Source organism: Haliotis cracherodii, unplaced genomic scaffold (assembly GCF_022045235.1).
Source record: "Haliotis cracherodii isolate W230 unplaced genomic scaffold, xgHalCrac1.p SCAF_2, whole genome shotgun sequence".
Lineage (NCBI taxonomy): Eukaryota > Metazoa > Mollusca > Gastropoda > Lepetellida > Haliotidae > Haliotis > Haliotis cracherodii.
The window spans coordinates 49,885,099-49,950,163 of NW_027266275.1; the positions used below are offsets into that span (position 1 = coordinate 49,885,099).

General features: G+C 38.6%; 3 protein-coding genes across 3 annotated transcripts; 1 reads left to right on the forward strand and 2 right to left on the reverse strand.

The window, feature by feature from the left end:
* Positions 1 to 620: 620 nt before the first annotated feature.
* Positions 621 to 9,730, reverse strand: LOC139468173 (lipid droplet assembly factor 1-like). Its single transcript, XM_071249972.1, has 3 exons — positions 9,621 to 9,730; positions 4,650 to 4,896; positions 621 to 3,981 (listed from the first exon to the last, which is right to left on the reverse strand). Exons 2-3 carry the CDS (start codon positions 4,885 to 4,887, stop codon positions 3,737 to 3,739), a joined length of 483 nt encoding a protein of 160 aa, XP_071106073.1. The 5' UTR covers positions 4,888 to 4,896; positions 9,621 to 9,730; the 3' UTR covers positions 621 to 3,736.
* Positions 9,731 to 12,185: 2,455 nt separating this feature from the next.
* LOC139468174 (uncharacterized) lies at positions 12,186 to 27,065 on the forward strand. The gene is made up of 3 exons (XM_071249973.1): positions 12,186 to 12,268; positions 15,533 to 16,060; positions 19,802 to 27,065. The coding sequence occupies exons 2-3, from the start codon at positions 15,553 to 15,555 to the stop codon at positions 22,174 to 22,176; spliced, it is 2,883 nt and encodes a 960-aa protein (XP_071106074.1). The 5' UTR covers positions 12,186 to 12,268; positions 15,533 to 15,552; the 3' UTR covers positions 22,177 to 27,065.
* A 5,371-nt stretch (positions 27,066 to 32,436) lies between these two features.
* LOC139468175 (uncharacterized) lies at positions 32,437 to 53,983 on the reverse strand. The gene is made up of 17 exons (XM_071249974.1): positions 53,834 to 53,983; positions 47,250 to 47,342; positions 45,570 to 45,739; positions 43,505 to 43,678; positions 43,213 to 43,375; positions 42,684 to 42,825; positions 42,455 to 42,583; positions 42,037 to 42,119; positions 41,409 to 41,591; positions 40,931 to 41,112; positions 40,621 to 40,765; positions 39,375 to 39,746; positions 38,828 to 39,136; positions 36,532 to 36,705; positions 35,938 to 36,128; positions 35,478 to 35,655; positions 32,437 to 33,207 (listed from the first exon to the last, which is right to left on the reverse strand). Exons 1-17 carry the CDS (start codon positions 53,889 to 53,891, stop codon positions 33,113 to 33,115), a joined length of 2,841 nt encoding a protein of 946 aa, XP_071106075.1. The 5' UTR covers positions 53,892 to 53,983; the 3' UTR covers positions 32,437 to 33,112.
* Between the last annotated feature and the right edge of the window lie 11,082 nt (positions 53,984 to 65,065).

A 65,065-nucleotide genomic window follows, 5' to 3' on the forward strand; every position in this document is an offset into this window, starting at 1 on the left:
AGTGTTAATCAGTGTGGTGTCATGGAGAGTTGTGTTAATCAGTGAGGTGTCAAGGAGTGTTGTGTTAATCAGTGTGGTGTTAATCAATGTGGTGTCATGAAGAGTTGTGTAACAGTGTTAATCAGTGTGGTGTCATGAGAGTTGTGTTAAGTTGTGTTAATCAGTGTGGTGTTAATCAGTGTGGTGTCATGGAGAGTTGTGTTACAGTGTTAATCAGTGTGGTGTCATGAGAGTTGTGTTAAGTTGTGTTAATCAGTGTGGTGTTAATCAGTGTGGTGTCATGGAGAGTTGTGTTACAGTGTTAATCAGAGTTGTGTTAATCAGTGTGTTGTCATGAAGAGTTGTGTTAATCAGTGTGGTGTCATGAAGAGTTGTGTTAATGAGTGAGGTGTCAAGGAGAGTTGTGTAACAGTGTCAAGTCAGTGTGTTGTCATGTATGGGTCATTGGATCTGGTGTCATCTGCCAGGTTACAGCAACCGGTGACAGGAGAACGAGCTGGGCTAAGACCATTCATGTTAGGTGCACTTGATAACCATTTCCCAAAGCTGGACGTCTCAAGTAGTCTGTAGCATTATCTACACACATCTCTTTAACACATAGAAATTATATGATTCTTTATTGTCACATGAGATCATAACAAAATATATCCATACAAAAGATAATAAAGTATAAACAGTGGATACATCACCGTAGTTGCTTCAAGGACAGTGGTAATACAACAACTGATAGTTGATAAGCTTTGACACATTTGTAAAATCTCTAACCATTATTAAAGGGGTGCATGAAAGAAACGGGATTCCTATTTGACAAGTTTCCTACCCACAAGATAACACAAAACAAACTAAAATCAATAGAGCTTTCAACCAACTTAACACAGCTCATTAGATTGCTAAAAAAATTCACTTCTTCCTGTCAAATGGTTGTGATGGTGATAACTTTACATACTATCCGATACTAAGGCCAGGAAGTTGAAGTCTCTGTCGGCGCTGTCTACATGAGTGGGAAGATCAGAGAACTCCGAGACACTCAGCTACCATCAAGGAGCTGATCACCATGCAGCAGAATATTCATCAACTTCTATTTCTCTGAGTGTTCAGGTTCAAGGATGTCTTATGACCATACATCTGTCAGTGATACACAAGCAGCTTTAGTTTAACTACAGCACCCGGTAACTTGACTCAGTGTTACATTGTGTATCTCTATATACACAACTGCCTTGTACAAGCTAGCTGGTCGCAGGGAGGCAGGTATACATTGCCAGCAAACAATTACTCCTACAGTAGTCAGTTAATCTTGTTGCTCCAGATAAACAAACATATCAGATATGAAAACTATGTGTACCATAGTTGCTTACCGTAATAGGAAAATACTAAATATTGTCTGCAAACTTGCGAATTACCTGAAATGAGTAAAATTCCTTCTAAAAATGTAAAGTTCCATGGTGGCAAATAAACCTGAGGTTCACTTAGGTCCACACTTAGTTTGACTAAGATGACACACCATCAGTAACACACTAGATAACCATTAACGCCCTGCTGAAGTCATACTTGTGATCATAGTCTATAATGGGGTGAAGGCTAAAATAGGGCTGTGCTCTTGGTGATGGCATGCTGATGCTATACAAATCTCAATCATACATCTGTTTCTACCATGGTGAAACAGACAGAGTGGTGACACATGTCTTGATGTCTGGGATATGAAGGCTGATTCACATGAAAATTTATATCTAAAGAGCACTCACCTGAGTAGGGATATGAAGAAAAAAAATCAACATCAGCAAAAATAATTTTGAGCAGTGACATGAACACATAATGTTTTTCATTCTCGACTTTCAAGTGTATCTTGTCTATCGATCGTAGTAAATACCTGGAACCCATTCACAACCGTAGCTTCATTCTGAGCCTGGGTGGTGGGGTAGCCCAGTGGTTACCATGTGTGAAGCTCATTTCTGGTGTCGCTAACGTGATATTGCTGGTATATATATATTGCTAAAAGTGATACCATACTCAAGCCCTCAGTCGTGTTGATCTGAATGAGCAACACTAAAAATAGCCACCCAGTGTAATTAGTCTCATGACAATTCCTCTGCTAAGCTATCTATGAGATGGTGATGTCACGTCCAATACAAAGCTATGGATGTGAACAGGTCCAGGGTGTTTATCATAACAGAATGGGGATACACAGGATAATCAAGGATGAATGTTGTGGGTCCGTGGCAGGCAAATACACAAAGAGAGGTAAGCCCAGTGTGATTCAGGCCAAAATCATGAACCAGCTCCACTTAGTGAATTACAGGAGGGGAATACCAAAGGGCCACAGGTTATCAATTGGTTGATAGATATCAGGACAAACAACATGTACATGCTATGTTTAGGAAAGAGTAGATGTATAAGACAACCAGGTCAGCAATGGAGAATGCTACCCTGGGGTTAGACACTGATGGCTTCTACTCCTGTACTCAACTATCGGAATGCCACATAACTGGCTCAACACAAACACCAAACACGGCAACGTGCTTAACATATACATAATGTACATTGACAGGCTAATACTGCAAATCTTATACAGGCTATCTTAAACACAGATACACAAAGTGAATCAATGACTAGATTATGCATCATGATGACAACAGTAAATCTGAGAATACAAAAGTCAAAGAAAGCCTCATCCCGACTGTCAAATCAAGGATATTTACCCATGAAAACTGAAAAAAGTGTTCACTGAAAGACGTAATGATCTGTCCAGGACGACAGTAAGTGACCGGTGTTCACAGTCAATTACTCCCAATTACACGTGCTACACAGCTGTCAGTCAGCCTTCAAAGTATCTTTCACCTACAGCTTTCCTAATTAAATCCCAGAATGCACTAGTTGCATGTACTCAACAACAAGCCACAGCTCCACATAGACAGGAAGATGATAACGTTCCCATTACAAGATCTTGGACTGAATCAGTAGACGGTTAGTTTAGGGACATACATCCTAATATATTGTCTTTATGTACTGGAGTCAGGGAGCTGTGAATAGCATATCAGTTGCCAGCATGCTAGCCAAATGTGGGAGGAAAGAGAAGTAATGCAAATCATGGATGTTTACCACTGAAACTCACAAGCACAGGCATGGTGTTGACAGACCAATGATCTTAATATTCAACAATCATAATCTCGGGTCCCTTGAAGATCTGGGTTAGAATAGGTCTTCAGCAACCCACGCTTGACAAAAGAGGTGGCTATGCTTGTCTTAAGAGGTGACAAACGGGATCAGTTGGTCAGGCTCGCTGACTGGGTTTGATGCATGTCATCGTATCCCACTTGCTCATGATCACTGGATTGCCTAGTCAAGATTATTTACAGACGGTTGTCATATAGCAGGAATACTGCTGAGTTCGGAGTTAAACAACAACAAACAATAATCCTAATCTCAGCAAATGAGATTCAAACTCTGGACCGGCAGATCATGGCATAGCTATGGTACACAACTCTACACAGCAACCTGTGGGAGATCACTAGACCTTCATTAGGTCAGATAAGCACAAACACAATTATCTTAGTCACCACTGATGCAGCAAAGGTTCAATCATGGTACACAATGAAACATAGCAACACATATTCCATGAAATATATTCAATGTCACAACCTATTCATGTATATTTATGTACGCATTCTGCTGTTCATTTCTTAATTGTTTTTCATTCAATGTTTGGTACAAGTTTCTATTTTCAGACAATTGATTCGACTCATCTCTTCTGGGAGACAAATGGCCCCACCCGTCCCTGTGGAGTCTCAGAGTGTGTGTTGTGCTGCTTGACTGCTGCGCTTGTCTTGGGCTTCTGCATCTTGCTGGTCAGTCCCTTGACCAGGTCCAGGCTGTACTGAATGGCATAGAAGCCTACCACCAAGCTCGAGCTGAACCCCAGCGCAAGCAGGCAGCACCACAACAATGCACCACCTAGCAGCACTGTGGCTATGGTGACCACGGTTCCTGCAAAACAAATCAACATGCAGTTGAACTCTCCATAAGTCAAAGAGGAATCTCATTTAGGAACAGTTGGCGTTGCCATTATCATGGAACTCTTGCTGTCCTCTTATTGTAATTTACAGATTTGTGATTATGAAACTTGACTAGACCAGATCATGAAACTTGACCAGATTATGAAATTTGGCCTGGCCATGAGTCCACCAGGCCATTAAACTTAACCAGGCCATTAAACTTAACCAGGCTATGAAACATGTCAGTTCACAACAGATGTGTGTACATTGACCATACCCAGGTCACATGATTTCTCCACACTACTGTATGTACTCTTGGACTGATAATACTGCAATAAAGGCACCTTGTATATTTGTTGTGAAAGTTCTTTGAAACATGACCAGTTATCATACATTCCTCAATTGAACAATAAGGCATTTTATTTGGTAAAACTTGATTTATGATTTTGCCTCCCCAAAACCTCAGGTACATGAAAGACATTAAAAACTTATTTTACTAGGACATGATAATGACATTTACAAAACACAATTGCCTGATTTGTTCCCGCTCTGTGCCCATACAAATAATGCATTCTCTTGTATGTAGCTAGTAAGTGCAATCTAGAAATATTGAACAAGACTTGTCTGAGGTGATGAATGAAATCAATACTGTACACACACCCTCGATAAGGACAAATCCTGCTATGGCCAAGAAGACACTGGCACAGACAAATGTACAGAAGCAGATAACCGGTACACAGCACATGGCCAGAGTGACCACCCAGAACAGGGTCATCACTGGATGCTGATGTGCATACATCTTCACCTCCGACATCCGTCGATCTACCTCCAGATAATCATTGAGGCTGTATATGAGAGATGATATATCCTCCTCCTCTTTTTCACCAAAGCCTGACATCTTCAGTTACTACAAATAAAAACAGTTTTCATAATCATAAAATTATCATAGATTCCAGATGCTAGCTTGTTTATCTGCAAATGACATTGTTTTGTAAACAACATAAGATTACTGGCATATAATATCAACCCCTGTGCAACATTTGTTTCATCACATCAAGTTAAGTCTCACCACATCAAGTTAGTCTCACCACATCAAGTTAGTTTCATCACTTAAAGATAGTTTCACCACATCAAGTTAGTTTCATCACTTAAAGTTAGTCTCATCACATCATCAAGTTAGTCTCACATCAAGTTAGTATCATCACATAAAGTTAGTCTCACCACATAAAGTTAGTCTCACCACATCAAGTTAGTCTCACATCAAGTTAGTCTCATCATATCAAGTTGGTCTCACATCAAGTTAGTCTCATCACATCAAGTTAGTCTCACCACATCAAGTTAGTCTCATCACTTAAAGTTAGTCTCATCACATCATAAAGTTAGTCTCACAACATAAAGTTAGTCTCACATCAAGTTAGTCTCATCACATCAAGTTAGTCTCACATCAAGTTAGTCTCACCACAAAGAGTTAGTCTCATCACAAAAAGTTAGTCTCATCACAAAAAGTTAGTCTCATCACATCAAGTTAGTCTCATCACATAAAGTTAATCTCATCACATAATGTAAGTCTCATCATATAAAGTTAGTTTCATCACTTAAACTTAGTCTCACCACATACAGTTAGTCTCACCACATACAGTTAGTCTTATCACATGATAAAGTTAGTCTCATCACAAAAAGTTAGTCTCATCACATCAAGTTAATCTCATCACATAAAGTTAATCTCATCACATAATGTAAGTCTCATCATATAAAGTTAGTTTCATCACTTAAACTTAGTCTCACCACATAAACTTAGTCTCACCACATACAGTTAGTCTTATCACATACAGTTAGTCTTATCACATGATAAAGTTAGTCTCACAACATAAAGTTGGTCTCACCACAAAAAGTTAGTCTTATCACGTGAAATTAGTTTCACCACGTAAAGTTAGTCTCACCATATAAAGTTAGTCTTATCACTTAAACTTAGTCTCACCACATAAAGTTAGTCTTATCACATAAAGTTAGTCTCATCACATAAAGTTAGTCTTATCACATGAAGTTAATTTCATCACATGAAGTTAATTTCATCACATGAAGTAAGTCTCACCACATAAAGTTAGTCTTATCACATAAAGTTAGTCTGATCACATGAAGTTAATTACATCACATGAAGTTAGTCTCATCACATAAAGTTAGTCTCATCACATAAAGTTAGTCTCACCACATAGAGTTAGTCTCGTCACATAAAGTTAGTCTCACCACATAAAGTTAGTCTCATCACATAAAGTTAGTCTCACCACATAGAGTTAGTCTCGTCACATAAAGTTAGTCTCACCACATAAAGTTAGTCTGATCACATGAAGTTAATTTCACCACATAAAGTTAATCTGATCACATGAAGTTAATTTCATCACATAAAGTTAGTCTGATCACATGAAGTTAATTTTATCACATAAAGTTAGTCTCACTTCATAAAATTAGTCTCATCATATAAAGTTTACAATTACATATTTCCACAAGAGGGTTCAGAGTTCACCCCTGTATGACATATGTCTTTTCTGTAACATGTTTTAAAACATTACAATGTACAAGAAACAAATGCATATATTTTTCACAAACTATATCCTTTTGACAACCATTCAATGTGGACTTAAATGTTGTATTTGAAAGTTATTCAGACTTAACCAATAAGATAAAACAATTCATATGTGTCTTTCCAGTAAAAAAAATATTGTCCATCCCATAACAAAATATCCTTCTTGTAACAAATGCCTTATTCAAATATTGTTATATTCATTGTTCAAATATCTGCCATAGGCATTTTATCATTGGAGATATAGGTTTAAGATGTTGGATGTATACACTATTTAGGTTTAAGATGTTGGATGTATACACTATTACTAAAACTGAGTCTTGAGGAATTGAGACAACTGAATAGTTGAAGTATTATGTTGGTTGAAACCCTTGTCACTTTGATGATGTGACAATCACACATACATGTTACGGGATTTCTACACAAGAACTAACGCTTATGGCATTGCTTTGTAGTTATTAAAACTTACTACTAATGTATAAAAGACCTGCATTCAAAGTTGTTTTTTTTTTAGGTTGTTTTTATGATTTCATAAACAAACAATTTTGTTTCGGGAGTGCATACAGAAAAACTTAATAAAAGTAACAATTATTGTGATATTAAGTTGTCTCTTCACAGAGCAGCAGCTGTTACATCATCTTAGTTATTGAATATCATACCTTGTGTAGCTTCTGCAGCAAGTGGCAAACACTTTGATGCTGATATGCGGTGAAAGTCTTCAAAATAACTCAACAAAATGTAAAGTTAATGTCTGTTTAGTAATTGAAACTAAAATTTACACCATATCTAAATTAACCAACGATTTCAGAAACAATTTCTAAAATCACTACTTACCATGATTTGTCCTTATTTGACTATGTTTTAGTCCTTTTAGATTGATTGTTGCCTTAGAGACTTGTGAAAGTCTATATCTCTTGTCTACTTGCCACTTTGGTATGGAAAACAAGGAAAAACTCACAATACACTTTATACACTATAAACACTATATGCATGTCATTATGTCACCGAGTCAGTATCATGTAGTCAATCACCAACAGACAATATGTACATACACATAATTCTATATACTTATAGATAGCAGGGGAAAGTTTAACAAGTACAAAATATGTATCATGTTTGCTGTTCAGAGTGGGTTTTTTTATACAAATGATAAATTGTGCCAAGGTATTCAGCATGAAAACAGTAATATTAATTACCACTGCTGAAAGCAAACACCTATTTCTACACGATATATGTTGGTTGTACAGTTCATGTTCTCTAGAAATAATCATACATAAATATAAATATTTGCAAGTCAGCATTATTATGAACAGTTACTGGAAATATTCAGCAAAACTACAATGAACATTCTTCAAAGCAAAAGTACTACCTCTACAATAAAATAAAATTGTTTGTTATCCCAGCTTGACGTCTGTGGCAATAAGGATACAATAGTACCAGTAAATTAATATTGGTATGTCAGCATTATAATGAACAGTGTCTCAAAATGGCATCTAGGATTCCGACAATATGCATTTGTCATGCAAATAACTACTTCCACGCTAGATTTGCTACTCATACCACTTCTGTTGTGATGAATATACATAAACATAACTAAACATCTTTCATAACTCGAAATTCCAGATAAAAAAATCAACTTTCCTGTATGGAAAAACTATACACAGGGTACTGGTGGGTTATAGCCAACAAGGGAGGCTGAAATGATGAGCGATATGTTGCAAAGAAAAGGAATGTTGGTGGAAGAGAATGGGCAGTAACCCACAGAAGAGAGATAATGCCACTCTATGTCTTGATGAAGACAAGAAGTTTATACCCCAACATAGAGGGGCAACCAATCCTTGGACATAAGTGGGAACAGAACGACATATATTCCCAAGGGATAATACCTGTAATGTTCAACATATAAGATTATGTTTTTTTTTTGTTTAACAGCGCACTCAGCAATATTACAGCTATATGACGGCGGTTTGTAAAATAGCCGAGTCTGGACCCGACAATCCAGTGATGGACACCATGAGCGTCTATCCATGCAATTGAGATCGATGACATGCATCAACCAAGTCAATCACATTAGTGTCAAAAAGACAGAAAATTCAATGATATAAATGATTTCATTGGATTTATCAAGAAGGACAATTATTATTATTATTATTATTATTATTATTATTACTGTATCAGCAGATAATAGCCAAATAAACCTGTGTGTAGACTTTGCCTAGTTGACCTGATTAGACATCCTGAACATTTGTGTTTTGACTGTTGAACATCTGGTACATATCAGAGTATCAGCATGGTCATTTGTTGGACAGTTAACATGGTAAGAGACCTTATCAGATGAAAGTCCTGACAGGGGCAGTGTGCCTGCCAGTTGGTTTCCCAGGGAAACTAATTCCACCGTTCACGGTCTTTAATTTTGTTTATCCTACATACTCGTTAACACGACGTAATCATATGCAACCAACCATGTCGGATTAACGGGACTTGACTCTATATGGTCACACCCAGCATCAGTAAACTAGACATAGATCTAGTTTACTGAAACTGAGTGACCATATATCTTGTAGCAGCATTTTTTTAGTTACAAGCCCCTGTTTTTTAGTTTGATCCTGTTAGGCTTACATTTCTTTACTATGTTGCTATACACTCGTCAAACAACATGTACCATGGAATACTGCGTTTTCTCCGGAGGTCTGGATCACAGGCCCCTGAAGCAGGATAGTGATATAACTGAAGTCTGGATACATTATTCAACATTACTGTGTCAACCCTAGGCTTGTGCATTAGGAATTATAGCTTGCATATTGTGAAAATCAATATGGATCTGTTGTGGTTGGATTTGCCAAACCTCGAACAACTGATTTTAATGTGGTGACTTATTGAATATAATCTGTATGTACATATACTTGACATGGTTTTCGTCGCCGAATGCTTAACTGTGCTGGGAAGACGAGAACCTTGTTTTATATCCGAGATATATGAATGTGATCTGCCGAGAGACCGACAATGTCTACGTGTTGCGGTGTCGTATCACATACATAACCAAACCTTCTTACCTCAATGGTAACTCGTAGAACAAGAGATCTTCGAAATAAGGTAGAACCTATACTGACGACCTATGTTCTCTACCTCTAACTGTCCCAAATCCGGAAGCATCCCAATCAACTCTGAGCTCGAGAGTTAAGTCCCCTTTAACTTGTAAGCAAGCTCCAAGCAGCGATAGTACGTTCTCACGCGCTGGGAAGGAGCTTGATGTTTAAGCTCCTCACACCAAGCTCCTTCCCAGCGCGTGACACCGCTGCCACCATTGTGGGCGCGGCCATTTAAAGAATCTTGAAGTTTGCCCTTTAACCCCAAATGTAGTAACGTTTATACTTTTGTTTATGTCTTTAGGAATGCCATCGTATGTTGTTTTGAAAAGGTTTACGACTGACCATGTTTTCCAGGTGAATTTACTTTGTTGTTTTAATAATCAAATTGGTTCGAGATTGCAGACTAACGGAAAATCAACCAACTTCTCCATTACATTCTTACTATTTCAATTAAAGATCATAGTTTTAATGAAATAGAAATTCAAATTGACAAACAAAGAATTTTCAGCGGTAAGTGTATTCGGCGTCACGACAATCGTCACTTGTTTGTAGACATGACGGACATTTTGTTGCGAGTTCAACTCAAAGGATGGTTGGCGCCACCTTTCACAGTGAGGAGTTTTGACTGGTCCGCGAACCCCGCTAGACTGGTTCCCGTTTGTTCTTGCGGTCTTGGAAGGAGAGTGCCGTTTTCGCCTCGAGAAATCAGTGACGTTCTGCTGAGGAGCCGTTTTAGCCTGCACCCAGGAAGAGCAGGGTCGGGGATCGGGGAACCATGCAGTCTATCGCTGCCAGAGAACTTTAGTCAATGATCGATCTCCAACCAGTCTGATTAAACAAACCAACGTAAATTCATATGGGAAATTGTAAATCAGCCGTAAACCTATTCCAAAAGAAATATCCTAAAATATGAATGGCACGAGCCTCACTGCAGTTGGGGTTAGCACAAGTACACTTTTAGATAATTACCACAACTACATTTTTAGATATCACAAGTTCAATTTAAGATATCGAAAATTCGAATTTGTGATATAAATAATATTTTATGATATCAACATAAATAGTTTTATGATATCATAAATTCGAATTTGTTATATCAATAATTCCATAAGTTATTGATATAATAAATCAGGTTTAAACAGTAAAACGGCGCCTCATAGAGATCGTCCACCCGAGAGATGGTAGAGCTAGAGCTAGGTGCTCCCGCGCCTAAAACCGTAACTCTGCTAAAAATATGTTTAAATGTGAGAAAATATCCATGATTATTATTAAAGTGTATTAAATTAAAATTGACCAAACTATATGCTTGAATATGCGAATTTAGAGCTGTGAAAAAATTATTATGAATCGTTTTGTCATTTTTACGGTCTATATTGCATAGTTTTAAGGCAATCCGGTTTGGAAATCTTGCTTGAATACCGATTCTTCACAAATGCGACAAAAATAAAAATAAACAAATATGTATGGATCTTCAAAATTTGTGTACGGATAATCTAGATTTGTGTGTGGGTCCTCCATTTTTGTGCACGAGTCAGCCAAATATGAGCTAGGGTGGCAATCCCACCCTCCCCTGAATCCCTGATACCATCTATAATTGTTCACTCTGAGTTTCATTGCTCACCTCTGAATCCCGTATCCTACGTAATTAACACGATTCTCAAAACATTGAGAAAAGGGTGCGATTTGAAGTTAAATTACTGAAAGTATATCACACGTTATAAACCTTTACGTACACTACACCGCTGATTTTTTAAAAGGTTGACTCTGATTACCAAATATGATTTTATTTGAACACACTATGCAATTTAGAAAGTGGTCAAATGTAACAAATGTTATATTTGGGATAACACTTTCTTTGTAATGTACAGATTCTCGTACTTTTTTTTACTCAACCCAAAAAGGTACCAGAATAAGTACTTTACAAAGAAAGTGTTATCCCAAATATATCATTTGTTATGATTTCATTTGGGTACCGCGTACCACTACCGAGTCCCGAATACTACTCCACTACTACTACTACTACTACTACTACTACTAAAATTAATTTTGTACTTTGCATAGAGATCTAATACTGTTCAAGCACATGCTGAGGACAAAGGCCAAGTCAATATTCATTACAATAAATATATTAAGCTCACGCTGACATGCTGAACTGTTGTTTCTGTCGCCCGATGCTCCATCCAGCGAGTGGCTTCAGGTGATTGCAAACACTTTAACGCAGGGGATCTGGTTTAACGTTAAAAGGAGTTCGCACTTTACATGTTGCTAGTTGTAGACTGGTACCCTGTACTTGTATAGCAAGCTGCGCAAAGTAGTGTAGTGTGGCGATGGGCGCATGCTCTGTACGGTAGTCAAACCAGTCTATACAAGTTTGTGGCAGCGATAGTAGAGAGTGCTATCGCTGTGAGGAGCTTGGAGTCCATGGCGAATCTTAAAGAAGGTGGCACGCGCTGGGAAGGAGCTTTGAATGTTTCCCATAAAGGGACGTAATTATGATGGACTCTTCCGCTTGATCCGAGAGCTGTCATCAACTGCATCGGATAGACATAGATTGTTAGATTGCTGTTGTCAGCTACGATTTCGTCTTTGTCCGAGCACATCCAAAGCCGAGGGTAATATATTTAAAACAACTTTAATCTGTGTGTAGTGTTTAAAGAGGTGGGATAACACTTGGACTCCCCGCAGTCCCTTGTTGCTGGTCATCTCAATCCACCAGTGGGGACAGTATTTAGGCTACTCCACACGTGTGGGTATAATTAGTATCATAATATTTGATGTCGACACATGTCAGATAACATTGTAAGATTTCTACCTGTAAGACGATAAATAGAGTCCGTCAGTCGTCACGCGTCAAAAGGTATTCTTTCAGTCCACAAATGCATATCAGCTAGGCCATGGACCCGTGAAGATCCCGGTATGGCTAGAATTGACCTTACCATGCTTGTCCTAACAGGCGACTAACGGGATTGGATGGTCAATCTAAGTGATTTGGTTGATGCATATCATCGTATCCCAATTGTTTAGATGGATGCACATGATGTTAGTCACTGGATTGTCTGGTCCAGACTCGTTTATTTACAGAGCACCATGATATTGCTGGAATATTGCAGAGTGTGGCATTAAAGGGGCACTGATCTAAAGCAATTCACGGGGACTGGTTGTTGCCTTTGTTATTGTTTTTTACCGTGAGTACCCGGATGATATAGCAGAAACCTAGACTAGTTCGCGACCTGTGATGCGCATTTTGTAAGCGCATTTTGTAAGCGCATTTGTCACTTTTATTGATAGTATAAGGGCGCAGGGTCACATTGATCAACAAAAGGAATTAAAGTTTTGGAAATAATATGGAAATGTAATCATCTTTGTGGGTAGCATCGCTAATGGTGACGAAGTCACTTGCTTGGTAATTGTGCAATTTTCGTTTACACTACTTTGACTTGCATCACAAAGTAAATATATTTCTCCTGAGCATTGCTTATTTTATCGTGCTTATATTTTTACAGTCAAAATGTGCCATTTTCCACCTAGAAAATTTATTAAATGCCTAAAATATATTGTTATTTTACAAAAAGACCGAAAGATATGTCCATCTGTATGATCATTGATGATTATGACAACAAATTCCAAACATTTTTATGTTTAATCATCACCAAGCGACTGAAATTTTACAATAAAAAGTACATTTCTATATTGTTTAGCTTCTAATCCTACATAATAATCTATTGTGATGTTTTAGGCCCTTTTGATCGTCTTAATCAATTTTAGTCAATCTGTTAAACAACATGTTAAAGAAATGGACAGATGTTTCAGTCAAAATGACTGAAATATTTCCACAGTTTATAAATTGCCTAAGAGAATCACATTTTACAAATTGAGTGTAATATATACATGCTTACAAAGGAAAAGACAACATCTATCGTGCATCAAAGTATTTCCCAACCAAGACGTAGAGGAACAAGAATGAATCTGTCCAATGCTACAATAATGAAGGAAAACAAAATGGAAATATCATAATTACAACCTAACAAATTTATGTGTATAATTTTAGGCAGCCTCCTTGTTCGAGGAATGTATCCGTGAATATCAACACAAAGGAACAATATCCCACATGTCTGCAGATGTACAAAGAAACTTATTCGATTCCATGTGTCTCTGTTACAATCAAATATTTTAAAATATATATATATATTGTTTCGGGATATTATAACCCGTGTTCGTTTCTCAACTGATCACTTAGATTGTTTCATGTGTTTCACATAGGTGTCAAGTCTCTAAGGTCGGCTGAGAAAGCCCACGTGACAACTATTTTTAAAACGTCCACTGTTCCTAAAAAAATCCCTTAAGTTATATAACAATGAGCAATCAATCAACATATTATCGGTTAACCCTTTGAACAAAGTATGTTGTTTATGCATTGGCACTTCACGCCATAATATGAGTGTATTCCGTCTGCTTAAGTAAAACTACACATGTAAAAACTGACTTTTGATATATCCACTGTGCAAGATAACAGTGATTAATCAATCGATGTATTTTCTGTTAATCCTTTGATGACAAGGAACGATCCGTTGATTTACAAAAAAGTAAATCAACTGATCATTCATCTCTTGCTGGGCTGCCACGTGCATATTACATAACACACATTTCACCTCACTTCAAACCTGGATTTAGATTGAATAATTACCCCTGACACAATAAATGCCAAATGGGAACCTTTGTCAGGTATTCTGAGTGGTGCTACCACTAATTATACTTGTAATAAATTCATTAACTGAGCATCAAGTGAATGACGACAAATACACAAGTGTAGGGTTATGCCAGTATACGTGGATGAAAAGATGGGAGTAGTAATCTATTATCGACGCAATCCAAAATCTGAAAATGCTTTCACTGCATGGATACTTTTTTTTATTATCAAACTATAACCATCAGGGGATTTCCAAATGACGACATCCAATGAACTCCGCCGTTCTATTTTTGTCTGTTTGTTTAGACGGAAGAAATTAATTAACAAGCACCCTTTGTCGAAATCTTAATAGATCACGGTTAACCAATCAGTGTTCAAAAATTAGTAAAATAAATATTGCCTCCATGTTTATTTAGCTGTCCTTGCAGACAGTAGCCCAGTCTCTCGTCACACTCAGTTGCGTTGCGTATCATCCGGTTACTCACGGGGTAAACAATAACAAAGGCAACAACCAGTCCCGGGGAATTGCTTTAGATCAGTGTCCCTTTAAACAACAAACACACACACATGAAAAACACAAATATGATAGCGGTTTGTAAATAATCATGTCTGGACCAGACAATTCTGTGACTGACTACATGAGCTTCGATCCATGCGATTGGGATACGATGGCATGCATCAACCAAGTCAGCGAGCCTGACCACCGATCCCGTTAGTCACCTCTTACGACAAGCATGGGTTGCTGAAGAGCAGTTCTAACCCAACTCTTAAAAGGTATTGTTTTTTGAGTGGAAGTGGCAATTCCATGTATTTATAATAATGTGCACAACAATGGCCAAATGATGTAGGTAAATAAGACTGATGATTCACAAATGTGTCATTCAGAATTCATTCTTTTGCAAATTGTATATATCACATTGATATATAACTCACACATTGCCAAAAAAAAGAAAGAAGTGATACTGGTTAACATTTTGGCTTTGTCATGTGAAGTTCATTGCTCACTGTTAATATATTGGTGGCGTCTTATTTATTCCACCAGATTAATCTCAAATATGAATTTTTATAAACCGAATGATCTCCTAATAAAGTCTTACCTTGCCCACAGTCTGAGAAGTATCTCGACAATTTAATGCTTTTTATCTAATAATTCATAGAGTTTATGCAACATCTAACTCTGTTTTTCCAGGCTAACCTCTCCATCTAGCCATGTCTCAGTACGATGTGGACAAGTTTGATCCCCCGCCAGATGCTGAGCTGGTGTGCTGCATTTGCACGTTTGTCCTAGATGAGCCCATGGAGACCCCATGTCGACATGTCTTCTGTAGGCATTGTATTGAGACTTGGCTCGGACATCGCCGCACATGTCCATCATGTCGGAAGAAAGTTTCCCGAAGGGATCTCAAGTCTGTTCTTCCACTTGTTCAGAATATGCTGAACAAACTGACCATGATTTGTGAATTCCGGGAAAATGGGTGCCAGAAGAAACCAGCATTGGAGCACTACCGTGCACATATAGCTAAGTGTGACTTTGAGCTGCTCACATGCAAGTATGTCCGATGCAAGGAGCAGGTTCTCCGGCAGGACTTGGAGATGCATGAGACAAATCTGTGTGAGTTCCGAGAGGTCCTTTGTCAGCAGCAGTGTGGATTGCATGTACCCATCAAGGACATCAACAGCCATGACTGTATGCTAGCCCTGAAGAAACATGCTGAAGGTGAGGCGGAACTTGCTTTACTGTCATATAATTAGCATCTTTTCAAAGGCAACGGTATCTGTGATCCTATAAAGTTGTTGATAACTGGTAATTGATCACAATGTAGGTGATATTGATTTTATTGCATTACACTACAGTTTTACTAACTCTTCTAACTGACAACATATATTTTCTCAAAGAATAAGTAACAGCTTTCTTTCCAAAGTGAAAACATTATTGCAGACATGTTAACATCAAAAATAGCATGTCAACAAGTCTGCTCTGTGGTATGTCATTTAGCATGTTTAGTCCCTTGATTACCATTTTGTCTCAGTGTATCTAGGTTTAGTATTTATAATCCATTTCATTTCCATAGTCGTATTATTCAACGTTTAATTGAGTGTAGTGAATTTCATTCGTTGAAAAGGCGTGGGAAGTGATCAGCTGATCGCTATCATCGCTGAAGCATTGTTTGCAAACAATAGCCAATAATCCTCGAGCTTACTTGGCTCTGGTTGCCTTACTCTGCAAGAGAGGTTTCTGCTCGCCACACCGCAGGAGTATGCTCACCAGGAGGTCAGGAAATGCTTCCTTTTGGGGAATACCCCTGCCTTGTTCCTGACTTCAGTCGTCCAACATATTTAGTTTGTAATCTAGGCTTTGATAAACACTTGACTTCTAACCCAAACAAGCTGGCAATTAGTATTTTAAAAATCATCCGCAAGAAAAACAGACAAGCTTTCTTGTGCCTCTTATAAAAACATGACTGAAGCCAGTTTATTTTGCGCAGCCCTTGGGTTGTTGGCCTTCCTATGTGGAGCTCTTTTGTTCTTGGTTCGAAAAATGAATTGTGTCTGAACTAACTTGCAAAAGGTGTGATGCACATTGGACATTATTTTAAACATGATTTATAAACACCCAGAACTGTCAAAGCTTTCGATATGGTATGGCTTAACAGGCTAATACAAAAACTAAAAAAGGCAGGACTTAAAGGCCAAATAATAAACTATATCCAAGACTTCCTAACTAATCGCAAAATAACCTTGGGTATTGACCAAATGCTATCGGACCAGTGTCCCTTAGAAAATGGCAAACCCCAAGGTAGCATTCTAACACTCCAACAATTTTCAACATTATGATTAATGACCTATTCGAGGGAATACCCCATAAAATTCAAACATCCAAATACGAGGATGATGGAAACCGTATCAGAAGCATAAATATGGCTAAAAAATTACTGCAGAATGCATTAAATAAAATTCAAATATGGGCAAATAAATTGGGTTTCTCACTAAATGCTGAAAAAATCACAGGGATACTATTCAAACACAGAAATATGCGTGCAAACACCCCCAAACTACAACTAAACAAAAAACCCATACAATTCCAAAAAGAAACCAAATTCCTTGGACTAATCTTTGATAAACACCTCACCTGGGGTGCTCACATTAAAAACCTAACAAATAGATGCACTAAAGACCTAAACACACTACGCTGCCTGACAGGCTCCAACTGGGGGGCCTCCAAGGAGACCCTACTATCACCTTTCAAATCACTAATTAGATAAAAAATAGACTATGGATGCCAAATATACAACACCTTAAACTCCTCATTAAGCGATAAACTAAACTCAATTCAATATCAAGCACTCAAGATAATCACACGCACTCAGCATGGCGCTCCGCGCATATCGCTACAAGCACTAACAGGCGAAATAACCCTGCATCTACGCCGAGAACATCTAACAATAAATTACTGAGCCTCAACCCAACAAAACCAACAAATCCAACAGATCCTTAAAACTAACATAAGCCCCAGACTCCAAGCTCTAGCTCGCAAAAACCCTCAATAACACCAATCTCTCAACGCATAATAAATTAGCTAGATATACACAACCTAAATAATTTACAGTTAAACACAGCCCCAAATAATACCTTCACACCCAAACTTCAAACCCCCAAATTCGACATATCTCTCTCCACCAGACTAAATAAAGAAACTGATCCAAATTCCGCTAAATCCATCACACTAGCATACATTCAAGAAAAATGGCCAAATTGGTGTCACATTTGACCCGGGCTCAAAATGCACAGGATTTCGGCATCCATATCAACAAACCCCCAAAAGAAACACAATCATATAGGCTCCCAAACAATCAATCAATTTTTACAGCCGTATTAATGGGGGTAGTAACAGTCCTGCACAGCAATCAAATAAATACACACCAAAAAACCCTAATCCTTTCAGACTCATTAAGTGGGCTCCAGGCCATAAAAAAACTAAAACACAAAAAAACGCCCAAAACTAATACAACAGATAATTAAAAGCACCAACAATCTACGTAAAACTAGGTAAAGACATAGAAATAGTTTGGATCCCTGCCAGTAAGCATCATCCTACCAATATCAAAAAACAAAATTAAAAGTATCACAAAGGAAAAAATCTTCTAAAAAGTGGCAAAATAACTATCAGAAATCTGATTGCAAATTAAAACACCTGCTACAAAAGCCTTTCAAAAAACCAAAAATCCATCATAAAACCAAAAAAATTGTCAGAGTTATAACTAAACTACAAACAGGCCAAACTAAGTTAAACTCCCACCTGCACCAAATTAAAAAACACCAAACCGGTAAATGCCCCCACTGCAACTTAAAAGAAACGCCTGAACATGTAATACTATACTGCACACATTACCAGCAACACAGAGCAACACTCCAATCCACACTAAATTGCAACAATCAAATGACACTAGCAACTGTACTGAACCCCCTAAATGACTTACAAACCTGTAAAGCACTAGGCATATATCTAATCAAAACTGGCCTTCTTGGCCGCATTTGAAAATGAAAGTACAGCAAACAAGCTGCCAATAAACCCTAAAATTCTAAACCTATAAAAAGAAACAAACTCCTTTTAGTCTTTCCCCCCCCCCCCCCCCCCCCCCCTCCACCTTTTATGACGTATTTCAAAATTCCAAAATTGTTCTCAAAATTAAGTAAACAACCCTAAAGAGCCCCACCTAGGTTGCCTCACCTTTTCGGACATACCCTTTTCGACCAAACACCAAATGACCTGGCGGGCTCCGTGCGCGAAATACACATATGTTGGAGAGCGCACGTTAAATTCCTAATCTAAGTAAGTAAGCAAAGTCCTGGGCAGTTCCACAAAGCAATTGTAGCGCTACAACTGTCAGAAGTCTTTGCTAAAGTATGGGAGTTATGATCGTCTTCACACTAAAAACGCCACTGTTATTAGTGTTGTCCTTGACTGTAACATCAAATCCCTTGAAATACATGGCTTTTAAATGTGTACTCTCTTTTAACAAAATATAGGATTGGATCTGTTTTTATAGAGGAAAATGAACATTATAACTGTCAACATATGACATTTGTTACTTTGCAATGTTTCGAGGTAGCTATTTATTTTTCTTGAAGTGGTATTATGTAAGTGGTATTCTTTGAGTACGGTTTTGTTTTTGGTTAGAATTTGTGTCACTCCTAATGACACCGCCTCATGATTAATACAGCACCGTTGTTGACCTACATACAATATGATCAAATATTTCTTGGTATTATTTCGTGGTGTTGTCAAAATCTACATAAAGACGACTGCTTTTGGGTGGTCACAGTAAGTTCAAATTAAAGTCTTATGTCAACCCTGTGTATAAATTTTGATATTTTGTGTGTGCGTGCATTATGCAGTTATTCACAATGAATTCTTCTCAGCCTTAACATTACAATACAACATTAACATTTGCTTCAGAGCGACAGAAACATGCTGAGGAGTTGGAAGCCCGCCTTCAGCAGCTGATGTCCCTGCAGGAGAGCCTGCGAAAGGATGTGGAGAGCCTACGGAAGCAGGTGGACCAGGAGCGGCGCCGTCGTCCATCTCATCCTGACGACTGGTTCTCTTCCAGCTGGGACTCCTGGGACGATGATGACCAGAACACACATGGGTCCTCCGAGTCAGACTCAGAGGATGTGCCAGTAGAAAGTCTGTTCTTCAATTCCACTGATAATGATGCCTCTCCTGGTCATGCATCCAGAGATGCATTGTCCGACAGTGATAGTGATGTAGAGATGCTGAGAAACACCAGGAGCTGGAGACGGGTCAGACGTCTGTCAACAACCTCCATTAATTCTGACACACCAGAGATAATTGAGGCAGGCGTTAACAGTTCTGAAACTGTGGAAGTCCCTATAAGTATCGAAGAAGACACTGGTGCCAATGAAGTGGTGGATTTGTTCAGTGGGGCTGAGGCTGCTGCAGTGCATGAAGGCAACACAGAGAGCAGGATGTCGACTGGGCTTGTTGCAGGGGCAACCAATCAGATCTTCACTGCAGGAGATCTGGTTACAAACATCATTGCTGAATACCAGTCATTGGGCTCTGCCATCCAACAGTCATTTCGCCAGAGCACTGATAACCTTTCTCGAAGGAATGTAGTTGAGGGATCAAATGATTTGGATAGCCCACTAGTTACGGATATACACGGGAATTTGACTTCCCAGGCCGGTGTGGGTCAGGCCCTTGACACTGTATCGAGCATGGTTCACACACCTGTTCTTCCGGCAGTCTGTGCTGATGTTCCAGATACTTCTGCTTCATGTGATCTGCTGACTGGTTACAGTGCAATCAATACACTGGCAGCTACTGAGAACTGGCCCGCCACGGACAGGAACCATGAAGCTACAGCACACATGTCACACTTCCCTCACTTCCAGGTGGCCAACTCACTGGACAGTGGTCAAGCAGTCACAACTACAGATTGTTATGAAGAAAGCAGATTAAAATCTGTTATTCTGCCTCTGGTTTCAGATATCCCATCAACAGATGCAGTGTTCAGTGTTTCTTGTCCTCCAAATTTAGCAGAACAGGCTGAAGATTCCAAAAAGTTTAGTGACAGTGTTAAGGCAGCATTCATGCATGACTGGGAGTCAGCATGTAGATATCCAAACTCAGACACTTCAGAGGAATTGAAGTCTGCTCTGGAAAATAGCAGAGAGTCTGCACCCTCGATCAAACAAGAAGAGTATGTGGGTTCCCCTAGCGTGGATGTCTCAAGGACACACAAAGGATCTGTTGTTGATCTTACGATGATTCGTGGAACAGAGACAGTGGGTGAGGTTGCTCCAAGTGATGACTCCTGTATCTGGATCTCATCAACAGAGGATGTGGAGTATGCTGAGGACACACTGGACAGTGATGCTTTCAGCAGTAGGAAGACTGGAACTGGTACCTTCACTGATACTTTGACCAGTGATCCTGATGTCATGAGGACAAGTAAAGCTGAAAGTTCAGATGTTAGTAATACAAAACATGGTGATACTATTCCAACTATGTTTTTTCAATGCCACCAAGAATTAGATTCATCTCAATCCAGACTTTGCTGTGATGAAGTGCTTGATAAATGCAAAAGGAATCATAACCAATCAGAATTTAGTGAGCCATGTGTGAAAAGCAGAAAGAAATCTGAGCTTGAAAAAGTGGAAACTCATGATCAGAGCTACTCTCCAACTGTAAATGTCAAAATAAATTTGTCCTTACTCGACCTTAGAAAATTTTCAAAGCCTGGGGAAAAAAATAATTCACCTGGAGTCCCTTTGAGACATGCAAAACGTGAGAGTGCAACAGAGTTTAATACAAAACATGGGAGGTCTCGACCATTGTCCAACACTTCAAGTCAAGAGATGAAGTCTACAGGATTTCTGACAACGCAAGGCAGTGTCTCCTTGTTGAGGCCTCTACTAAATGGCCCAAGTAAAACTGATTCAGTGATACCTGATCAGCCATCTGGAACTGAATTGGATGTATCGAGGTCGGTACAACCAGCACTGTCCTCCATGTCTGGTGCTCGGAAACGAAGACATGTATCTGAGACCCCTGGGCGTCCAGAGGATGATGTGGAGATTCCGCCCAGCACTACCCAACTCCTGGCACAGTACAGCGAGGACAGTGACACTTCCTGGGAGCCAGGCAACTCCGATGTAGAGTACTCTGATGATATGAGTCTCACAGATGATGAAACAGCCAGTGACAGCAGCTATGAGGTTCGTGTTCCCAAACCCTTGTCCCAGCTCATTGATGAGTTGGCAGAGGAAGATGAAGATACTGATGATAGTTGGGCTCCTACTTAACTTCTAGTCACTGACACACTCAAAATACCACTGCACAGATCAGTTTAGAGTATGGATCTTCATTTTTTAGATTTTAGATCTTCTATAACATCCTTTTCAGTTAATAAGTGTTTTCAATTTACAAATGTATTATTGTTACCATGGCCATGTTAATGAAATATGCATGATCACATGATTTTTAACGTTGAGATGTGATGAGTACATAACTCTGAAAACAACTTCATATTTTGATGCAAACATTTTGAGAAATTGATTCAATCTGTTATGATGATGGACTCAATTTCATTGAAATATATCCTATCTGGAGGTAATGTGTTATGATCAGAGAAAGGTAGACAAAATTACTTTGTGCCGCTGTCTGTAAATAGGATGGCTGAAGGCAATGTATTCATGTATTTTGTATAGGCTATTTAAGAATTGACCCCAGTATTTTTTGCGTTTATGTAGGTATAAACGAAAATTGTGCGCATTCTGTTAATCCATGTGAAAATTGGTGTTGAAATCCATTTATATTTACGATTATAACTCAATAAACATAAAAAGGCAATTCTTATAAATAAATATTCAATAATAATGTCTTCACCAGTTCACAGATTGCTTATTTAACAATTTCACCAAAAAACTGTTGACAACACTATGAAATCAGTGACATTGCACAGCACAATAAAGCAACACAAACCCCACCAATTCCATTATTAGCCATCTTCCCAAGGCAAGGGAGTTAACTGACTGAAAATGTCCAGTTTCCACCCTTGCAGAATTAGGCTGGTATTATGGAGTTTTATTATATACATATGAATGAAATACTGGAATTTATCAGTGACGATAGATCAAGTTATCAGTCAATAGTGACTGATATAAAAAAGTTATATCAGTCACTAGTGACTGATATAAACAAGGTGCCAGAACTACTTTCTCTTGAATCAAAACATTACGTTTACGTCAGATGCCGAATGTCTCAACCGCAGGTGCATAGCTTCTCTTCAACTGACCACAGTAACTTTTTGACGAGTTTGATGTCTGGAAATAACATCAATGGCAATGTTAATATCACTCTTGCGCTGGACATGCTTCGCCAGACATTAGGCACAACTAGCGACAGCGAGACGTACCGCCGAGGCGAGAAGCGCACGCTTGAATTTTCCGAGAATTGAACTTTCCTAATTTAATTCATGACAGCAAGCAAAATGTTTCAGGTAAAGTTTCGGGGTTCTATAAATGTGTTTATGTCAACTTTCATACTTATCTGTGAGAAAATTTGATCAAATTTGGCGGATTTTGTAAGCCTGGAGAGCGCTCAGCTGATCGTTCGACATGGTCACAGTACTAACTGTTTATGTATTCCTACGCCAATAGAATAATCGCTGTTCGAAAATGATTTCTGTTTTCATTTTAAACAGGAATGTTTAATTATGACAAACAAAAATGTCCACGGAACTTAATACTCGATATGAAATTATATATTTCGCATAACATATATTAACAGGGCTAGTTTTATTCACGAACTACATTCTTTTCGCAAACCCCCTTTATACGGCGGTGGTTACGACAGGGAGAACTTAGTAATTCATCAGACACTGTTTTCGAAAAAATATATAAATTGCAAGTAATAAAAATAAAACATGTATATAATAAATAGAAAATTCAATGTGTTTTCTCAAATACCACTTTTATCTCATCTCGTGAAGTGGGGAGAGTCTTATGGAGTTATATTTGGCCTGGACTAACAAGACTAGGCATAGTCCAATCAAAATCGTGCATCTAAATCGAAAACTGGTTCGTAAACTGTCCTGCAGATTTCGGTCGATTGCAGGATTTGCAAAGCATGTGCACAGCCAACTCGTTGTCAACAGTTTTAATCAAGGTGCTCACGCATTACGTCATGTAAGACCCGTTTTATCACAACATAGACCTTGATTATCGATCAGATCGTCTTGACTGGGCGCCACTATTTTGTTTGAAGCAAATTCAAGTGATACGAGTGAAGGAATCTGACTGGTCTAAAGGAGAGGCTCAGGGGGGACATAGCTCGTAATAGCCACTGGTGGCGCTATGACAGAGCCCAGGAATTCCAGCCTGGTTCGGCAAGGGTGGAAACTGGACTTTTAAAGTCAGTTAACTCTCTTGCCTTGGGAAGATGTTATTAGCCAATTGGGAAACAGTAATATGTTAGTGGGTGTGACCTACTATTTTTTAGGTTTATGCAAAAAATTGTTTCACATGTATTTACTAAGCATTAATTCCTGTTACTAGTTGTTACCCTTCTCAGAGACCATATCGGTATATGGTCTTTGCCCTTCTTACCCTGATTCTGTCTATTATTTGTTTTATCCCCCAAATGTCATTTATATATTTCATTACAGAAAGAGGGGCAGTTCTTTGACTGACCTGAGGTTAACTGTGGTGTGTCACATGACTTTCATTGACTCGGAAAAAATGAGGTACCCTAGTGGTTTACAGCGTTGGCTCATCACATACAATGTGTGAAGCCCATTTATGGTGTCCCCTGTCGTGTTATTGGTGGAATATTGCTAAAAGTGGCGTAAAACCATACTCACTCACTGACTCAATACAGATAGGAATCGGGAATAAGATTTTGCAAGATGATTTTGCAGCTGCACATGAAATCTAATATCCAGTTTGATTTGATTCTTCTCCGAGGTGCAACAGCCTTAAAAAACTGTTCAATACACATCATGCATACACCATTGTTCAATACACATCATGCATACACCATTGTTCAATACACATCATGCATACACCATTGTTCAATACACATCATGCATACACCATTGTTCAATACACATCATGCATACACCATTGTTCAATACACATCATGCATACATCATTGTTCAATACACATCATGCATACACCATTGTTCAATACACATCATGCATACACCATTGTTCAATACACATCATGCATACACCATTGTTCAATACACATCATGCATACATCATTGTTCAATACACATCATGCATACACCATTGTTCAATACACATCATGCATACACCATTGTTCAATACACATCATGCATACATCATTGTTCAATACACATCATGCATACACCATTGTTCAATACACATCATGCATACACCATTGTTCAATACACATCATGCATACACCATTGTTCAATACACATCATGCATACATCATTGTTCAATACACATCATGCATACACCATTGTTCAATACAAATCATGTATATAATGATCTGTCCATCTGTCTTGTTGTTCATAGGATGATTTGATCACGTGAATCAATCCACGCCACTTTGTGTGGAGATCATATGTTGCAGAATATATATTAATTTTCATTTGTGAGGACACCTGATTAATATTTGAGTGTATTTCTGCCATCATTACTGTCATGTCTTTTGTTGTAACTGCAGTGTCCTTATGTTTTTTAACTTCTGTTGCTTTGCTCATGTGTCCCTGATCAGCGGGTGAGCTTACATTGAATCTTCCCCCTGACATGATATAACTTTGTCTACTTTGTCTTTGTAACCAGTGCTGCTATTGAAATGAAAAGCCAATTATCTTGTCATATTGGTTTCATTATATTTTTGGATGATCCCTGCAAACTGAAGCCATCAGTTGTTCAAATAATCTCCATGCACAGTATAGTTAGGTTTCCATGACAGACATGTTAAAATGTTTTGTTTTTACAATTGCTGAGTCATTTGAAAAGTCTATTTGATGAAATTTGACTAGTATACAGTATGTTTTTGCAGCGTATTTGATTATTTTACATATTTGTAGAGAGTAGAAAAATTGTTAAACATGGTAAAGTTTTGTGTTTGCTCCAGTTTGCTCAACAAGCTCCAGCAACACACCAATCTTGTTTGATTTCATAAGAGGGTTCTAATGGAAACATGGCTACATAATCAACTTAAATCCTTTATAGCAAGCTTAGTTCTGAAAAAGATTAATACATTTATGAACCTGTCTGTGTCTATTCCTAGATAATCCATTATCAACTATAATCAGTCTTGTGTCCAAGATGTCATTCTGCTCTACGACACGACAGTGCTTGTAAGTGTATGAACAACACAATTAGGCAAACATTTCACTTGTATTTGCAAACTCATGTAAAGCCATGCGAACACAATTTAATAAGAACTATGTCTATGGTGTAAATGTGCACACAAATGTTCATTATGTAAATATGCACACAAATGTTCATGATGTAAATGTGCACACTAGTGTTCATGATGTAAATGTGAACACTTTTGTTCATGATGTAAATATTCACACTAATGTCCATGATGTAAATGTACATACAAATGTTCATGATGTAAAATGTGCACACTAGTGTTTGTGATGTGAATATTCACACTAATGTCCATGACGTAAATGTACACACTAATGCCCATGGTGTAAATATACACACTAATGCCCATGGTGTAAATATTCACACTATTGTCCATGTTGTAAATGTACACACTAATGTCCAGGATGTAAATATTCACACTATTGTCCATGTTGTAAATATACACACTAATGCCCATGGTGTAAATATTCACAATATTGTCCATGGTGTAAATATACACACTAATGCCCATGGTGTAAATATTCACACTATTGTCCATGTTGTAAATGTACACACTAATGTCCAGGATGTAAATATTCACACTATTGTCCATGTTGTAAATATACACACTTATGTCCATGATGTAACTCATGCTTGCACATGATGGAAATAGCGTCAAGGTGGCAATGGTGAGTGTCATCACATTGGATTAATATACCACCTTCTCTGTTGTTTATTCCAATAAAAGCTTCAGTGAGTCAGATAACCTACCTACTGTTTTGCTTGTCCGTACTTGGCCTTATTGAAAAGTACATCAAATGTTAATTTGGGCTGTCCTGACCATAATTTTGTGTGTATCGGCCTGATAGAAACAGTTTGAAGAAACATGTAAGTGATGTTCATTGACAGTCATGATAAGGATTATGTACACAATGTTCTTTACTGGTGATGATAAAGGAACATGTAAGTGATGTTCTTTGACAGTCATGATAAGGATTATGTACACAATGTTCTTTACTGGTTATGATAAAGGAACATATAAGTGATGTTCTTTGACAGTCATGATAAGGATTATGTACACAATGTTCTTTACTGGTTATGATAAAGGAACATGTAAGTGATGTTCTTTGACAGTCATGATAAGGATTATGTACACAATGTTCTTTACTGGTTATGATAAAGGTCATGTAAGTGATGTTCTTTGACAGTCATGATAAGGATTATGTACACAATGTTCTTTACTGCTTATGATAAAGGAACATGTAAGTGATGTTCTTTGACAGTCATGATAAGGATTATGTACACAATGTTCTTTACTGGTGATGATAAAGAAACGTAAGTGATGTTCTTTGACAGTCATGATAAGGATTATGTACACAATGTTCTTTACTGCTTATGATAAAGGTCATGTAAGTGATGTTCTTGATCAAAACTGAATACAGTCATGCCCCACTTATACAGACTTCAGATACCCGGAAACCTCGGTTCCCGGACGAAATAATTACTATAAAAACGAAATAATTACTATATAAATTTACCCGTATATACGGAGATTCAGTTTCCGGAACCGAATGGTCATTTTCATACACAAAACACTGAAGTGCACACAAAATTGTCTCACTTACCCAGACAATACACTTCCGCTGGAGGTAATCCTTTGATTCGTGAGAGGTCAATTAACCAAGTGACACTGAGTTACGTTTGAGATGAGATTGTTTATTGTACGTGTAATCCCATTCGATAAATATGGTGTCTGTGGAGGTCAGAGCTCAAAGTTGTGACTTCAAACTGTGAGTATGGCCTGTCAACCAGCGTAACCAGCGAACCTTGATTACATATTACGAGAACACAGGCGATCTGGACAATTAGGAATTTTTGTTTAAAATTCAAACCTCAAAATGTGGTAAAGTTCAAACTTCCATGACAGATTTTTTGAAACGTGTATGTCTTGAATAAAGATTGAGTGGATGTATCTGTTTGCTCTGTCATCTGTCATGAGTTGCATAATTGAAGGGAAGTAACTCTTCAAGTAAGAAGCTGGTTTCAGTTATACGGAAATTTGTTTGTACGGACGAATTGTGAAATGACGCAAGTGTAAGTATAAATGAGGCAGCACTGTATTGATGTTGGTCACAGTGATGATAAATGATGATGATTCATGTAGATGGGTCTTTCACATTTTTAAGTTTTCATGTCTTGTAGATTGTTTATTATATTGCAAGCATCGTTAATTCTGAAAACACCTGTGAAGATCCGGGTTAATTGATTTTCAGCAACCCATGCTTGTTGTAATTGGCTACTCAAGAGTCTGATTCACTGACTTGGATGATGCACATCATCATATCCCCAAATGTGTCGATCAATTCTCATGTCAGTCACTGGATTGTCTGATCCAGACTCAATTATTTACAGACTGCTGGAATATGCAGATATAGCTGGACAAACAAATAACAACAAACAAATGAAATTATTCTGAAAAGGAGATATTTCCAGTCCATCGTGTCAACATAGGCTTATTAGGCTAATCCTACAGGAACTGTGACCATGATATGTTTGTGGTAATGTTCAAATGTTCATGTTTCATGAAGATTTGAATCGAACAGGGACTGAGTAAATAATTTTTAAGTAGCTATTTAGAATTTCTTTTTTTGTTCCATTGTTTACTTCTGGTTCTGTGAGGACTGTGAGGAGTTTTTACCGTCTATTCCATTTTGTGTTGCTGTAGACATGATAGAAGGAGAAACTAAAATGAAGATCTACAAGATATCCAAATCTTGTGAGTAGGTGATATGGACAAATTTGTGAAGACATGGCATTGTTATCATGGTCAGACAATTGATTATATGTCACAGCTTGATGAGTATTGTTACCAAGGCCAGATACATCAACTTGCGGCTGGTTACCCATTACACAGACAGCGGAACGTAAAATGACTACCCATTACACAGACAGCGGACGGTAGACTGACTACCCATTACACAGACAGCGGACGGTAGACTGTCCACCAATAACACAAACAGCGGAACATAGGCTGACTCCCCATTACACAAACAGCAGAACGTAGACTGACTACCCATTACACAAACAGCAGAACGTAGACTGACTACCCATTACGCAGACAGCGGAACGTAGACTGACTACCCATTACGCAGACAGCAGAACCTAGACTGACTACCCATTACGCAGACAGCGGAACGTAGACTGACTACCAATTACACAGACAGCGGAACGTAGACTGACTACCCATTACACAAACAGCAGAACGTAGACTGACTACCCATTACACAGACAGCGGAACGTAGAGTGACTACCCATTACATAGACAGCGGAACGTAGACTTACTACCCATTACATAGACAGCAGAACGTAGACTGACTACCCATTATACAAACAGCAGAACGTAGACTGACTACCCAATACACAAACAGCAGAACGTAGACTGACTACCCATTACAGAAACAGCAGAACGTAGACTGACTACCCATTACACAAACAGCAGAACGTAGACTGACTACCCATTACACAAACAGCAGAACGTAGACTGACTACCCATTACACAGACAGCGGAGCGTAGACTGACTACCCATTACAGAAACAGCGGAACGTAGACTGACTACCCATTACACAGACAGCGGAACGTAGACTGACTACCCATTACTCAAACAGCGGAACGTAGGCTGACTAACCATTACACAAACAGCAGAACGTAGACTGACTACCCATTACAGAAACAGCAGAATGTAGACTGACTACCCATTACACAAACAGCAGAACGTAGACTGACTACCCATTACACAGACAGCGGAACGTAGACTGACTACCCATTACACAAACAGCAGAACATAGACTGACTACCCATTACGCAGACAGCGTAAGTAGACTGACTACCCATTACGCAGACAGCAGAACGTAGACTGACTACCCATTACACAGACAGCAGAACGTAGACTGACTACCCATTACGCAGACAGCGGAACGTAGACTGACTACCCATTACGCAGACAGCAGGACGTAGACTGACTACCCATTACACAGACAGCAGAACGTAGACTGACTACCCATTACACAGACAGCAGAACGTAGACTGACTACCCATTACGCAGACAGCAGAACCTAGACTGACTACCCATTACACAGACAGCTGAACGTAGACTGACTACCCATTACACAAACAGCAGAACGTAGACTGACTACTCATAACACAGACAGCAGAACGTAGACTGACTACCCATAACACAGACAGCAGAACGTAGACTGACTACCCATTACACAGACAGCAGAACGTAGACTGACTACCCATTACACAGACAGCAGAACGTAGACTGACTACCCATTACACAAACAGCAGAACGTAGACTGACTACCCATTACACAAACAGCAGAACGTAGACTGACTACCCATTACACAAACAGCAGAACGTAGACTGACTACCCATAACACAGACAGCAGAACGTAGACTGACTGCAGGCCTGGTTTCAAATGCCACACTGACCTTGCTGCTAACATCATGTCCAAACAAAATGTCCTCTTGTCAATTATGCCTCAAGTTGAATAAAAAATAGATAAAATTCTCAAGCCGTGTTGCCAATCTTTTATTCTTAAGAGTCTATGAAGGAATCCTATTTTATCTCACTTGTACTGTGTTCTAGGTTTTATTGTTGCTGGTATGTTGGATTGTGAGGTTTGAAATGTACTTGCTACCTTGATATATTGCTGGTATGTTGGATTGTGAGGTTTGAAATGTACTTGCTACCTTGATATACTGCTGGTATGTTGGATTGTGAGGTGATAAATGTACTTGCTTCCTTGATATACTGCTTGTATGTTGGATTGTGAGGTTTGAAATGTACATGCTACCTTGATATACTGCTGGTATGTTGGATTGTGAGGTGATAAATGTACTTGCTTCCTTGATATACTGCTGGTATGTTGGATTGTGATGTTTGAAATGTACTTGATACCTTGATATACTGCTGGTATGTTGAATTGTAACGTGAGAATTGTACATGCTACCTTCTTGATATACTGCTGGTATGTTGGATTGTGAGGTGAGAATTGTACATGCTACCTTCTTGATATACTGCTGGTATGATGGATTGTGAGGTGATGAATGTACTTGCTACCTTGATATAGTTGTCATAGCGACTGATTTACGACATCCATTGTCTGAAGAACATTTGATTGCAAAGGCTCATTACCCTGGAGCCATGACATCTATATGCCTTGAAACACTTAATTGCTGTTATTTATAAGATGCTAATTCTATTTGTTAATCCCCATTTTTGTGTACATGGACCGTCTGCCATCCTGAACAGGATGTGCAAGTATGTCACTGATGATTTACTGTTTACATTTATATTTATTACTTACTAAATGTCAGGTGACCTTGGCAATATAAGCCTTGGTCCAGAGAGATTGAGGTAGGAGAAAAGAGAGAAAAGAAAGGTCTTACCCTTAGCCTAGCTAGGGTTAGGCTGGGTGCTCCGGGGCACCGAAACAACCACAACCACTATGTGCTGACCTGGCACATAGTGTCTTTTGTATGTATATATCTACATGTATAAAGTAAAACTGTATATACCGCAAGCCATCGTCTCCAAGTTGTCACTTCCTACTGAGAACCATACGTCGGTCCCTTGCATATACGAGTATGCAAATTGTTCATTAATCAACGTCAGGCCGACACGTGTTGTTATACTGCTGGTATGTTTCATTGTGAGGTGATGAATGTACTTGCTACCTTGATATACTGCTGGTATGTTTGATTGTGAGGTGATAAATGTACTTGCTTCCTTGATATACTGCTGGTATGTTTGATTGTGAGGTGATAAATGTACTTGCTTCCTTGATATATTGCTGGTATGTTTGATTGTGAGGTGATAAATGTACTTTCTTCCTTGATATACTGCTGGTATGTTGGATTGTGAGGTGAGAAATGTTATATATGCTACCTTGATATATTTCAGGTGACATACATGGTAAACATGATACTTGTAGCAATTCTCACAGCAATTTGTACAAATCACAACTGTTTGAGACAAGATACAGCTTTTTTTAGTTGGAATGCTGTCATCATACAGTGTTATTTATATGTACTTGCAATCATTGGTCTTTTTTCTGCACTCAACATAATTTCTTTGATGAAGATTCCCCAAACTAGTGAGCAATGGCTTGTGATCATAGTATAGATCTTCATTATCATTCATATCAAAGTAACAACACCCATACACAGCACAATTTCAGTTTATTAAGAAATGTATACAAAGTATGAAAAGTCTAGATACAAAATATTTACTGAATAAAGATGGTAAAAAAACTAAAGCATCTTGCTATTACAACTTAGACATAGACCAGAATCCACTTTATGCTTACATCATATTATTATTTAATCTTCTCTAGATACTTTTTGTATTTGAATGAAAATGGAAAAAATCTTACATCCTACATCTATGTGAAATATTTGTATAAAAATGCTTCTCTAGTATTTTGAAGATTGACAGACATAAAGCATGGTTATTGAGTCATTGTGTAGAATATCAGTTTTTTCACATACACAGGTATATTACAAGAATATTGTTGATACAAAAACTTTTATCACAGATACTGAGATAGTCTACCTGCTTCACAGATGACAGGTGGGTTAGATGTAGTTCAGTTGAGATTGTGTGGTGGCCATTAATGAAGAAAGTGCATGGACTTCAAAGAGAGGTGTTTTAAGGAAGGTCTCTCCTTTCTAAATGTTTCATTGTTGGTTGCATGCTGCACCGCTGTGAGTGAGTGAGTGAGTGAGTGTTACTCACAAAAATATACCATTCAAGGACGGGTTGTATGTTTGTACGGCAGATTGAAGTGGTTGAACTGTAGAGTGTGGACTGTAGCAGATGAATGTTGGAAGCATGGTTCCTACAGCTCCATGTTCACCCACCTCTTCTCTCTGTTGGTGTAGCGCTCAATCAGATCTTCACGGATAGCAATGTCCACATCTCGTTTTGCCACATCTGCAACAACAACCGCCAACCGCAAGATAACTTCTCTATAAAACTACACCCCAGACATTTAAGTACAGTCAGGTTACAAACATGAACAGTATCTACAGTTAAGAATGTCCCACACCAAATGCTAGAAGTCAAAAAGTCAGTCATGTTATCTTACCGGTAATATTTGTTCAAACTATAATGAAATTCGGTACATGTGTAGTTAAATGTGGGTCTCAACATATATGTTCTGCTTTTTGTGATATTTTAAATTTTGACCATGATTTGATCTTTGCACTTCGGATCATGCTCCTGAATTCTCTCAAAATGCATTGTTTGGTACGATCAACACTGAACCACTTGATCATTGAAGCATTTTTTTGCCCAAAAACATCTCTTAAAATGCCAGTCTGAGGAAAGTATGTTTCTCCTGATGATGACATTCTGTTTTCAAAACATTGGGATTTTACTATGTTTTTATAAAACATTGAAAGCATTCTATGTACTATTAGAAAATACCATATTCTCATAAGAAGATATATAAGTTCCAGAGTTTGTGTAACGAAAATGTAACTGTGTGTTGCAAATAATGTACTAAAAAATACATTCATTCTTGCAGATTTAGAAACATTGTGGAAATTAAGATACTTGTCCTATTGATTTGTTTATACTTTTGGCGTCAGTATTTATGCAGAAAATATATGAATAGCAATACTGACAACACTTCTTTAAAGCCTGTCTTGCTGCCCTACATGAAAATATTTTAGTTTTTTCCCACCGACAAGGCCTCAAATAACATAACAATTATATGAAAGCATCACTACAATAATGTTTTGATTAAAGAACTTGGTAAGAAGTGACATGTTAAATAATGATACATATAAGGTCAGTATGTTAACCGAAGATTAATCCACAAATCCATACCAGCACCTATTGACCTGAATTCATGTCTATTCCTCTTTTGTACTGGATGCCAAAGCTCCATAAAATCGGCACAAAGAGAGATATATTGCTGGGTACTGAAACTGTTCCACCAAATCCCTGTGTCAAAGATTAACCACAATCCTTAATGCAATTGTGGGAGGACTTTCTTTGTATTCTCAAAAACAAAATTAAGACAAGGGGAATTCATACCATGTAAATTCTGAAAACCTCAAAGGATTTGCTCCAATGTTTGCAATCTTTGAAAAGATCCAAGTTCAATTATGTCAGAACATTTCATTTTTCAACTTTGTACACCACTTTCCCACACAATAAACTAATAATAATCTGCGTTACTTGATCAATAGGTATTTTGTTACTAAACATGGTGACCAGGGGCATATTTACACCTCCATGCAGAGGTTCAGGACAGGTTATTGAAAAGGAAAGTAAATGCCATCTGAAGTTGACTGAAAAAAACAACAATGTGTGAAATGCTGGACTTCCTCATTGATAACATCCATGTGGAATTAAGGGAAAAGATATATGAGCAAGAAGTGGGCATACCCATGGGTACCAACTGTGCTCCCTTTCTTGCTGATCTGTTCCTTTCTGCATATGAATCAGAATTTCTGCTGGGATTGGTAAAATCAATAACAAGGGATTTGAAGTTTAACTTAAGCTTCAGGTATATCAATGATATCTGATATTGTTCAATAACGGTCAAATAACCAGGTCCCTTCCACCAACTTAGACACCTGATATAAGAATAAAAGAGACCAGTGAAACCTCACCTGCTTCATATTCAGATGTATGCATAAAGATTCTGAGTGACAAAACAAGAATGTATGACAAGACTAACTTTCCAATATTTAACTTTCCCTTTATGTCTAGCAATATTCCAGAGGCTCCAGCCTTTGTCTACTTTCTCCACTTTTGAGCTACAATTGAGCATGCTTGTTCTTAGATTTCAAAGAGCTTCACACAAATCTTGCTCACTTTTTTTTAATCAAGGTTACAGCATTCAAGACCCCAGCAAAGCTTTTCAATTTATTTATGGCAGACATGAGGAGGACATTTCCAAATTTGACACATAAGTGACAAAATGATGTCTGATGCAATTCCCTATTTTGACTTCTACCATATGTTTCCGTGTAAAACATTTGACTTGTCTTTGCATGTGATGGGTGCCTAAACGCATGTTCACGATATAGTCAGAATCATACTATGGAGATTTAAGATCATGGAAATGTGTTTTGTCACATTTTATTTAACATTTTAAACTGTTGACTACATATCCAGATGAGCTATAGTATGTGAGCACTAGTTTTGATAATTCCTTTTCCCATTTAACATTGAATAACTTGACTTACACTTCGGAAGGTCCATGAGTGTGTATGGAGCTATGAACTCCCTGGTGACTGCTGGGTAGCCGTTAGTGGACCACTCCAGGATCATGTTCTCAACAGCAGCACTCACAGCATCCTTGCTGCCTGGGCTGGACACGTACACTTCCACACTCGTCACGTTCTTGTTGTACAGCATTACAACCTGTAACAGACAACCCATCAACTGTACAACACACAGTCAGTCCGACAAGACAACATCCTTGCTGCCTGGGCCAGACAGGTGCACCTCCACATCCGCCACATTCTTTTGGTACAGCATTACCATTATCAACCAACAGTCTGACAACTTATAATGGTTGAATTTGGATGTTTATGCTCATTTTACCTTCTCTGAGCGTATGAGTGAGGGAGAAACGTGTTTTATCCCCAAAACATTCTACTTGCACCATCGGCTGTATTATGAAAACGGTTGACAATTGCAAACCTGAAGCGGCTCTCTGAGCGAGGAGATGTCTGTGTCATCGTACACCCAGAACTTGACCTTGCCGGTGGCATGGATGGCATACAGGCGGTGTAGAAGCATCATCACAGGGCTGGGGTTCTCGGCCTGAGGGTACAGCTCTTGTTCTACACTTTGCTTTGGGTCAGGCCGGAACACTGCTTCAGCAGAGCTGACTAGATAAAAAATACCACTGATTTCATATAAATCATCTTTAAGATATTCTGTAATGACAGTGAATTTTAATGAAGATATGTGTTCTCATTTTCTTGTCCGCTTCCAGAAACACCAAACAGTTGACCACAGACAACGGTCCCAACACACGTACATATGTTGCATTTCAAGCATTCACTAGTTCATTAACATTTGTTACATGTCTGAAAACATTATCCCGAAAAAAGCTCTATGCGTTATCATAGTGTGTCAGTGTATATAATATAATAAGGGTGTCAGCTGTACAGTCCAAATGTGTGGTAAGCTAGCTAGTGGTCACCTAGTTCAGGAAAAAATATACGCATACATAGCATATTTTGTGGTGTTAAACTGCTTATCCAAACTTCCATGAGTACATGCACTTACTGACGAGGTGAAATAGTTCCGCATCCTCGATACTGTGTTCCTGACTGGCGTAGCGTCTCAACTCGGTGTTATCACGGGGGAAGAAGTTGGAGATGGTGTTGTCGTTCATGAGGCCGAAGGGAACCCAGTGTAAGAAGTTATCACAGTGCTCCAGTTTACTCTCGTATACACTTCCTGTGACGCATAATGTATATACATCTATAGTTGCATCATTAAAGGTGTGGTTGTGGAAATACAGCATATTGTCAAGAAAATGATCATGGGGAATGAGGTAGATATCCACTTAATATAGCATAGTTCTTTAGGGGCATTCAATTTTGGATAAGATACGCCATAGGATATACCCAAACCAATGTCACGAAGGGTGATTGATATGTTCTGAGTCTCACATCGCATAGACAGACCTGACCCAAAGACATTAAAATGATTTATTTTTCCTCATAATCCCCTTCCACATTCACATATGAGTTCAAAGCCATACTCGTGGAAATTACAGCCATGGCAATGACTGATTTGTCATGGTGCATTGTCATGGTGGAAGAGCATACCTTTTTCTCAGCTTTCCACTACTCTTAGCCTTTATTCCTTAATTGCTTCAAAAGAGCAGCATAATATGATCTCTGTTTTTTGTCTAGCTTTTTGGAAGATAGTCCATCATGATGACACCATCGTCATTTCAGAACACGGAGGCCATAACCTTTCCAGCTGAGGGACAGTCTTTGTCTTCTTTGGTTATGCCAAATGCTTCAACTGTTTTGATTATGTCTTGGATTCAGTCGGTGAACACAGGTTTCACCGAAAGTCACAAATCGTTGCTAGAACTTTTCTGGATAAGCTTCAGTTATAGCTACATTTTCAGATGTCAGAAGCTTTGGAGTCCAACGGACTGATACTTTCTTCATTGCCAACTTTTCTTTAGTAATGGGATGTAATCTCTTCTGGGAAATACCTTCTGAACTATCTAACTGACGCTAGTCCTATCACCATCATCGTGGATTCTCTGGATCATTTCAGGTGTTGCTGACGTCAAAGGCCTTCCAGGACAGGGTCACCTTTGAAGCTCTCCCTGCCACGTTTAAACTCTGCTCCCCACCTCTTTACGGTGGCATAGAAAGGGGCATCAGTCCCTTGTATATTCATATCTTCATGGGTGGCTTTCTTAAGCCCCCTTTATGCAAGTTCTTGATCACTACACGTTCCTCATTTTGTCCATTTTCCAAGCAGGTCACAGACGCCCTGCTTGTTACTGACTTGACACAGCGAAACAATTTGCTCAATTTGCCCAAGTTTTGTTTTGTTTGGATATACCTCTCTGGCTAGTAATGTCCACAACAACTGATTTCATAAATACCCAATTTCTGCTATGTAAGGCTTAGAACTTATCAACTAACAATGGTAGGTCATGCTGAAATCTACATGTCATGGGAGATATGGAAACTGGGAAAGGCACGTCAAAAACCTATTATTTCCGTATGATTTTAGTACAGTTTAGATTACACAGTTGGTTGGTGATTAGAATATGTTTGTATCTGTTTATTAACAAAGGTTTATTTTATAGATTGCGCCGTACACAATTGGCAGTCATCTTTAGTGAAAGTCACAGTCTAAAATGTTGTTAATCCTTAATACATTGTGTGAGTATTAATTAATGTTTAGTGACGTTACACAATAAAGAAGGGTATGTGCTATGTTCTGGAGTGGATTTAATGTGTTTGGTACTCAGCATTATGGACCGGAAATATGTTGATCCTGAAGTACTGCGTAGAGAATGTAACAGGATGAAGCGCATATAATCTGTTCATGACCATTATAACATGACCTGCGATGGGTAAGATCAGTAGCACATGGCTATGAGCCTTTGTCGAATACACTACCACAAGCTTATAAGTCTAGCCAATAACTTGTGAGATGGAGTTGTAAGTGAGTGACGGGGTGCAGAGCTAGGTGTAGATGACACAATGTACACCACTTTAAAGTAATGCATATTTTTTCATACTTTAGATTACCTGAATCAAACTAAATATTATGTATCCAATCATGTAATTTACAGACAATGTTCATTTTTCATAATATATTTAGTTACACGAACTGCATTTACTAGAATTCAATTTCTCTATTGGATGATTTTGCGTGGCCCCATATCATAAAATATTTGGAATGGCAACCTATAACTGTGTGAAGTTTCATGCTTTCATCACAAAGTACACAACTGACCCCATATTTGTCACAAAACGGCTGGAGTAAATATGGACACCTTCGGGAGGGACAGTCTCCTGCTATACACCTGTGTGCTTACCTTCCATACATGTTCCACACTGCCCCATGCACAGCTCCAGGGCCTGCCTCACCTCATCCCTGTCATGGTAGTGGTACTTGCGCATCACCTCAGTCCAGATGTACTCTATTTCTTTGTCTCGGAACTGCTTCGTTTTGCCACAGAAAGACGTGTCAGTCTTTGGCACACAGTCGTCAGGGTCGGGGGCAGCGCGTCGTCGTCGGATTACATGGGGTGGGGGTGTGTGACGGAAGAGGGGGGATTGCCTGTAGGGAACGTTGGCCGATTTCTTAGCCTCTTCAATGTCATCGGGGTCCACTATTCTGTTCTCTAAAAGTTGGACGTTGTCATCACAATTGAAGTATAGTTGGTGTATTTATAGTATATACTTATTAAACATTGTCCACTGGTTGATTGATCTTAAATTAGTGTCGGGTTTTAGCTTTGGTTTATTAATTGTGTCATCCATTTGGTAATCGCTGTATAATTATGAATGAATGGTTGTACAATAATTATGTTGATGGTCATTGGTACAAAACCCACAAGTGTATGTTTAAACGAAACTGACCTTTAGAGGCATCAAAACGTATCTTCAGCTCTGCCTTGTACACACCCAGGCTGCCGAAATCATGGGGTATTAGGTTGACATTATCTGTCCAAACATCAAACTCGTCCCTCATGTCCACAAACACCCTATCAGCGTACAGCCCCATCCCCATCTCTTGGCGGCCTTCGGCGAACACGGGCGCACATGTGTCCACTACGGCCTGGGCAAGCTGTGGTAAGGTGTGACCGTTGGGGTTTTGTGACGAGTTGTACTTGACCTCCATGGCCAGGCCGAGGATGAAGGTGTTGTAGCGCTGGTCGAATGGGTCTATAGTGAGTTGCTGCTCCTTAGTGGAGATGAAACCGCGGACAACGTCAATATCTGTTGCTGGATCTGGGCCACAATGCGTTACATTATAGTATCATACCATCTTTACGGGAGTTCATATATGTTTGTTGTTTAACGCCACAAACAGAAATATTCCACCATCCGATATATGACGACCCTCTATCATTAAACGAGTCCAGACCAGACAATCCAGGGACTGATAACATGAACATCAATGTATGCAATAGGGATAGGATGACATGCATCAACCAAGTTACTGAGCCCGTTAGTCGCCTCTTACGACAAACATGGATTACTGAAGATCAATTCTAACCCGGATCGTGAAGGTTCCATGAGCTACCAGAAATGCATTTGTGGACTGAAAGAATACCTTGTGACCCGTGACAACTGACGGACTCTATCTATCCTGTTCTTTCAGGTGGAAGTCAACATCAAATATAGTGATACTATTTATACCCACACATGTGCAGTAAATACTGTCCCCACTGGCCGACTGGGATGAACAGCAACCAGGCGAATATATGAAGCATATTTTGATTGTCAAAATATATACACAGTCAGATAACAACGTCACTCTGCTGGAACGAGAGTTCAACCTACATAAGTTACCATCATGTTGTTTACATGTTCCATGTAGTTCAACACATAGCCTGAGTCGCTTTCACGGAATATCCTCGATCGCCAAATATAACCATTTGTGTTCTTGTTCTGATCACTCAAATGTACCAGTCAAAATTATCTTCACATAATGACTAAAACGAGTGTAGCACTATTAGCAACTTCTATTTATGTATAAGATGTGACTCGAAATCTGATTACTGATAATCATGTTTCATGTTAAGAAATATGTAACGTGAATAATCATTTTTGGCTGAATAGTAAGTTCCGTTGTTTGAAAGTAAGGAGTTTTAAGTTCTACCTCCCTCGGCGTTCCACTTGTTGTGTTGGTGGAGCAGCAGAGAATAGCACTTGGTGATGAGCGGGTTAAGACGCAAGTAGCGGAACTCTGGGTCACTGGACGTGAACTGCCCCAGAGCGGTATCCTCAGCCAGCAAGTCGTCCTCCTGAAAATGAGATATTCTACTTTATCATCTAAATAACCTTATTTTAGAAAGAGAGTTGCTATGTTTTATTATATTTAAAAAAATATTAAGATATTCGACAATGAATAATTTCATATGAAAACAATCTATATAGGTTTCTGAATATACAGATTTATATCGTCTGACCTGTCCATTAGAGTCAAACAATGGATAGTCATCCAATTCCGACTCGTCAAACTGCTCTGGGAGACTGTAGTCGCCGACCTTACTGTGTGGCGGTTCGACAGCCAAGATCATCGCCTGCTGGAAGTCTACCTTCTGTGCTTTATAACCCTTCATCTTCCTCACAGCAAGAACCACGTGGTCGCCTGAATCGAGGTAGACTCATAAACATATGTCACAGGTGGTTTGGTATTCTATATTTGTGTCTGTCGATCCAGTTACGGTACAAGCCAAAAAGTTGTCGCGATTTTGCCAATTTCCCTTTGCTTTCTATATGTTAATGTAGCAAACTAGCATCAACCCAATTCAATGAAGTTCGGTGGCGGCATTAAGATGCGATACTGGGAGAAAACGGTTGCTGTAACAAGGGTCAATGGTTGGTAGGTGGATAATTCTTTAGGGGACACGTCGATACTCTTGATATACACTGAAATATGATTACCATTGTGCTTAATGAAATCCACCCCTATGCATTGGGCTAATTTGGTAACAGTCTTCAATCCAGCCGTGGCGCCAGTGTCCAGCTGAAGAGTCACTTGCCTCCCTTCTACATGAAGCGATGTGGCCGAATAGTCAGTTTGTCCAGCGTATGGTTCGACATATGCCTTCGTTACCTTCAATTTGCCTGTGGTGGAAAGTGATATTATGAAAATGAACACCATGACCGTCCTGTTTAATGAACTCTTTATCAACATATATAGCATGGACCATATTCAAAGACCATTATCAGTGTCTATCATATATTATATTTACGACGCGGAAAAGCACAAGGTCAATAATCTCTTTGTCATATAATATTTTAAAACAGTCGATATTTAAGACGTAATTTTTCTCACTAAAGTAACTTTAATTTGCTAGATTGAATCTGCTGAAGCTATGTCTGTGCACATAAAAACATATCGCGGGCACATGTCTTAACTTTTTATTGTGAACGTTAGGCAGCGGTTATTGAGCAATTAGATATTTCATCAATGCATGTAACTTATTAAAAGTTGTTCCCGCAAGGTGACCCGATATCCTTAATCTTGATTTATGTAACAGTCTTTCTTATAAGGTGTGACGTCACTCACTTCCACTGATGTTGTCCCTGGTGAGTTTCTGCAGCACACGCACGAAGTTGTACATGCGGGCACTCATCAGGCGATTGGCGCATCTGGTAAATACACGCAAAAGGTTCTTAAACACTCAACACTCTGGTGGTACAAGTTGGACAAAGTGTGTTTGACAAATTTCAATCCTCGTCACAGTATGATCAAGAAGAATTGGACCTGCAAAAGTACCTCGTTCACATTTTTTTTTAAAAAACATGTCTCGCCCATAGCTGACTATTCAGTAATACATTAGTTCCTACGATTTAAAACACACATCTAGTTGATGCAGTAATCAGCCTCAGCAAATATACATATCCATACATCAAAGGGATTACTAGATGGTCGCTACGTATTAGGGTCACTGCAGCAGCATGTAACCATCATATCTGTGGCTCACCTTTTGGAGACATGGTTGCCTGCTGGGGAGGCTGTGCAGTCTACACAGGTGATGTCCTCCTTCCCACACCAGCCTGCAGCCCCCTCAGGGTTGGGGAACACCACATTGCTGCCTTGATACTGGACCAGTCTGAAACACGGGGCAAGGGGTAAAAAGAAAACATCATCTCAAACACCTGCATTAGTTGTATAACTTCAGCTAGGTACAGCATTTAACCCGCTACACTTACTTGATGAAGTCTTCTGGAGTGTCTCTAGTGATAGGTTGGTCTACCACTCCAACCAGTTCCTCGGGTGTGGTCACGTCACTGGGGTGGATCTGACCGCTGTCCAGACCCAGGAACTTACTGCAATCGGGGGACTGGAGGGGGTCTATTCGTGGAGGATGAAATCACAATTGATAGTATGACTCGTGTATCCTCGGGTACTCATGGCAATGCTTATGGTTTCAGCTTCTACCTATATAGGCCTCATTAGATGGCAATGTACTTATTATTTAGGATACTCCTTGATATCTACGTTTGTTTCTTCAGCCGTTATCAAAGTTTGCGACCAAAATAATATATAAACAAAGCTCGTGGAGTAAGTGTTGGACGGTATAATCCTTCGACAGAGGCCATCACTGATTTATACACGCCCTAAACTATTGGACTGACAACTGCAACATCGATGCAAGCGGTGTGTTATTTCCTGCGTTTTTGACACGTTATGCCAGCTTGACTTTTAAGTTACGGAGGGCAGTATACATAATTTACAGACCTAATCCCTCATTGATCGAGGCCAGCGCCCACGCTTCAAAGCTTGCAGTGTTCATCTCGAAGCCGGACTCGGCACTGAAATGTGGCTGTGGATCGTCAGCTCCTGTCATGTGAATATGCATCCCTGTGGCCGTCATGATGATGCCGATATCTCGCTGAATACGCTGTATCGATCATAGTACAGTGTCAAACACATAAAAATGGGGATAGTCAAATAAAGGTTTACAGACGATTATTTTGAAAGGAAATCTCTGAGACATATTTGAGGAATTTCTACTGAAACAAATTTATACCTCGAAAATGACCGGACAGTGTTTAAGCGCTGCCTTGGCGATTTTCTTCACATCACCATTGACCCCATCCTTGAACTTGAGGTAGGCTCCAGTGCCAGCCCGGGCATACAGGTCTTGTATGGAGGTGCTTCCCCCAACGTCGGTCTTAGTCTTGTAGCCACTAGAGATCTGCGCCTAAAAGAGAAACATGACATCGGTTTTAGTCTTGTAGCCACTAGAGATATCCTCCTAAACGAGAAACATGACATTATCTTACATTAACAGAGCAATGAGAACATCTTACAGCCTACTGATGCATAGACTACAAAGCGTGGGTAACAACTTTGATATTATACTGCAATTTAGCAACGTATCTATACCAAAACATCGCTATCACATTATAATATAAGATAAATCACAAATAATGATGAAGAACGAAGCGTGGTTTATTTCACGATAAAGCATTGTTCTACCAAGACGTCATTCCTGGAGATTCAACAATTTGCTGACGTGGTAAATTGGACGACGCTATTAGTGACAGGGGGGTGTCTTGTGGGTTGTTCCTCTTAGATGTAGCTGGGCAACGTAGATAAACACAATTGCCGAACGATCGCTCCAAAAGTTGGAGAGATACGACAATCGGTATTGGGAGAAAAGGTACAGAAAAACGACGTGCAAACTATGAGAATATGCGGGAAAGACCACCCAAATTTATCAACATCACTCCCAACCCCCCGCTGTTCACGGAGGGACTTGTCCGAGATTGGTCCATGAGTTGTTTAAAACCATACTCCCTGCAGTGTTTTAGTGAACGATAAACAAGTCCCACTCGTTGTTATCCATTAACTTTGTCATCCGTCAACTTTTAAGAAAGGCCTATCAAACAATACAAAGAAGTGATAATAAACACGACATACATTCTGTTATTGTTGTGAGACGGTAAATCGTCTGCCCCCCCTCCCCCCCAATACAGGGCCATGTCAATGGTTACAAAACTACATGTAAACAATGAAGCAAATATTTTTATTCGGACATGAAATATTACAAAACAAGTATTCGATAATAAGCAACTTTCGACGCGGGAATTATTTAATGGAAAATAATTGTGAAAAAAACAGGTGCCAAAATGATGATGACGGACTATAGGTGGAAGGGATGCTGCAACGAAGATGGAGACACTGTAAATGAACTGCGGGCAGCAAGTGGTCCTATGCACAGCGCACAGGTCACACATCAGGTAAATGGGTACCCGGTAGGATGAAATGGCAATGTGGTTAACATTCTAGCGCCTCACAGGCAGCATGGGTTCTGTTCTCCCCAGGGAACTGAGCATGATTGTTGAGTGCACACTGATTCATTGACCGGGGTAATAATTGTGTAGCGCTTTGAGCATAAATGGCATGTAATGAGCAGCAATCAGAGAGTTAAAGTTTTACTTTACGCTTCTGGGACCTGTCCTACAAAGCTAACGAAGCGCTACCACAGTCGCAAGTCTATGTTAAAGTATGGGAGTTACGATCGTCTTAGCACTACGGTCGCTTTGTGGAACGGGGCCCTGGTTGCTTTAATAGGTCCACACATATTTCTATCACGCAAACATCCGCGATATGTATCAGCTCACCGCGAAGTCCGCTGATAATATCACGACTTATATCCAGTTATCATCAAAGAAATAAACGTCGTTGTAGTTTTTATCTTGACTATTATTTAAAAGATATACCTTTTGATAAAAGTGAAAATTTGTTCTACGTACCCGACCTACACATGTTGTAAGTAGACTGAGTATTTTTAACAATATAATTACCACCATATCACACATATTACTATCAAATAACATTAGTTGCAAATCAACATTATTGATTCCGTAATACTGTTTGCTAATAACGTAATGAATTCATATTTGCTTATCTAACAACATTCCGACGGTGTAAAGTACTGATACAAGTCTACGAATTAGGTCGGCGGCATGTTCCTGCCTTTTGCAACACCCTTCCCTGCCATAGCAAATAGAACTGCCACGGCCCCTGTTCACACAATCAGTCCTATAGATCGTTTGTGAACTGTTGCGATGTTTCAAGGTGCTCACCGGTGTGTCCTCGTTTTGGAGATCGTTCAGGATTTGCTGCAGACAGCTGACAAAAACAGGATGCGCGCGGAAGTACTTTGAACTCTTGGAACGGAACTTGTAGATCATCACCAATAGGGACATTCTCTTCTTGTCATTGTTGTCTTGGGAACTATTAAACAGTTTGGACCCTACAAGAAGACAAACATTGTTTACATAATAATCACCCGTGAACATCCGGGTTAGAATTCATCTTCAGCAACTGATGCTTGTCGTAAGAGGCGACTGGATCGGGTGGTCAGGCTTGCTGACTTGCGTGCTGAATGTCATCGTATCCCAATTGCGTAGATCGATGCCCCTGATGTCAACCCGTGGATTGTCTGGTGCAGACTCAATCATTTACAGACCGCCGCCATAGAGCTGGAATATTGCTGCGTGCGGCGTTAAGCAACAACAAGCAAAACAAACAAACTAAAGAATCTTGTAAGAGAGTGCTAGTGGTCCGTGCTACACCGTGCATGATTATCCCATGCCACCTGTCAAGGAGTAGTGGCAAAAATGTTGTCAGATGTACAAATCCTTACATTTATATTTCTACCATACAAGTTAGTAATATAACATGTCAAACAGAATTATGGTATGTGTATTGATTTTGAACACCACATTACGAAAGACACCAGTAAAGGTGTGAATGCGAAGTGTGTACAAAAGATATTTCTTCTCATATCCTTAAAAGTTCTTATATTACTATATGCATATGACGCAGTGTTATTTGGTGAAGACCCGACAAGCTTGGAAAAGTCACGTGACTCATTCTATCTGTACTGTTACAAATGGAAGTTGGATGCAAACACACCATAGACTGATATTACAATCCTGTGTACGTGCAGTCTGCAAATCTATCATATGCCGTTGGTGACTGTGGCCTAAATGATTCTTATGTAAATCTATGATAATCCCGCGATACAAATCGGAGATTTTAAATTGCAATGAACGATATAAGTCTACGAAAGAAATGTTCAGTGAAACGATCCAGAAATATTAACTTACCCATTGACTGCCTTTAAAGTGATTTCGATGCCATTGTTGCACTTATTATACTTTATGCCTTTGAAATATAAGGCTATGATTTATTAGAAATTTATACACACCTCAAAATACAAGGACCTATTATTCATTAATAACATAAGTGAGCTTAAGAAACTATCTAGGTTCATTGATGGTAGCCTCTGCTGTCTTGATTCATCAACTTGCTTTCGTTGTTCACCAAGATCTTGTACTGCCGTAGAGTAGTTTTAGGAAAACAAGAAGTTGAAGTTGACAACAGCGATTGGAAAACGCTTGCTTGTCATATCAGTATTAGTAAGAACAACAAAATTCATTTTTACATAATCTTTGTCCCACTGATGCGTCAAATTTGGAAATGTCCTCCACATGTCTACCATAAAACTTTTTGTAAGCCTTGAATGTTGTAACCTTGATCAAGCAACATCTGAGCTACAGTCGTAAAGCAGACAACATATTGATTGCACATGTCCCATGATTACATAGGGTGTACGTACTACAATAAATACACTTTTTTTCAATTTTAGAGGGTTCCAAAACGCATGCAAGTAACAAATAAATGTCATTCAATACACGGTGATCTAGCAATGAAGTGACAAATATAAAAGCATTGTGAAGATAACAGACTGGACGTACCAGTGTCCTTTGGGTCCTCATATTCAGAAGCGCCACCCTCGACGGTGGCTGGGTCGACCACGATCAGTCTCTTGCCAGACTCGAACAGAACATCTGAAACAATCACATGCCAGTGCTCTTATCACTCCACGTTATACATGTGTGGAAGAATACACAGACATATCTTAACAGTGTCTTGAAAAGGGAAATTCAAGAGTGCCTTTAGAGAAACAACAATAACATCTTCAAATAATCAACCCAAAGATCCCATGGCACAGTAAGGCTCTACCATAGACAACCATAAATACAAGTTTCTTTATCTCAGTAACGACGTTTGTAGCAATTCAATCCAAGTGACATCATAGACAGATAGACAAATATTTTAATAGGCTCTCAAGTCAACATTTGACATTTGATCCATGCGGAATTCCGAGAGACTATTATGCATACAACAAAACAAACTATGAACTAAGGGTATTAGATAAACCCGTAAACAATGACAATAAAATATATATTACGTATGAATACACAAATTGGCATCACGTATTTCTAAAGATATTATGGCAGGTTTTGGTGGTTAAAAAGCACAGTTCAGGGTATAAAAGTATAGAATGAACCTTATCTTTATCGTTAACGGACATAAAACCTCAAACAAATTCTTTCAGATAAAGGACATCCATCATATCTTCCAGTTTCAACTCTTAGGGGAGCTACACCACGTCTAAAAAGGGCCAGTGCCCTTTTATACGGACTAGACATGTTACAATTTACATAAAATTCAAAAAACAAATTCATATTTCAAAGTAGAAAAGTTTTTTGCCACCTCTTCCAGTTTTACTACCTGCTTGCGAGACTTCATGTGTCCATTTATGTACATATCTTTTGTAAATAACATCAGTAATTTGTGATACAACATAAGGGATATGATGATCAACGTTTAGGTTTTTTAAATGAGCAAAACTAAGATCACAAAGTTTGACATGAACTCTATAATTCCAATTTCGTTTTTTCTTCATTGCTAAATCATTACTCAAAAAGAAAGGCAGCTGCTCTATTACCATCTGATTTACATAAGCGTCTATAAAATCTCGACACACTTCACTGATTAACCCACATCACCGATAACACCATTATAAGGTCGCATACTTGCGTAAGCATAAACAGAAACGCATGGTACAATTATGCACAGCATTAATAGAAGAAAAATTATAAGTGCCCCAAACTGCAACACCATATTCAACAGTAGCCCATACCATAGAACGAGACCACCCAGTTATATTTTGTTATAAATAGGCCTAGCGGTCTGTTTGCCGAACATGCCACAGCTTTTGCCATACGGCCATAATCTAAGTGTTCTGTGAAAAAGGGTAAACCTGAAAAATTATTACAATCTACAATCCCCAATGCAAAATCTCCAGATGTAAATAAAACAATGGTTCTAGCAACCGAAGCGAAACGGCCCAAAACTTTAGATTTGGCATTGTATATAATCATTTTGTTTGATACACACCAGTTATGCAGACAATCGAGCATAACATTAAGCTCACATTCGCTTTCAGCGATTAAAACAATATCATCGTCATGCTAAAATACCAACCTTACACCCATGGACAAATTGGTAATAAGATCATTAACATACAAAATAAAAAGCAAGGGAGATCACAAACAGTTCTGTTTCAAACCCCATTTTACACGAAACCATGGAGTATAAAAACCATTTACCCGTACAGAGCTTTTAACATTTTTATAAAGTGACATAACACCTTTAAATATATTTCCACTGACACAATGTCCTTAAATTTACTTCATAATAAACTTCTGTCGATACAGTCATAGGCTTGTTTTTAAACCCATAAAGGCTGTAAATGTAGATTTCCGTAGAGACTTGCGACTTTCGACAATCGAAGTCAAACTAGATATGTGTTCAGTAGTTGAACGTCCTTTCCTGAAAGCGTATTGGTAGTCGTGAATACGTTCATTTTCTTCTGCATACTTAGTTAGTCTATTGTTCAGGACACCATACAGTAGGGCTTGTATGACGCATTGGCCAGAGTGATACCTCGGTACGACAGGGGGTCGCTGGGGCCGTCTGCACCGGATTTAGGGAAAGGAGTTACAATACCCTTGGCTCAGCTGGAGGGTACGTAACATGTCTCAAAACACGTGGAAAATAGTCTATGTAGGAAGTAAATACACGTCATTTCTTAAAAGTGAGAGTATGGTTTTACGTCGCTTTTAGCAATATTTCAGCAATATTACGGGGGACACCAGAAATGGGCTTCACACATTGTACCCATATCGGAAATCGAACCCTGGCCTTCGGCGTGACGAGCGAACGCTTAAACCACTAGGCTACCCGACCGCCCCTCATTCTTTAAAACATCTACAGGTACATTATCAAAACCCGGTGATTTTCCCCATTTTGCTTGACTCACTTCCTCCAGAGTTATTTTGGTATTCAATTCACAGTCCCCTTTGTGTTCACTATGTGGGACAGACTGATCTGAGCACTAGCACAATTTACAAGATCACTATGTGGGACAGACTGATCTGAGCACTAGCACAATTTACAAGATCACTATGTGGGACAGACTGATCTGAGCACTAGCACAATTTACAAGATCACTATGTGGGACAGACTGATCTGAGCACTAGCACAATTTACAAGATCACTATGTGGGACAGACTGATCTGAGCACTAGCACAATTTACAAGATCACTATGTGGGACAGACTGATCTGAGCACTAGCACAATTTACAAGATCACTATGTGGGACAGACTGATCTGAGCACTAGCACAATTTACAAGATCACTATGTGGGACAGACTGATCTGAGCACTAGCACAATTTACAAGATCACTATGTGGGACAGACTGATCTGAGCACTAGCACAATTTACAAGATCACTATGTGGGACAGACTGATCTGAGCACTAGCACAATTTACAAGATCACTATGTGGGACAGACTGATCTGAGCACTAGCACAATTTACAAGATCACTATGTGGGACAGACTGATCTGAGCACTAGCACTATAAGCTATCTCCAACACCTCCGTGACGTCACGGCTGACATTGCCGTCAGCAAGTTTAACTTCGCCTTTAGGGAACAACAATAACATCTGCAAATAATCAATCCGAAGATCCCCTGGCACAGTAAGGCTCTACCACAGTAACGGGGATTGTTGCAATTCAATCCCAGTGACATCAAAAGAGATGTTCTCTGGGTCGGTGCCAAGCGCCAGGTTTGTGATAACTCGGGGAAGCGTGGCGGTCAGTGAGCTGGAGATGTGTATTGAGAGATTGCTTTATACCCGGACAAACAAGATATAATATGGTATGGTATTTGACTTTTAGGGCGACTTGGACCAGTAAGGGTCTGTTTGCGCTCAACACATCAAATGAACTTAAACAAGAGATAAATGAGTAATGAAAATGTGACGATTAACTGATCTAGTTTATATTTTAAAACCACAAGTAAAGACGTTTTCATTTCCCAAAAGCAAGTTCTCATTCCATAAAAAGAACCCACCCAGATTCGGATGAACAAGACCCAGGCAATGAGTTATGTGACCTTGTATATCTGTAAATAAACGTTCCTAACGTCCATAAACGCCTGGAAGGTAGGATTTCCAAAGTACCGAGGACCAGATTCACAGAGTTCATCACACTTCGTTCTTTATCCGTATAGTGTGGCGAGGCATGCAGCTCCCGTATGTATGGTACCAGTACTGATGTACTCACAATTATTTATACTTCTCTCATATATTGTTTGTACATTTCTTGAACTCTCTGCACTATTCACTTTATACCAAAGTATTTGAAACATTTGTATAAATTGCATATGCACGCACGTGGTATGAGGATGAGGGTCACACCTATTGTACAGAGGTTACACAAGTTATTAAGCTTGTGGCTCATTCGTGATGTCATAATGCCATCATGTGATGTACCGTTCATTTTCCTCTGTCCAATACTTACTCAGTATAATTTTATGTCCTTTGTCCACTCATATGAACATGTATAAGCAACAGAAATATTGTCTTGAAGCTTATTAAGTAGAGTTGCATGTTCTAAGTGAAAGAAACAATACCCCTAATGATGTGTTTTATTTGGTTATGTAATAACATTAAATCACTTAACTATGTTGTTTTTCTCGAAACCCTGTCCACGGACGTATATACAGTCATGCCCCGACCAACCTATAAAATCTACTCGAATTCGAATCCACATGGGTACAATGTGTGAACCATTTCTGGTGTCCCCGAAGTGACATAGATTAAAAGGTACAACTACGCATTCCACAACAGCAAAGTCACACAATACACACGTTATATACGACAAGGTATGGGTGCTGGTCACTCTGCGCGATTTAGATGCACACTGTATTCATGAAATGTGTGGTATTTTGATGATTTTTTGTATCATTTACCAATATATGTATGTGCATTCATGGGTAAAGTAGGCGCGAATTTCTAACATGTCATACATCTAAAGATAGTTAATGTAATAGGTAATAGGTAATATGTCTTAAGTGTTGCAATATATCCTAAGACCTAAAATACACAAACGACAGCTATCAAGTTCGGGGGTATTTGACGCAACATTCTTGGTACAGTGAAGTAAGAGGCCGGAGTGAATATAGCGCCTCTCAACACAGCAAACAAATCTGTCTGACATGTATCTGATGATTTATGTTCAAGTACAGCATATAATATTATACCGGTAATGAATGATTTATATTGCTAAAAACGCATAATAGATACTGGTGTGCATAGATAATCAAAAGAAGTTAAGAATAACAACATACATGTTTGTAACGTCCACCAAGAGTCGTGCTGAGGGTAAGAATGATAACGTACATGTTTGTAACGTCCACCAAGAGTCGTGCTGAGGGTAAGAATGATAACATACATGTTTGTAACGTCCACCGAGAGTCGTGCTGAGGTCGGGGATGATAACATACATGTTTGTAACGTATACCTAGAGTCGTGCTGAGGTCGTGGATGATAACATACATGATTGTAACGTCCACCAAGAGTCGTGCTAAGGTCGGGGATGATAACATACATGTTTGTAACGTCCACCGAGAGTCGTGCTAAGGTTGGGGATGATAACATACATGTTTGTAACGTCCACCGAGAGTCGTGCTAAGGTCGGGGATGATAACATACATGTTTGTAACGTCCACCAAGAGTCGTGCTGAGGTCAGGAATGATAACATACAGGTTTGTAACGTCCACCAAGAGTCGTGCTGAGGTCAGGAATGATAACATACAGGTTTGTAACGTCCACCAAGAGTCGTGCTGAGGTCAGGAATGATAACATACAGGTTTGTAACGTCCACCAAGAGTCGTGCTGAGGTCAGGAATGATAACATACATGTTTGTAACGTCCACCAAGAGTCGTGCTAAGGTCGGGGATGATAACATACATGTTTGTAACGTCCACCAAGAGTCGTGCTGAGGTCAGGAATGATAACATACAGGTTTGTAACGTCCACCAAGAGTCGTGCTGAGTTGGGAATGATAACATACAGGTTTGTAACGTCCACCAAGAGTCGTGCTGAGGTCAGGAATGATAACATACATGTTTGTAACGTCCACCAAGAGTCGTGCTGATGTCGGGGATGATAACATGCATGATTGTAACGTCCACCAAGAGTCGTGCTGAGGTCAGGAATGATAACATACATGTGTGTAGCGTCCACCAAGAGTCGTGCTGAGGTCTGGAATGATAACATACATGTTTGTAACGTCCACCGAGAGTCGTGCTAAGGTCGGGGATGATAACATACATGTTTGTAACGTCCACCAAGAGTCATGCTGAGGTCAAGAATGATAACATACATGATTGTAACGTCCACCGAGAGTCGTGCTGAGGTCAGGAATGATAACATACATGTTTGTAACGTCCACCAAGAGTCGTGCTAAGGTCGGGGATGATAACATACATGTTTGTAACGTCCACCGAGAGTCGTGCTAAGGTCGGGGATGATAACATACATGTTTGTAACGTCCACCGGGAGTCGTGCTGAGGGATACGGTACGGTAGCTTATACTGTTTGAGGATCGTATTTCGATCCAGTGACATGGAACAAAGAACCTACACAATAGAGGGACACAGTGTTTGGAATAACGGGTTTGTATGTCCAACACAAACCGTTATATGATATCAAACCTAAACAGTTCATTCGGCGTTTACGCAATGCACAGCAAATATTAGCTATTATACACAAAAATATTGAAAGTAAGGCGGTTAACGATCGTTCGTGAAATAGGAGAAATGTAACAAATGAAAATAACCTGAAGTAAACACTCACCTTTGGTGTGACATATCCTCGATTGCTCTACATAAACATATCGTATAGCAACATAAACCGGAAGAAAACGTAGATGTGAAAACGTGAAAGTGTGTTATGACAAATGGCGACCTCAATACACTGTATTGGTTGAGCACTGTACCCCAATGCTGACTTGTTGTAGCCCCTTGAAAGGCTAGTGACAGTTGCTGGTGAACCACCACATTGAACTGAGATATTTACACATTATTATGATTATAGTAAACAAACTTAACCATTATCATTATTGAAACTATGACCTTACCTTCACACATCACTGCATGAGTTAGATATAACAGCGACATCAACCACAGGGCATCCATGTTGATCCCTTCTCGAGGTATGGGATCCCGGAACTAACCTAAACTCAAGTCAACAACAATTGTCGTCTGCTCCGCTCGACAAGGCGACCAGTAAAGGGCGCTGCACCACGCGACTGCTAAAACCTACGTCATCACTATTAATAAGGGAGGTAACTGGTTCGGGCATGGAACGATGGCTTATGTACTGGAGCGTAACTTTCGAGCTAGAACGGGTTTTGGTCATGTGTTCATACACCATGACCAACTTTCATTTGCGTTCGAAGGCAATTGTTTTTGTTTATGCGACGTATGTGACATCTGAATATTTTATTCAGGTGTGAGTGTGTGTTTAGGGTTAAAGCTCATTAAAGCTTCTATTTGCTCTTACGCGGAAACCAGGAAGTGTACGTACGTCGTACTATCCGTGTTCAAGTACTCGGAGCAGACGTGCTTTGACATGATAATGCATACAGTATGCAGCAGTAGGTCGGCGTATATGTTGTAAGTGCTGTAATAAATTCAAAACGTTCTGAATAACTTACAACATGTCATTCTACTTAATATAACAAAACAAAACAAAACAAATGAATGTTGGTGGCGATGTTTTTAAAACAACAAAATCTTCAAGCACAAATTTAATTGCGATTCCGTTGGCGGGGAATAGCAGCGGGTTAAAGTGGCGCTGGTCTAAAGCAATTCCCCGGGACTGGTGGTTGCCTTTGTTATTGTTTTTCCCCCGTGAGTACCCGGATGATACGCAACGCAACTGAGCGCGACAAGAGACTGGGCTACTGTCTGCAACACTGATTGGTTAACCGTGATCTACAAAGATTTCGACAAAGGGCGCATGTTAATTAATTTCTTCAGCCTAAACAAAAAGACAAAAACAAGCTCATCGGATGTCGTCATTTGGAAATAGTTATATGATTGTTATAGTTTAATAATAAAAGAGTATCCATGCAGTGAAAGCCTTTTCGGATTGCGTCGATGATACGATTACTACTCCCTTGTTGTCATCCACGTTTTCTCGTATAACCCTACACTTGTGTGTATTTGTCGTCATTCACTTGATGCTCAGTTAATGAATTCATTATATGTATGATTAGTGGTAGCACTGTTCAGAATACCTGACAAAGGTTCCCATTTGGCATTAATTATGTCAGGGGTAATTATTCAATCTAAATCCAGGTATCAATTGAAGTGAAATGCGTATTGTGTAATATGCACGTGGCAGCCCAGCAAGAGATGAATAATCAGTTGATTTACTTTTTTGTAAATCAACGGATCGTTCCTAGTCATCAAAGGATTAACAGGAAATACATTGATTGATTAAACACTGTTATCTTGCACAGTGGATATGTCAAAAGTGAGTGTTTACATGTCTAGGTTTACTAGAACAAGGGAATACACTAAAAGGGTTAACCGATAATATATATTGATTGATTGCTCATTGTTATGTAACTCAATGGATTTTTTTAGGAACCGCGGACGTAATGAAAATAGTTTGAGACCTTTAAAACATGACACCTATGTGAAACAATCTAAGTGATCAGTTGAGAAACGAACACCGGTCCTACTAAATAACGCCCGGGGGCGTTCGGAAACGTCCGGGCAATGCCAGGGAGCGTCCGGGAGAATGATACTAAATAATAAAGTGTATTCTATATAATAGTGTTCTTGTATTAATGATACAAAATAACATATAGCTGGACATTTTTTACATACACTCCTATTCTTTTTAAATGGTGAATCTGCGAAGCAAATACGATTTTATTTTATTCGAACTGACGAGGTATTCGTAACGTAGGCTTTGAATGTAAATTTGCTTATGGAACAAAAATAATGTTCTTTTATAGTGTCATATTCTGTATACTATTCCATAACTAATACTGAAACACAGACGTTTTCAAAAGTTCATGTGCGGCCCCAGATGGTTAACTGGGTGTAAAACGTCCGGTACTATAGCGTCCGGGCAACGTCGGGGAGCATCTGGTGGGAGCGTCCGGGAGGTTTCATCAGACGTCCGGAAACGTCCGGGAGGTTTCATCAGACGTCCGGGAGTTTTAAAATACAGTGCAGTAAATAAAACATGTCTTTCTCAGTTTGGTAAGATCGTGAGAATATCAACTGGCGCACGTGTTTGCCATGTGCAGCGGCCAGAAACTTCCGGTTACTGGTACTTCCTTTTTCTGGCCGCTGCACCTGGTAAACACGTACGCCAGTTGATATTCTCACGTGCTCTCACGTGCTCGTACGTTAAATAGTAGGACCCACGAACACGGGTTATAATATCCCAAAACGATATGATTTTTAAAAATATTCGATTGTTACAGAGACACGTAACATACAATGTGGCAGGTACAACAACTAGTGTGTATCTTTATACATGAAACTAACCTTACATACAAAGTGGCGGGTGCAACAACTATTTATGTCAGCTTCATGTATATAAATATACCTAGTTGTTGTACCTGCCACATTATATGTAAGGTAAGTTTCATGTATATAGATATACATAACCAGTTGTTGTACTTGCCACATTGTATGTCAGTCTCATGTATATAGATGTAAATAATTGTTGTACCTGCCACATTGTATGTCAGCTCTATGTATATAGATGTAAGTAGTTGTTGCACCTGCCACATTGTATGTAAGGTAGGTTTCATGTATATAGATATAACTAGTTTTTTTACCTGCCACATTGTATGTCAGCCTCATGTATATAGATGTAAATAATTGTTGTACCTGCCACATTGTATGTCAGCTATATGTATATAGCTGTAAATAGTTGTTGTACCTGCCACATTGTATGTCAGCCTCATGTATATAGATATAAATAGTTGTTGCACCTGCCACATTGTATGTCAGCTATATGTATATAGCTGTAAATAGTTGTTGTACCTGCCACATGGTATGTCATCTTTATGTATATAGATATAAATAGTTGTTGCACCTGCCACATTGTATGTCAGCTTTATGTACATAGATATAAATAGTTGTTGCACCTGCCACATTGTATGTAAGGTTACTTTCATGTAAATAGATACATACTAGTTTGTTGCCTCTGCCATATTGTATGTCGGTTTCATAAACATTCATATAACCATTTGTTGTACTTGCCATATTGTATGTAAGGTAATAATCATTTATATAGATATACACAAATTGTTGAACCTGCCACATTGTATGTAAGGTAAGTTTCATGCATCTTGATATACACAAGTTGTTGCATCTGCCACATTGTATGTAAGGTAAGTTTCATGCATCTTGATATACACAAGTTGTTGCACCTGCCACATTGTATGTAAGGTAAGTTTCATGCATATTGGTATACAAAAGTTGTTGCACCTGCCACATTGTATGTAAGGTAAACTTCTTGCATATTGATATACACAAGTTGTTGCACCTGCCACATTGTATGTAAGGTTACTTTCATGTATATAGATTAAACTTGTTGTTGTACCTGCCACATTGTATGTAAGGTAAGTTTCATGTAAATAAATACATACTAGTTTGTTGCCTCTGCCATATTGTATGTCGGTTTCACAAACATTCATATAACCATTTGTTGTACTTGCCATATTGTATGTAAGGTAATATTCATTTATATAGATATACACAAGTTGTTGAACCTGCCACATTGTATGTAAGGTAAGTTTCATGCATATTGATATACACAAGTTGTTGCACCTGCCACATTGTATGTAAGGTAAGTTTCATGCATATTGATATACACTAGTTGTTGCACCTGCCACATTGTTATTATGTAACTTTCATGCATCTTGATATACACAAGTTGTTGCACCTGCCACATTGTATGTAAGGTAAGTTTCATGCATATTTTATATACACAAGTTGTTGCATCTGCCACATTGTATGTAAGGTAAGTTTCATGCATCTTGATATACACAAGTTGTTGCATCTGCCACTTTGTATGTATGGTAAGTTTCATGCATCTTGATATACACAAGTTGTTGCACCTGCCACATTGTATGTAAGGTAAGTTTCATGCATCTTGTTATACACAAGTTGTTGCATCTGCCACATTGTATGTAAGGTAAGTTTCATGCATCTTGATATACACAAGTTGTTGAACCTGCCACATTGTATGTAAGGTAAGTTTCATGCATATTGATATACACAAGTTGTTGCATCAGCTACATTGTATGTAAGGTAAACTTCTTGCATATTGATATACACAAGTTGTTGCACCTGCCACATTGTATGTAAGGTAAGTTTCATGCATATTGATATACACAAGTTGTTGCACCTACCATATTGTATGTAAGGTAAGTTTCATGCATCTTGATATACACTAGTTGTTGCACCTGCCACATTGTTATTATGTAAATTTCATGCATCTTGATATGCACCAGTTGTTGCATCTGCTACATTGTTTGTAAGGTAAGCTTCATGCATATTGATATACACAAATTGTTGCACCTGCCACATTGTTATTATGTAACTTTCATGCATATTGATATACACTAGTTGTTGCACCTGCCACATTGTATGTAAGGTAAGTTTCATGCATATTTTATATACACAAGTTGTTGCATCTGCCACATTGTATGTAAGGTAAGTTTCATGCATCTTGATATACACAAGTTGTTGCTTCTGCCACATTGTATGTAAGGTAAGTTTCATGCATCTTGATATACACAAGTTGTTGCATCTGCCACATTATATGTTAGGTAAGTTTCATTTATATAGATATAACTTGTTGTTGTACCTGTCACATTGTATGTAAGGTAAGTTTCATGCATCTTGATATACACAAGTTGTTGAACCTGCCACATTGTATGCAAGGTAAGTTTCATGCATATTGATAAACACAAGTTGTTGCACCTGCCACATTGTATGTAAGGTAAGTTTCATGCATCTTGATATACACAAGTTGTTGCACCTGCCACATTGTATTTAAGGTAAGTTTCATGCATATTGATATACACTAGTTGTTGCACCTGCCACATTGTTATTATGTAAATTTCATGCATCTTGATATACACAAGTTGTTGCATCAGCTACATTGTATGTAAGGTAAGTTTCATGCATATTGATATACACAAATTGTTGCACCTGCCACATTGTTATTATGTAACTTTCATGCATCTTGATATACACAAGTTGTTGCACCTGCCACATTGTATGTAAGGTAAGTTTCATGCATATTTTATATACACAAGTTGTTGCATCTGCCACATTGTATGTAAGGTAAGTTTCATGCATCTTGATATACACAAGTTGTTGCTTCTGCCACTTTGTATGTATGGTAAGTTTCATGCATCTTGATATACACAAGTTGTTGCACCTGCCACATTGTATGTAAGGTAAGTTTCATGCATCTTGATATACACAAGTTGTTGTATCTGCCACATTGTATGTAAGGTAAGTTTCATGCATCTTGATATACACAAGTTGTTGCACCTGCCACATTGTATGTAAGGTAAGTTTCATGCATATTGATATACACAAGTTGTTGCATCAGCTACATTGTATGTAAGGTAAACTTCTTGCATATTCATATACACAAGTTGTTGCACCTGCCACATTGTATGTAAGGTAAGTTTCATGCATATTGATATACACAAGTTTTTGCACCTACCATATTGTATGTAAGGTAAGTTTCATGCATCTTGATATACACTAGTTGTTGCACCTGCCACATTGTTATTATGTAAATTTCATGCATCTTGATATGCACCAGTTGTTGCATCTGCTACATTGTTTGTAAGGTAAGCTTCATGCATATTGATATACACAAATTGTTGCACCTGCCACATTGTTATTATGTAACTTTCATGCATATTGATATACACTAGTTGTTGCACCTGCCACATTGTATGTAAGGTAAGTTTCATGCATATTTTATATACACAAGTTGTTGCATCTGCCACATTGTATGTAAGGTAAGTTTCATGCATCTTGATATACACAAGTTGTTGCTTCTGCCACTTTGTATGTATGGTAAGTTTCATGCATCTTGATATACACAAGTTGTTGCACCTGCCACATTGTATGTAAGGTAAGTTTCATGCATCTTGATATACACACGTTGTTTCATCTGCCACATTGTATGTTAGGTAAGTTTCATTTATATAGATATAACTTGTTGTTGTACCTGTCACATTGTATGTAAGGTAAGTTTCATGCATCTTGATATACACAAGTTGTTGAACCTGCCACATTGTATGTAAGGTAAGTTTCATGCATATTGATAAACACAAGTTGTTGCACCTGCCACATTGTATGTAAGGTAAGTTTCATGCATATTGATATACACAAGTTGTTGCACCTGCCACATTGTATTTAAGGTAAGTTTCATATATATATATAGATATACACTAGTTGTTGTACCTGCCACATTGTATGTAAGGTAAGTTTCATGCATATTGATGTACACAAGTTGTTGCACCTGCCACATTGTATGTAAGGTAAGTTTCATGCATCTTGATATACACAAGTTTTTGAACCTGCCACATTGTATGCAAGGTTAGTTTCATGTATATAGATATATCTAGTTGTTGAACCTGCCATGTTGTATGTAAGGTGAGTTTCATGCATATTGATATGCACAAGTTGTTGCATCTGCCACACTGTATTTAAGGTAAGTTTCATGCATCTTGATATACACTAGTTTTTGGACCTACCACATTGTATGTATGGTTAGTTTCATGCATATTGATATACACAAGTTGTTGCATCTGCCACGCATTATGTAAGTGAGTGAGTGAGTGAGTGAGTGAGTTAAATTTTTAGTCACATCGGCAATATTTCAGCCATATCGTGACTATCAATAGTTAAACATTGTACGTATATTGAAACTGATTTAAAAACCTGTCAACGAAGGACAGTAAAATCACTAGATTTATCACAGAAAAAAAGATATAAAAATAGTAAGGAATTATAAAAGAGCATAGCACAATACATGGCGATACAATATAAAAATGGGCTACAGATCGCCAGCAGCTGAAGGTATATCACCATGCTAGGGTCCATGGGGATTTAAAATACTTTTGCTACCTGCATGGACCCCAGCCGGATTTACATCATCCCTTCAGCTGTTGGCGATTATTGACAAGTTTAGCCAAAGTTAAACGAACATATATACTACGAATAAAAACGTGGCTGAAATAAATTTACTTTGAAAGACATGGTCTTACATACCCTCTCAGGGGACAATAATTTTACACTACTTTAACCCCCTTCGAGGATATAGCCACTAACAATCTCAGTTATTGATTTATTTAACCAATTATAAAATGAATGTATTTATTTACAATACATAATAATCAAAATTTATGAATTAATTCAATTTCCTTTAAAAAATCAAGAATAAAATGAGTACTTACCTGTGTAAAAAGGTCCTTCATAGTTGGAACTTTGAAATACTTATCCCTTGTGATGGAAAAATCAACACAGTCAAGCAGGACATTCTTGACCGTGATTCTTTCATCACAAGGGATACAAAATGGAGGATCCTCACCTTTCAATAAAAATTCATTTGTATACCTGCTATGGTCAATACGACATCGACAATTCTGGACTGACAACCCAAGTAGGTGTAACCTATATTTGGTTTAATTTCATGTAATTTATTGATACCTACTTGGGTGTCCCACTTCTTTTGCATCCGATCACGGATGTAAGATCTAATTATAGGTTTATAATCACTATATGGGATGAGAAGTGATGTCACAGATTGGGTGAGTGCTGCTTTAGCAGCAGCATCAGCCATTGTGTTACCAGTGATACCAACATGGCTTGGTAACCAACAAAAGACGATGTCGTACTGGCCAGTAGCAAGATCATTATGTAATTCTATAATTTCACGTAAAAGTGGATGTTTACAAGATATATTCTTAATTGCCTGAAGACAGGAAAGTGAATCAGAAAAGATAATGAACCGTTTATGTTTAGATTTAGTATTTATATATTTGAGAGCAGTTAATATTGCATCTGATTCTGCTGTAAAAATGGAACTGTCATTCGGTAATCTAGATGATATGGTTCTGGATCCAATGACAGTGGCGCTGGCAACAGCGTCACCATCCTTGGATCCATCTGTAAATATGGATTTGTAAGTATCATAAGTGCTCCTTAATTCATTATATTGTTGTTGATAAATTAGTTGATTTGTTTCAGATTTTTTTTAATTTGGCTAATGTGAGATCGACCTCTGGCTCTTACCATTTGCCAAGGAGGTGATGAAAACAGTTGAAAGGGAGCTATATCTTACAGTTTAATATTAGCGGCAGACATGGCAGACTGGATTCTGATTCCAAGTGGTGGAACAAGAGACGTTTTTCTATTATAAATATCTTGGTAAAGAGGATTAAAGATGCAATTAAAAGCTGGATTTGACTGATTAGAATATAATTTAGTGACATATTGTAACGATAATTTCAGACGGCGTTGTTTGAGAGAAGGTTCATCCGATTCTACATACAGACAGTGAATTGGAGACGTCCTAAAGTCTCCAAGGGAAAGCCTTAGGCCCTGATGATGGATAGTATCCAGTTTTTTAAAGTTACTTTTGCAGGCTCCACCGTAGACGATGGAGCCATAATCGAGTTTTGAACGGATCAGTGACCTGAACAAGTGTAAGAGGGTTGTTTGATCCCCTCCCCACTTAGAATTAGAAACTACTTTCAACAAATCGAGTGCCTTCAGACATTTAGCTTTTAGGTATTCAATATGTGGGAGGAAAGTTTAATGGTATCAAAAATAAGTCCCAAGAACTTTGCCTCCTTCACCACTTTGATAGGGGTGCCGTTTAGAAATAGCTCAGGGTCCTTATGCGGCTTATATTTTCTGCAGAAATGTATACAATTAGTTTTTGAATTGGAAACTTTAAACCCGTTTTCGAGGGACCATTTATGAATTTTATTGAGACAGATTTGTAACTGCCTCTCCAGTGTATGCATATTTTTTCCACGAAAAGAAACATTAAAATCATCCACGAAAAGTGATCCATCTACTGAATCACTTAAAACCTTTGAAAGACTATTTATTTTTATACTAAATAAAGTGACAGACAAAATACTGCCTTGTGGGACACCCTGATCCTGATGATAATGATCAGACAGGGTAGAACCCACGCGGACCTGAAATTGTCTGCCAGTTAAAAACTTGGACACAAATTCAGGCAAACGGCCTCTCAATCCAAAATCATGCAAATCCTTTAAAATCCCGTGTTTCCACGTTGTGTCATACGCTTTTTCTAAATCGAAAAAGATAGACACTGCATGCTGGTTATTAATGATTGCATTTTTCACAAATGATTCTAACCGTACTAAATAGTCAACGTTACTGCGATTCTTTCGAAAGCCACACTGAATATTTGTAATTAAATTATTTGATTCCAACTACCATGTTAATCTATTGTTGACCATGCGTTCCATTGTTTTGCAAACGCAACTGGTCAATGAAATGGGTCTATAATTTGAGGGATCACTGTGATCCCGTCCAGGTTTCGGTATGGGTATTACTATGGCATCACGCCAGGAAGAAAGAAACTTACCTGATGTCCATATATTATCAAAAATCAACAAAAGGGTTTCTAAACACGGTTCTGGTAAGTGCTTCAGGAGTTGATAGTGTACATTATCAGCTCCTGTAGCAGTATCATAAGCTTGTCCAAGAGCTATATGAAGTTGAAAATATTTCATTATAATCTTCCCCATTATCTGATTTAAAATTTATAGTTTTCTTTTCCTGCTGTTTTTGAATTTTTTGGAATTGAGGGACATAATTTGAGGAAGAAGAATGTTTAGCTAACGTTTCACCTAGTTTATTTGCAATATCCGATTTATTAGTTAATAGTTCATCCCCATTCTTAAGATGGTGGACGCTACATTTAGAACCCTTACCTTTAATTTTCTGTATCATGTTCCATACCTTGGATTGTATGTAGGGTAAGTGTCATGCATCTTGATATACACAAGTTGTTGCACCTGCCACATTGTATTTAAGGTAAGTTTCATGCATCTTGATATACACTAGTTTTTGCACCTGCCTGATTGTATGTATGGTAAGTTTCATGCATCTTGATATACACAAGTTGTTGCACCTGCCAGATTGTATGTAAGGTAAGTCTTCTGTATATTGATATAACTAGTTGTTGTACCTGCCACATTGTATGTAAGGTAAGTTTCGTGTATATAGGTACACACTAGTTGTTGCACCTGCCTCATTGTATGTCAGTTTCATGTATATAGATATAACTAGTTGTTCTACCTGCCATATTGTATGTAAGGTAAGTTTCATGTACATAGATATACACTAGTTGTTGCACCTGCCACATTGTATTCCAGTTTCATGTATATAGATATAAGCAGTTGTTGTACCTGCCACATTGTATGTTAGGTTAGTTTCATGTATATAAAGATATAACTAGTTGTTGCACCTGCCACATTGTATGTAAGGTAAGTCTTCTGTATATTGGTATAACTAGTTGTTGTACCTGTCACATTGTATGTAAGGTAAGTTTCATGTATAAAGATATAACTAGTTGTTGAACCTGCCACATTGTATGTAAGGTAAGTCTCATGTATTTTTATAGAACTAGTTGTTTAGCTTGCCACATTGTATGTGAGGTACATTTCATGTATATAGATATAAGTAGTTGCACCTACTAAATTGTATGTTAGGTAAGTTTCATGTATATAGATATAACTAGTTGTTGCACCTGCCACATTGTATGTCAGCATCATGTACATAGATATAACTAGTTGTTGCACCTGCCACATTGTATGTAAGGTTAGTTTCATTTAAACAGATATAACTAGTTGTTGTATCTGCCACATTGTATGTAAGGTAAGTTTCATGTATATAGATAAACCTAGTTGTTGCACCTGCCACATTGTATGGCAGTTTCATGTATATAGATAAACACTCGTTGTTGCACCTGCCACATCGTATGTCAGCTTCATGTATATAGATATAACTAGTTGTTGTACCTGCCACATTGTATGTAAGATAAGTTTCATGTATATAGATATAACTAGTTGTTGCACCTGCCACATTGTATGTAAGGTTAGTTTCATTTAAACAGATATAACTAGTTGTTGTACCTGCCACATTGTATGTAAGGTAAGTTTCATGTATATAGATATACCTAGTTGTTGCACCTGCCACATTGTATGGCAGTTTCATGTATATAGATAAACACTCGTTGTTGCACCTGCCACATG

What these genes read in the sequence shown, in the direction of transcription:
- LOC139468175 (XM_071249974.1), bottom strand. Translation starts at nt 53,891, where the DNA reads ATGGATGCCCTGTGGTTGATGTCGCTGTTATATCTAACTCATGCAGTG. An exon ending in CAGGGACAACATCAGTGGAA is followed by an intron (nt 41,592 to 42,036) that starts GTGAGTGACGTC and finishes TTTCCACCACAG; the next exon opens with GCAAATTGAAGGTAACGAAG. An exon ending in GTGTGGAACATGTATGGAAG is followed by an intron (nt 36,706 to 38,827) that starts GTAAGCACACAG and finishes TATGCGTCACAG; the next exon opens with GAAGTGTATACGAGAGTAAA.
- LOC139468174 (XM_071249973.1), top strand. Translation starts at nt 15,553, where the DNA reads ATGTCTCAGTACGATGTGGACAAGTTTGATCCCCCGCCAGATGCTGAG. An exon ending in CCTGAAGAAACATGCTGAAG is followed by an intron (nt 16,061 to 19,801) that starts GTGAGGCGGAAC and finishes CATTTGCTTCAG; the next exon opens with AGCGACAGAAACATGCTGAG.
- LOC139468173 (XM_071249972.1), bottom strand. Translation starts at nt 4,887, where the DNA reads ATGTCAGGCTTTGGTGAAAAAGAGGAGGAGGATATATCATCTCTCATA. An exon ending in AGGATTTGTCCTTATCGAGG is followed by an intron (nt 3,982 to 4,649) that starts GTGTGTGTACAG and finishes TTTGTTTTGCAG; the next exon opens with GAACCGTGGTCACCATAGCC.